The sequence below is a fragment of the Chlamydotis macqueenii genome, chromosome 3 (genome assembly GCF_036417535.1).
Source record: "Chlamydotis macqueenii isolate bChlMac1 chromosome 3, bChlMac1.mat, whole genome shotgun sequence".
In the NCBI taxonomy this organism is placed as follows: Eukaryota; Metazoa; Chordata; class Aves; order Otidiformes; family Otididae; genus Chlamydotis; species Chlamydotis macqueenii.
In genome coordinates this window covers 100,162,809-100,234,897 of record NC_141558.1, presented here as the reverse complement: position 1 = coordinate 100,234,897, position 72,089 = coordinate 100,162,809, and the positions used below count along the sequence as shown (strand labels likewise).

Genomic DNA, 72,089 nt, shown 5'->3' with positions numbered 1-72,089 from the left:
TTAGCCACACAGGGCAGCTGAAGCTGCCCAAAAATGTACCGCTTGCTTGCAGAGCATTCCTGGGTGTATTCTGGAGAGCTGAATTTACCCTACATGGACAACACCACCATTAGTATGGAAGAAAAGCAAACAGGCTCAGATAAAGAGGGAACAGGTCCTAGACATGGAGCTCCAGCTTTTCCTAAAATTCTTGTCAGTGAAAGGGACAGTCTCCATCCAATATGGCTAAAAAATCATGCTTTGTAGGTTGCTATAGTAGCCGAGCTCCCAACAGGCACCATGAACAACTAAGAGCTAAGGGCTGACAATGTACTTAGGGCCAGTCTTTGAAGATTAAGATTAGGCAGCGGCTGCCTTGCAGGGAAGACAAACAGTGGAGAGTGCCTCTGGAAGTGTGCCACTTCCGCTGGCACATCTTCTGCTCTGCTCCCAGACAGCTTCTGGCATGTGACCAGAGAGCCACCTCCAAGGTCTGCTGCTCCAGGAGCTGGCAGAAGCACAGGCAGGTGGCACAGCACTTCACCCAGGTCTGCTCAAGCGCCTCAAGCACATCAAGGGCTCGCTCCCTTAACACACTGGTGGACGCAGGTGGAAAGCACCCTGACAGAGGTACGGAGATCTCTCTCCCCTCATGTATAAGATTCTTCCCCTGAATGTGTATTATTTTACCTGTTATATGTTAATATGATGGTTGCATGGCCTTCATCACTGAAAAACTACACAAAGTCGATTGAGAAAAAAATTCAGAGTTAATCTGAAATTCATAACCAGACCCATCAAGATGAATTTAAAAAACCCAGGACACCTGATATAAACCCATAGGAGTTTTATTGCCCCAGCATCTGCCTGCTTGTTCTAACATCTCTTGCATTCACTGTGCAGATCTCTGGCCTGCCTGTCCACGAGTTAAGCCTCTGCAGCCCTGAAAGCGGCTCTGCTCCTGGCCTCAGTATCTCCTGGTCAGTCTGGCACAAACTTTATACTCTGCCATATTCTCCGGCAGCACTGAAAATATTAGACAGGACCAAGAAAAGATGATCCACAACTCTGTTTTACCTTGTGAGATAAGTTATTCTAATGAAAAATTTCTAGACCGCCTCTAGAAATTTCTCCCTTGTAATGTCTGCCTTGACTGTAAAGGAGATGTGACTGTGCTGCTGTAGTTGTTGGCTCTGTAACTGGGAAACAGTGGAGTCTCGTTTGGCCATGGGATAGTGTCATACAGAACCCTGAAAAAAAGGGACATTTACAGGGTGAAAACATTTCTAGGAGAACATCTATGTGTGTCAGGCCTTTTCTTCTTACCTCCCATCATAATTCACCCATCAGTTCAACAGGATGACCAAAAACCATGTATATAAGGGCTGGTGATTTAAAAAAGCATATGTTTACAGGGGACTGTCAGGGCACTGAGGATGTACTCAAGGGTATAATGAGTAACTTTATTTTCTTCTATACTGCTGAAGGAAAGGTTGCAACTGCACTTACAAACAGCAAAGAGCTATATGGGAAGTGACGTGTCGCTGAATAAATCAACTCTAGTTGTACAGCTGCCACCAGTCCAGCCAAATATCAATATTACATGGTAACTCTCAGAGAAATGTTGTTAGGATTGAAGTGGGCAGAAATGACAAAATACAATAGAATAGGCAACAGTAGTTTTCTCTGGCATAGCAAGAAGTGAATTTTGTGCCTGATTTCTGGTTGATAAAAGCATGTAGTGTGTCTGGTAACAAAGCAGGGAGCTGCCACACGTTACTAGTTGTATGATTAAGTGCCTGAGCTTCCAAAGTTGTGTTCAGTAGGAAAGCTGGCATTAAAAAAGCTGAAACGAAGGATACACTACAGCAACCATAGGACAAGCACAGAATATGAGACCTCCTCAGTCCCGAGCTCCTATATGTGGTTTTATGAAGTGGGGGACAAAATGATAACGGATGAGAAGGCGACAGCAGGGCAAGAAGCATGACATTGAAAGGAGCAGGCAGAGCCACAACATGCTTCAGCAGGCACTCAAAGGGAATGAAGAGTCCGAGGCATGCAATAGGGATGGTACAATGCAATCACATAAAAAGCAGTCCTCGGTCAGATTAGATGTACCTATCTCCAGCGTGGCCAGCAGGAGCCATGAGCACAGGTAAGAAGATAACAAGCATCTGCAGTTTGCCCTTCACTGTCCCCCAATCTCCAGCTATTGTCATCTCAGGGACTTCCAGGGTTTGATTCACAGCACCCTCCTGAGCTGTTCATCCCACAAACTCTTGGGAAGCAGGGAACCTGGTCCACTATACAGGCGTATTCTTCTTTAGTTCTATAGTAATTATTTGCCTGTCTTAAGTTATCATCATAGGTACCATTTAAATTTAGATTTAACTGATAACTTCATATTCTTCTCTGGTTTTGTGTATGTACCATAATGTCTACAGCTAACAATAGTTAATATAGATATGCATATATACTTATGGATATAAATATATATTATGAAGTAACTAATTTTAAAATGCCATTAAGTTCCTTGAACCGCCTATTACTAAGTTAAAAAAAAAGTAAGAAGAAAAAAAAACCAAATAACATTCAAGACTCAAACTAAACATAGCCAAAGATGTCAGAATTTGAAATCTTATCCTGAACACGCATTTCTCTGAGAGTACCGAGCTGAGGAGACTCAGAGAATGCCAACTAAAATTATTGCTATTTGCATAATGCAATATTGAATACATTTACATTACAGACAATTACTATTGTTACAGAATGCAAGATATTATTCAATAATATCCAGTAGCACAGTCCTGTGTAAAGGAGGATTTTAATTTCCTTGGGAGGGTGAATCTATTGATTTTTCAGGTTTGCTTGTCATTACTAAGAAATCAAAGTTTTATAAGACTCTCAGTGTATCCTTTTTCTTACATTGATTTGCTCTTTTCTGTAAGCAAGGAAGATGTGCAACATTTTTAAAACCCTTTCTCTCCATATTCTCATTACTGAATAAAAAATTAACTTTGTGGATTAAATTTACAGAAATGAGGCAAAGAAACATAACACATCTCATTGTAGAAGATGGGTACTTCAGTTCAAAGCGTCTCCTTCCTGAGTGGATTCAACAAGTTTACAAAGTCACGGAGCATTTATGTTCAAAGACTCTTCTTTTAGGAATATCATGTCTCTGAGGGTACTTGATGGCATTTGGAAGAAATGCAATTTCAATGAGCAGAATTTCAGCAAAGTGGTCTGGCAGAAAGAGATCACAATGGGTTTGCCCATGAAATGGCCAGAAAATGTCACCAAGAGACAAAACCAGAATATTATCTATGGGTTCATTTGTGCTGATGTATCAGAAAAATCTCCCTGTAACAGTGTAAAATATCTATAAATTAAATGCAGTGCCCCTTTCCAGAATCTGTGCTTAGGCAAATGAAAGGAATTAGAATATATATTTTAAAATTTATATTATTTCTGGAAAAGAAGATCCCATTTTTCTACACACAGAATATAATAGGATGCTGATACGAACAGCAGTAAGTTAAAATTTTATGGCATCTCCAGTCACTGATTAAATTCTCATCTGAAAGGTGTTGGGTCAGCAGTAAATGGGGCCATTTTCAACCCTGAGAGAGCCAATGTCAACCTGACATTAAGAAAGAAGAGCAGGCAAAGAAACAGTCGCAGAGATCAGCTGAGAAAGGCTTTCTCGAACTAAAGAAAGAATGGCTCATTTATAATGCACGAAGCCCCTTGGCCTTCATTAAAGGATAAGTATGCTGTCTTGGATACTGTCTTACCTCACCCCAACATCTGAAGTTCTTGGTTTTGGAAAATGTCCAGATGAAGGTCATAACTATGTGAAAGAGTAAAAAGGGACTGTGACAATGCCTTTGAGGTGGTAACTTGTTCAGTCTACGAGATGTGTAAAGGGAATCCAGTTGGGATATACAAGCACCTGTGAGAGAAGTAAACACTAAAATGTCCTGAAAGTGACATAAAGTGCCGCCACCGCAAAGCCCATGGTGCGTGTGTGTGTGCAGTCAGCAATGAAGGTGACCGAGGGTGGAGGAATCTGCTCTGACAGGAAAACAATACCAGGAAAAGAGATGCACAACAGGGATGTGTGTTAAAAAGCACTTGTTGGCTGTTACATGTGTCCTTGCAGATGCATTTCAAGGTGAAAATCTCTGAGTAACGTCTGGCTAGCCAGTCGTTTTTGCTGCTTGACTGGTCATTGCAAGGTAGAGGGTACGGAAAAGACAAAAAGAAAATGTGGAAGCTCACTGTTTTGAGCCAAATCTGTGAATCCTTATTCAAGAAAAATCCAAGGAGGTCAAAACTGAATGTTCCCATCTCCTTTCTATCATAGTCAGCCATGAAATATAATTCAACTTACAAGCACATCAAAGGAGTTTTTATACTGCTTTGGTAACTTCATCGCTGTGTACAATATGAAATCAGCTGAGCTATGCTGAGGGGTGATGGAGAGGGAGGTAAGTTGAATTAGAGAAAAAGACACTAGACGTAACTGCCAGGCAGTTACAGACAAATCCTGTAGTTAAGGAAGAAAATGTTCAATTGGTTATTGAGAAGAATTTTTCAACTTCCAATTGACTGTGTATGGACATTGCATTGAATGCATGGGATTTTCCGGGAATTTTTATACATAAATGCATAAATGACAGAAGGGAATCAGGCAGGATAGGAGTTAAATTCTTATATTGACAAGCTGAAACTAATGTGACTAGAAATATAATCATCTATGAATGTAGAAGATCTTGTAAAAGAAGTTGTTAAGCTTCTAAAAAACCCAAGCATTAAAATAAATTGCTAAACTGCAGTCCTGGAGAGTAGAGAATTTAAAATTGAAATTTGTGGGATATTTGGAGCAGTAATAGACTAATGAGCCTTCAGTGGGAGGCATGCTATTTTAAGTAGCTGTTATAAAACCACCTAGATGAAAATCAGATGATTACACAGACAGTGCTCATTTATGCCAAAGGAAAACCTTGTTTCCAACTATAAGGATTCATTAAAGTGTCAACAAATTGGTAGGTAAAGAAGCACTGGCAGATATAATTATTCAGATTTTTCTTAAAGTCCCTCAAAGAGGCTATTAAAGAAAACCAGGCACCTAGAAGGTGAAAGGTAATGTTCTGCTGTGCAGTGGAAAATGGACTGGGAGACAGCACATACAAAGGATAAAGAGCCAGCTTTCATCTAGGAATGAGGTTAATAGTGAAGTGTTTGCAATGTATCTGCTGGAACTGAAGCTGCTTATTAATAATCCGATGGCAGGGCAAAGTAACAAAATCTGCAGGTGATGCTAAGTGATTTAGATCTGTTAAGACATGCAGACATGACAAAACTAAGCCATGGGGCAATGTATCATGAGTTTGATTCTTGTTCTGATTTTCTTTTTCTTTGTTTGCTATAAGCAAAGTCATAAGTATTAAAAGAAATAATGAAATTCCTTGCAGCACCGGACTGTATTCTAAATGAAATGATAACACTTTCAGAGCAAGATTTGCAAGTTATTACAGATGGTCTGGAAGAAACCCGTGCTTAATACCAATGAAAGCAAAAGTGTTTTGATGGTATTAAGAAAGCGGCAGCAAGAGTGAGCCGAATGCTACAAGGCTCTCGTATCTCAGACCTCATCATCCCCTCACTTTTAATGATGTTTACAGTTGTCGTTGGCCAGTTCTCATCAAAATGTAGCGAGGGAAAAAAATCGGTTCCTCCTAAAGAGCAACAGATATGATCTCCAACAAGGAAATCTTTCCAGATACTAAGGAAGATCAATGAAGGCGTTAATAAGAAGGAACAGAAGCTGAGGCTTGTGAGAAATAAAGGAATGCTCATCAGTTTTTAGTACAGCTTTAATACAAGAAAGAGAAGAATCTGTTAAACAGTAACAGTTCTGAAATAGAAAAACAGCTATTCATGCACAGTATGTAATGAACTTGCAGAAATTGCTGCGGAAAATATTGTTAACGCAAACAGTTCAAGAAGACTGTCAAACTGAATAACAAGTGTATCATCAATACTCAGAATAAATGGATGAAAATTTGGAAGAATGGCATTTTTACAACAGTGCTGACTCTGAGACATGAGCTAGCCACCATGCTAACTCCTGTCTGGTGTTAGGAAAATTATTTCCACTATAAAACTTTTTCATATCCTTGTACAATACGTAGTTATGGCTGCAGTGGGGGACACATTTTGTCATGCATCTTTATTGCACTTTTTTTTCTCCTCCATTAAAAGAATCAGAGGCCTGTGGTACCCTCCAGCCTTGGAGATCTATATTTTTATTTAATTATTTCAGAAACAATATAAGGCAGCAATTGACCCTCATCGATGTTCAAAAGTTGTGCAGTAAATATGTCGTCTGAATAGCAGTCAAGCTGTCATCTGCTTCCTTTGTAGAGGTAATTTTGGAAAGACTGAATGATACTTAATATGGGAACATTATTTCTACTGTGGTACTATTAGCAGTAACCTAGAATTAAATGAGAAGGAAAAGAAGTATAGAGATGCTTCAAAGAGAAGTAGAAGAGTGTATCTGTTCTGAAGATACAAAATTAATATAAAGGTCAATAGGATGAAGATGAGACCTTTGGAAATTAAGGAACCTTGTATTTATGGATTATCACAAATTCCCATTAACAATCCAGTAAGCTGTTCTTTCTGCCTTCCTTCCCCTTCTTTACACTTCTTCCACTGCTGCCTGGTGTCTTCTCTGCACATTCAGATTCCAACCATGTTTTTGTGGATCTTGCATAGAAAATAAGTGCCATTGTTGTCATCCTCAAATCTATTTATCTGTCTGAACTTATCATTGATTTACAGAAACTGAATCTGAACTCCTATTTTGTTAAAATAAGAGACCTATCTTAAAGATATACCTTATCAGAATGTATGGAGAAAATTAAAATTAAAATGTCATTCATTATTTCTGTACAGACTATACTGCATTTTACACTCCAAACCAGGTGCCTTTGGAGAGATGTCAAGAGGAATAAGAACATACAGTACTGGTCCAGGTATTTCTTGTGTTGGGCTTCTGTTTGGAGATCCTTTCTCCACCCTTCTCAGTGGAGAGGCTGGTGCATCCCTGCAGGAGAGGCTGCTCTGGATGGTGTCACTCCACTTGCCAGGCTCTGCCCTGGCTCTGCAGCCAGTCGAGCCTCCTGGACAAAACTCATGCCTGGCATGAGGTGGGGACAGCCCCAGGACCCTGCAGGACTTTGCTCCCTCTCTCTGCAGTATCAGTACCATTTTAAGGCATTTATAAACTGAAGTGGGCATTTATAAACTGATCGAGGGGTATTTATAAACTGAGGTGAATATTGCCCTTCTCTGAACATACAGTAATGAAGGCAAGGGGGAGAAGACATAGAAGTTTACATCAAGATAAACACCTCCGACCAAATAACCTGTCAAATAAGGGAATGTTGTTCTGAGTGCCTAGGTCACACATGGCTAAGCCCCGCCCCCTTCCAAGGACAGGTCAGGGCACACCTCACCTCTCCCTCTTCTTTCCCTTCTCACTAGCACACCGTCCCCATGCTGAGGAACCCTACTGTGCCTGGGGTACAAGGGGACGGCAGTGAGCTCCGATCTTCCCTTGTGCTGCTGAGTGGCCAGCAGCAGCACAGGATCCCGTGGAGCATCCCAGCGAGATCCTTGCCCTCCATCTAGTTCAAGTGATTGCAATTCAGGAGATCCCCGAATAGGCACAATGCACTCATTGTTTTCCATTAATTAGAGCTGTTTCACTGCTTTCTGAAACCTAAATGGAGAGCAGACTAAGGGAAATGTGTTTGGGATTCCTAAGGAAAACGTGGTTTTGAGCGGGTGTGCTGGGTGCGCACTTGAGCCACACCCTTATTCTCTCCCCGTCTCTGAGTTTTCCGCTGGAGACCTCACCTAATGCTTCATTTCGCACAAAGATTGCTCTGAAGCTGTTAACGGGCACAGCCTGCCTGGAGGAGTACCAGGCCTTGGGGATGCTGTGTCAGAGGCCATGGCCCCTGCGGCCAGGGCAGCGGAAGGGAAAACCTGCTAGATATTTCCGTTCACAAGCCCTCACTCTCCCAAGATGCCTCCAGGATCCCGTGCTCCACAGAAAAGTGAGCTCTGATCTCGGGAAGCAAGGCAAGGATACAGCTCTGAGCACTCTCCTGACTCGGTTTTGATTTGTCTGCTGAGCAACCATCAGACTCCGTTCAGCTGAAGCCAGCTGTATGGGTATTTATAAGCAGGCTTTTAAAAACAAAAAGCTTTTCTATAAATGGCTATACTGAACATTGAAATGCCTACAAGGACCTTTGAAGGTACCAAATGGCGCAGGATGATAGCATCATCCAGCAATACCTGCCTGCAGATTCTTTGTGTTTTTCAAACCTGCTCATTACACCTATTTAGATGTGAGGCAGCCAGACAGGTTCAGATGTCACCGACAGACCATCAGTAGGGAATGTGGGTGGGAGGAGGAGCAAGATCCATCTCCTGGACTTCAGCAGGGTTTTAACATTTTAATGACCATTAGAGGAGGTAGTGTCACATTCTGAACTGTGGTAAATTAGGACAGTTCTGCATATTTCCAAAGAGTTAGGACAATTTATACCATCTGCCTGGTTTTATACTGGCTGAAGATGTAAGGTGGGGCTGTAATTCAATAAAAACAACACAAATTTTGCTGTTGAGGTCAATGGGATCCCACCTTTAAGACTTTAAAGCATCCTGGTAGCACAGAATTTATTTCAATGTGCAATTTTCTTCTTCCTATGGAGTTTTTGTTTCTTTGATGTTATATCTGAAGTGCTAGAAGAAACCTGCAGGGAGCAGAAAAATTGAAATTTGGAGTTTGGTGTATTTTCATCTTCTCATGATGACAGAAAAGTCACTGTGGGGAAAATCAGTAGAATTCTGCAACCCAGATGAAAACTAAATCACTTTTCTGAGTTAAAGGGTTTGGCTTTTCTGGCAAAACTTCCAGGGAACAGACTGCTGACTGGAGAATCAGAGTTCTTTCCTAAAATACCAGAGATTACGATTGCCTTTTGTGTTAGAAGCTCGCTAGCACTGAGGCTCTGGAGAGAATTAAACTGAACCTAGCTGATCAATACACAGAGGTTATGCAATCATGTTGTCTTCTGGGTGGGGGAAATACTTCGATCCATCATTGTTCAGCTTCATTCTTCAGTGAATTAACATCTCAAATGACTGTTCAGGTCACAGAGGTTCAAGTCGCTAAGGCAGAAGCAGCTTTGCCTCTTGAGGACTATCAGGCAGCAGTAAATAAAGGGGTTTGTTTAATGTTTAAAAGAGCGTACTAATGGACAATTAGCCGGGGCCTTTGGGAGTAGTTTTCAAATCCACAAAAAAGCGAAACTTCAAACACTCGGCCAACTCTGCCATCCTAGGGCTGGGATTTGGGTTAACACCACAGTACACATTTTAGAAAGGCAGAGGGGATGGTGACGGTAACCCGTGATTTCTAACAGCTTCTGATGGGAAGCAGTGGAAAAAAAAGGTTGCAGGTGTCTTGAAACGAGAACAGATAATCTTAAGCAAAGTAAAGTTTGCAGGGTGAGAAAACTAGACCAAAGTATTTGCTCCAAGCTTCAGACTTTGACTAATTTGTATCCTTAGTCATCACGGCTGTGATGTTACTGCTTGTAATACAGACGACGTGGGAAGAAACACCAGGTCATCTGGTGCAATGAAATTGATGCCATACTTTGGGTGCTGTTAAACTCTTTGGAGAGAGTAGACCATATTTTAAAGAACATGGCTCGCATTTATTCAATTTCTTACAGTGGCTTGAGAAAAAGCCACACAATTATTCCATATGTTGGCTACAGCATCCTGGCTGTGAATAATTAAATTGAAAAGGAGTAAATGTAATTTTAGAGCAACAGCTGAATTTTGAGGCATTTCAGTGAAATTCTGGCCCTGATAGGACTGCTTTTCACTGTGTCCAAATCCAGGTGATAGCCTCACTGCTGAAGTGAAAAGAGAAGGGAAAAAAAAATAGATGGCACGTACTCAAAAAAAGCAACTATATTGTAAGTTATTTAATTTTGAGTTTTAAGTTTCTTGCATAGGTCAGGTTATTGGAGTTTGTAGCTCTATTGTAGAAATTCACCCTGCTTCTGAAATGAGCTTCTCCAACTTCGTAGGATGCTTCATTTAAAAGCAATCTTTCTACAGTGCCATTGCCCCCTCAGTCACAGGCAGTGAGTGGAACAGTTGTTCCTCACTTTTGAGAAGTAATATTTTGTGTTGGTTTCCTAGTCAATTGATTGATGCTTCGTAAGTCTATAAGCAGCAGCTGAAGTCCTCCAACGTGAGAGACTGCTGAAGAACCCTGGAGAGAGATGACTAAGTATAAACATATCAGGAATTTAAAAAAAAAAAAAAAAACAAACAAATTAAGTAACTAGTAATCAACTAAATTGTAGATTTTGTGTCATAAATGTCAAATAATTTCTCAATTTTCTGATCTGCAAGTGGGTTACTTGTTTCTGTGATGAAATTGAGTGGAAAAAAAAAAAAAAAAGAGGATAAATATATTTTCTTAGAGAGGAGGCGGGAGACTGAAACAATCCAAGCAGTCAAGATTACCTTTGTGAACCTTCCAGTGAAACATATGAGAAAAATAATTTCAATAAAGGACTAAATTAGTCCTAAAACTGATTAGAGACAACGTCCTTCCAAATTAGGTTTGGCAGATGTCTGAGACATTCATTAGACCAGCAGTCTGTCAAAAGAAATCTTAAAAGAATTCTTAAACATCTTCTGCTGATACCATCATGTCAATAAATTATTCGGCTTTGCAAAGCAAGGCATCCAGTGTTGTCTGTCAGTATAGTAGCTCCTAATTAGCAATTTTACTTTCTCCTTTGTTGCCATTTCCAAGATCATACACAACTTTTGAGACTAAGTAAGTACCCTGTTACAGTGTAGAATGCAGTAACAAGTTAACATTTTCCAGACATTAGGTCAGTTCTTGCTTTCTGTACACAACTAGACCTAACTGAATTCCTCACCTGAATTAGACCAGATGTCAATAAAATAGTCTTCCCAGCCAGCTACAGAAATGCAACTGGTAGAACATTTCCTGAGAAGTCTGAATTTATTAAGTCAAGTAAATAAGCCAGTTTCCAGAAAAAACTAGCTCACACTCTGCATTGACAAGGCCTGGAGTTGTGTCTACATAAAATGGGCTGCAAGTATGTTCCCATTATGTCCATGTCAAACCTGACCAAATGCCAAATAAAATCAAGGTGAAGTCATAGAATCATAGAATGGTTTGGGTTGGAAGGGACCTTTAAAGGTCATCAAGTCCAACCCCCCTGCAAGGAGCAGGGACATCTCCAACTCCATCAAGGTTGCTCAGCACCCTGTCCAACCTGACCTTGAATGTTTCCAGGGATGGGGCATCCACCACCTCTCTGGGCAACCTGTTCCAGTGTTCCACCACCCTCATCATAAAAAAAAATTCTTCCTTATGTCTAATTTAAATCTACCTTCTTTTAGTTTACAACCATTATTCCTTGGTCTATTGCTACAGGCCCTGCTATAATCTTTGTCCTTATTTTTCCTGTCAGTCCTGGTTAGATACTGGAAGGCTGCTAGAAGGTCTCCCTGGAGCCTTCTCTTCTCCAGGTTGAACAGCCCCAACTCTCTGTCTGTCCTCGTAGGAGAGGTAAAAACATAATTGTCGAATAGGAAAAGTTATAGTACATGTTGATGACATTATTTGAATGTGTCTTATCAGATATTTTTCTTCTGTATTTACCAATAAAAGATAATGATTATTACTGCACTTTCTGCAGTACAGATGCTACAGTAGAAACACGATGTGTTTAGTCCTCTCCAGAATCAAGGACACATGCTCTGTGAAAGTGCAAGTTTTTCCTATCTGTAAACATCTTTGATATCTAAGGATAAAAAAAAGAGAATCATAAACTAAATATTCTCATTGTTGAAAGGATTAAATTCTCAATTAAAAGATTATTCAGTACAATAAAACATCTGAAACTGCTTCATCTAAAACCCTCTGTAGGCATCTGTAATTTTACTGGATCTGTGTCTGATGCTGGAATTAATTTCTAGTTTGTCAAAATACCTGTGAAATCAGATTCCTTATTGAATCTGTAGCCATGTTTTCAAAGGAACAAAGTTTTAAAAATGTTTATTCTGCAAGTATTTGAGTAGATATACTAGTTGTGAATTCCTCTGGATGTTGTATCTGACCTTACAGCGACATTATAGCTGCTGTTACACCAGTACTTAAGGGGCTGTATCACATGTGACGGTAACACAGCAGCCATGGCCAGTTGTGCAGCCATTCCTGACACTCTGCAAATCAGGCAAAGGGTGGAACTCAGCTCTGAAATTTTATAGGTACGACAGATTGATTTACGTCTGATAGATACGTAGCTTGGGACAGCGGTAGTGATTGCAGCCTCAGTGATCCTGTCCCCCACCTCCCTTCCTCATCCTTCTCCAGGTCTGTGTCCCTCCCAGTCACTAAATGCCAGGAGTGGTGCCGTGCCCCAAGTGAAGCCTCCAGTCTGGTCCAGATGAAAACCTGAGAGGAGTCTGTTGGCAGCAGGAAGGCAGGATGAGGATACTACAGGTTAGGTAATGCTGTGGCCCATGAGGGCACAGCAAGCACCAGAAATGTTTGTCACCAGTAATCTCTGATGTTCTCCGCTTCATTATCCTTTGGTGGGGAGAGTGATGGACGTGTGCTGCTGTCATGAACTTCTCAGCTGCCACAGCACTTACAGGATGCAATGCATCCTTTCTTGTCTAACACTTTATTTTTTATAATCCACTCTAACTATCATTTAATCAGAACAAAACAGTGAATAGTAACATAGGCAGGAGCAGAGCAGATGTTTGGAAAAAGGTTTTTCTTCTAATGAGCTGTGGCTGTGCCTCAGACACTCAACACATAATTTTTCATTCTCTCTTTTTTTTTGATTTGGTGGTAGCCAGGTGCAAATGGATGCCTCACATCTATAGAACTTCTAACCCTCTCTCTTGGCCTATAAGAGCCTTTTCTAGGCTGAAAATTAATTTTTATTCCAAGTGTGACTTGAAGCTTCTGAGGGAGACCATATCACCCCTCTGCTCACTGCTGTGCCCTGGAGACAGAAGAAGCACCTGGTTAAAAGAGCAGTCAGCCTAACTCAAAGCCCATGGGTGAATAACAACAGAGAAGCAAAACCTACAAGACATTTCTGGGGAATCTAGTAAGCAAGAGATCAGCAAACCAACCACTGTATTATTGTTACAGCTTATGTAGACTTTTAACAGCAAAGTTAATTCAGTGTCTGATGCTTAAAACAGCAAAAGACAGTTTAAAATTAGTTCCTTTTCAAAGAACTAGTGTTTAAAGTATTAATAATAGTTAAAATTAAGTAGTAAGGATGTTCAGTGCCCTCGCAGCCTTAGAAAATTCTCATCTCCCACCTGGAATGTTATGGGAAATAAAAGCTGTTTGGACTCTAAGGAATGCTATGATTAAAACTGAGGTGACAAACTGGAGTTACAAACTAGAAGTGATAGTCCCAGCACACACAACACCTTCAGCCAAGGGCTTAGCTGGCCTACAGGCATGCAACTCAGTTAATGGCTTTATCACTCTTTTACACCTGATAATTTGCCTTTTTATGTAGCTATGTACTTTACACATTCAAAGAGTACTTGAGCATTAAGGAAGTTTGCCAGTTTGGAGAGTTTCCAATTCCACCATTAACTTGCTTCATTAACACTTCCTCCCTTTATTCCTGATCTGATCCCAGTGTCTACTTTCTATCTTGTAAGTACTTTCTCAAAATGCATCCCTAACTTCAGTTATTTTTGCCTCACAGTACAACCTGTGAGCCAGCATTATCCCTATCACATACATGCAGGATGAGGGACAAACACATCAAAATAATCTGCCCAGAGTCATCCTGCTGCCTCAGACCCAGCAGCAAGCTTGAAGCCCCAGGCACAGGGGTGAGCCAGAGAGGGTTAGCGTTTTGCGTTTTAAGAGCCTCCAACCGTAGGCTCTGAGGAAGAAGAAGGATCCAGGCTAAACCACTTCACAGTGGAGAAAACAGACCAGTTCTTTGCTCTCCCTGATTTCTGAAGTGACGCATGGACAATCAGCTAGATCCTCTGTGGCCGCCTCTGTTGTAGGATGTGTAGGAGAAGGCTGTGCAGATCAGTGCCTGCTGCCCATCCTTTAACTGCTGCAATACCAAATGGTATGAAATGGGCTGAGGGTGACGGTAATACCTGCAAGCTCCTCAGTTGTTCTGCCACAGTTTACCCTCTGTCTCCAGGATTATAATCTGTCCCAGATCAAGGCTGCATTATACCAGTAACAGTCTTGCAAGTCCACAGCTTGCCTGAGTCCTCATCCCTCCAACACTTGGAAGAGAGAAGAAAAACTGTTTTTAGGGCTGCAAGTCTAGAATGTCTTGTAAGAAAAACTCTCTACTCCCTCAAGTCTTGAGATCAAGTCTTTTTTTTTTTCCTGAATCATTTACAAATTAATCACAGCGGAGAGTACTACACAACTTAGAAAGCCTCTGTATGTGTAATTCACAGAAGACAGGTTAATATTTCAGTACTCTGCATCAAGAACAACTGTGGAGTAGTGTATAAAACAGGCAACACCTCACTTTTTTCCAAAGATATATCTGCTGATGAGCACAACAGAAGCAAACTCATTCTCTGATGTTTGGAGCTGCGTCAAAGAGAGGTCATAGAATCACAAATGGTTTGGGTTGGAAGAGACCTTAAAGATCATCTTGTTCCAGTACCCCTGCCCTGGGCAGGGACACCTCCCACTAGACCAGGTTGCTCAGAGTCCCATCCAATCTGGCCTTGAACACTCCCAGGGATGGAGCATCCACAACTTCTCTGGGCAACCTGTTCCAGTGCCTCACCACCCTCATAGTGAAGAAAGCTGATGAGTAGAATCACAATTTCAGATGATAAAACTTGCTTAAGTTGCTGGTTTTACAGAAGGTTTTGTCCTTCTTTTTCCCTGTCGCAGAAGCACAACTACCCAGTGACAACTGGGAGTGAAGCAGTGGTCTGAAGCAGTAGAGTCATACAACCTGGGTGAGGTACCTAGGGCAGTGATCAGTCATCTGCTTCCTGGCTGCAAGCTTGTCTCTCTACCAGGTCAGCACCAGGCTGGGTAAACCTGTCCCAAAGGTTGGGTTTTGCTTATTGTCAGCATTACTACGCAGGACTTGTACAGTTAATGAGGAGGCTTGCAGGGAAGCATGTTACTCGTTATGAGCCTTTCCCTTTAGTTGAATACATTTGTTTAATCCTGAGGGATACAGTCAGTCACTGAAAAATCTAATATATGAGATTTGACTTTAAGAATACAGCACCACGTTCAGTAAATTCCAGCCAGGTGTATTTGCCTACTTTTCATTCACTGTTCCCCGTGAGATTTCTCTTTCATATTTTCCGCAAGCAAAAACTTGAGGGATAGTTTACTATATTGCTCTAATGTACCTTTCAGGGTAAGCTTGAACTAATTTGATCATCACAAACCAGGAAACATTTCTCAGAACTTAGACAGACTTCAGTGCAAGAAGAATGTTATGGAAAAAAAACCAAAAAGCCCACAATGCAGACTTTAAACCTGCAGCTGGCCTGACGGAAGAAGGCTATTGAGACATATCTTGAACACTTTTCCATGTGCACTGGGCATCAGTCAATGGTGTTTAATTGTTCCTTCTGCTACCACAATGTTTATTCTCTGGATAATTATCACAGACTTTTTGTGTTTTAGATCTGTTTACCTTCACAATCTACTGACAAGATGACAGAAAAGAGTATACTTACTCGTTTTTGTTCAGAGGTGTATTGATTTCTAAACAATTTATTTGATAGCTGACAGTTTCTGCCCAGAGCTTGGTGTAGATGATGTGTAAAGATCAACTGCTGACTGCTGGACTGCTATTTATTTTTAAAGTCTACCACATAAAACCATCCATGACTCACAATTAGGGATTTCCAAAAAGCAAGACTTTTCATTCTGAAAAACAACGTGGGTCAGATGTTTATGTGAGGAAACTGATTAAAACATAGTTAGAATAAGAAAACAAAAGGGCAAACCATGCCAGTTTGACACTTGGTCTCAAGCAAGACTGAATTGTTATTAGTTAGTTATTACCTGTGCAAATACATAGTTTTCTCCTTGTATTTATATGCTAGATTTTATTCTTACATGAAGGACCACTTAAGCTCCAAACTGAGACTGGAGCCTCAGGCTACGTGCCCCTGAATATATATGGCAATAAGAATATGGTCTAGCTCTTGTACTGGAATAGCTCAATACTTGGACCCTCATTTCATGCTTCATCAAAGAAGAGGCAAAGTTTACAATACAGACAAGAATCAAACCCGCATCTCTCAATCTTGGTCCATATTGATCATCCTGACAGACTTTTCCCTTTCTAGCTTCTTGACATGCAGAAGTTGAGGCCAGGGATCTCTTCCATCCCTAGACAAGCATCTTCCTCAGGGAGTTCCTTGGTTGTGGCTCAGATAAGCCAATCCCACCAGAGACTTGCTGTGATTAAAAGGGGAGGGTTTTTTTTCCTCTATTCCTTGCTCCTCGGCTCTTCATATCACACAGTGTAGTAAATTCAGAGCTAGAGGCATGCTGTTGTAACCTTGCTTGTGCTATGGCTGTGCACCAAAACCACACAAAGAACAATCAAAAGTGTGTGTGGAGGGACTCTGCTTCCCAGGTGCACGTAGATGGATCTGTTCTGCACTCCCAGTCTTCTGTGACTGGGAGTGAACAATTTAAATAGTAACACTTACAGAAGAAATAGGCAAACAGCTTTTTGTCACTGGTGTTCCATTTTCAGAAATAAAGGTACTATGGTAAAGTGCTGACATGAAACACTGCTTATGTTGCTCATTCCTGGAGTACCTTCCAGGGCAGTAACCGTAATGAGGGAGAATTAAGCCTACACGTGGTTTGCAGTGACCCAGTTTCATCTTATGCCTCTAATGAGAATTCTTCACAAGACGATTTTTGAATGAAGTGCTAAAATCAGTACTTACACATCACACTTTTTAATCCTGAGAGCTTTGGTGTGCTTAGAAGACAAGTCAGTCATTTATCTTTACACTACCTGAGTACCTGGTGCATTGAGAGTTCACATGAAGTGCATTAACATTCAGCATTAACCCTTCCAAAGATGAGAATCACGCCAGTTTTGCACAGTGTCATTGCTGACAGAGAATGGTGTCCTCTTCGTGTGCATTAGCAGCTCTTACCCAGTGAAAACAAAACACCTGTAGCACTGCTCAAACAACCCAGCGGCCAGGTGATTTTGCCTAGCTGTCTTGGGCCTTCTCCTTGCTCCCTCTTTTGTTCTAAGAAACACTGAAAATAGAGCCCTCCTGCTCTTTTCAGTTCACATAGAGCCCGGGGACGGCTCTAACAATTTGACACCGTGAACAGTTGAGTTACATCACCCAGGAGTGTCCCCTGGCACTGTTTAATCTACTGGTATAGGCATAGCCCAAGTCTCTCATTGAGGGCAGACCTTGAAAAGTAGCCTCGCTGTAACTGGTAAGCTCTGAGCAGGATGGAGTGCTGCGGTACCTGTGGGTTGAGGGGATGCCCTCTGCCATTCCTGGGCTGATCTCCTGGGCATTGAAAGCATTCACTGGTTGTTTCCACTGTAGAAAAGTGCTGGCTAAAGCTTTCAACACACACACAAGATGCCATGTCTTCTGGCATCTCTTCTTTCATTTTCACCCTTTGTGAATAGGAGCTTTTCTTGAAGCTGATAGCTCTGTCCAGAAAGACTCATAGGGTTGGTAGAAGATAAATGTGCCCGAGAATCCTTTTTTTTTCTGGTTCCTGATAATGGCAAAATTCGCACTGATGCGAATGAACTTCTAATGCTGTAGATTTACTGTACATTCTTAATCCCAATTGCCCCAAGGCAAGGATGTCCTCATGCATGTTCTCAATTTCCTAACAAAAAACCCTTTTTCTGATTTAAAAGGAAAAGTCTGTAAGGAATGACTTGAACCGACTCACTGAAGAGAACATTTTTCGTGGCTTTCATGCAGATCCAAGTTCTGAAAGCACTACGCTAGTTTTTTATTAATACTCAGCTCTCACTTTTATCAATCTAATCTCCAGTACCAAAGCTCATCTGCAAACTATTAGCATCTCACCTTTGGAGCTCAGATCGGCACATCTGTTGCTTATAAGTGGGGTTTGATACCAGTGAGAGATGACTCCATCATCCACCAGATTTATCATTTTAAGGGGGACAAAACATGGGCAGCTGAATATGCTGTTAGAAAGTGTGCATGTGCCTTAAGTAAATAGACCTCTCTTTGAATTTTCTATTGGTCTTGAGACAAATGAAATAAAAATAATGGCCTTTAATTGCTACCAGTAAATCTCCATGCACTGCTGTTGTCAAGGTGGGCAGATATTATAAATTCAATGCTTCTGAAAGGGGTATACTGGAAACAAAATAATTTTTCTTTCATCTTTTTGGTCATTGATTTCAATTCCTTCTACTTTTAGAAGCATTGCAAGCACTTGTGTAGACACACTTGACAGAGGTTGATTAGCTGAAGTCTTTTGTTTATGAACGTGCTTGCTATTTTGTGGCCAAATGTCAGCTTGCTCCACCCAGGCTTCAACTTGGAACATTAGCTGAGCCTGGTTAGAGATGCCCAGTCTCACAGTGAGACTTTCCAGTCCTAGCTCACTGTGCTACCAGCGTTTTAACACTTCTGCTCAGCCCCCAGCCCTGGCAGCTCTCACTCACCCCTGGCTGCAGGAAAAACTGTAGACGATAAAAAATTTGGCTGTAAAATTTACCTAGCTTCAACAACTGGGCAACACCAGATACAGGATGACAGTGAAAATCACTGAAGAGCTTGCTTGCAAATTATTGACTGAACTTGTTCTGCATGAAAAGGTACTCAAGTAATGTTTTATGGATTTCCACATAGAAGAAATAGAGGCTGTTTTCAGACAATTTGTTAGAAGAAGCAGCTACAATTGTTAAAGCAACTATTGCAAATACAGCATTAGCAGTACAATAAAACATCCTTAGTCCTTTCAGAAGCGGTGAAGTCAAGAGAAATTAAGACAAAAACAGGAAAAGAGCTAATTTGGGCATATGGTGAAGATGTATGGCTTTTGTTTAGTCAAAATCTCTCTCTGCTGTAGGAAAGTAGTACTCTGAGGTACAGGAATATGCAGTATATAGTTTGTACATGCACCCATGAACCGCCAAACCCTCAACTTCTTCCCTGCTTCAGTGATTAGAAGATAGATAAAATGGATATTCATATTCAGACTTCAGTGGTGTCTATTCCAGGGACTGACTGACTAGAGACCAAAGAATGTCTGTGGCAACATATTTCTCTTATCTGCTTGCCCTGATGTGCATGAGTGTGCACTCGAGAGCTCTCTATTGTGTCTAGTATGCTAAGCATCCTAAGAAAAATATAATTTGCCCTTGAAAACCTTGTCTTGTTTATAAACAAAGGTACAGAGGAAAAAATAAATTGTGAGAATTGCAACAAGTATAACTATTGAGGATGCTGTAGCGTAAGTACCCAACGCAGAGCTGTCACGGCCTTGTGCAAGCTGAGTTAGCACAATGTCTTCTTTCATTCATGAAAAGAAGTAAACTTAGGTACCTCAGGTATTGCTGTTCAGTAACAGATTAGTTTGCAATATAAAATAAATGCAGATCCAAGGATGTTTTGTTCTGAATGCTCCCATCATGCTTTCACTTTACTTCTCTTTTCACTACAATATATTCCTTTTACTTGCCATTACAGATGAATGAAAGCTCAGTTGTCAGCACAGGAGTTACCTCTGGTGAAGGAAACATGCTCAGAATAGAAGTATTGTGCCACCAGCTGTGTTAAATTGCTGCCTTTAAGCCATTGCGGGACAATTCAAGCCTGCTTGTAAAATAGATAGCAGGAAGGCATGTGTGTTGCCAAGGAAACCCGCGTCTGCAAGTTTATTGTATAAATAACACCAGAGTGGGGAAGATGTCGCTAACAGAAGAGTGGTGAAAAATGAAGTGCCTGGCATATCTCTGCAACTGGGGGATTGTTGGCAGCAGAAGCAGTGAAACAGCATCACCAGTTCAAGGAGCTGACCTTTCTTCAGCTGGGGAAAGCGAGGAAAGTAGGTCCATCTTTCAGAAGTGACTGGGGAAGCAAATAGAGGCTGGAGGGTAGAAATATGACCATGACAGGAAACCCATGCACCATGGGGTGGAGAAGGCCCAGATCTACACAACAGAAGTGGCAGATGAGGTCTGTGATGAGGGTTATAGTGCCACACAGGGAAGGAAATGCACAGTAATGCATCAAGCTTTGGGACAGACTCAAAACCAAGAGCAACACACTTATGTTCTCCAAAGATTATCTACATGTATCTTCTCTAAGGTTTGTGGACAAGATGCTACCAGAATTCAAAGCAAAGCAGTGGGCAATGAATTCTACTCACTACAGCAAGTCACACATATGCCATGACAACATGACTGTGTGCCAAAAGTTTGTTTCTTCCTCTAGACCTTACGGATGGTGTCTGTAATCCATCAGTAGCTTCAACAGTCATTAGTGAAGTGGTCACATGAGCTTTCATCCATTTTACATGCTTTACTGCGTTGTGGCTGGAACTCGAGCACTGCAGTGCTATGAAAAGTACAGTTGGGGTGGTGGGGTCTAGCAGAGAAAGCAAAGGGCTTACAGCTCAGGAGAAGGGCTGATTTCCTTCCTGCCAGTGACAGGAGTAGGTCGTTTCACCTCCTCACACGTTACAAGCCTCATTCAGTAAAATGGGATAACATTGCTTTATCTGTAAAGCAGTTTGAGCTATGGGTCAGAAGAGTGCTCTATAAGAGTTAACAGTACTATTAACTTCAAGCATCTGTGTAAAGAGCAGATCAGTGCATACGCATGAGTACTCCAAAGCAGATGAGCAGCAAAAGTACCCACTGGGCTGTGACACCTGGCATGATCCAAGATGTGCCTTCACAGTGACCAGAAAGAGCTTGCTGACCTGGACTCCTTCTTTCTGATTGCAGATGGTTACAGCAAAGCCAGACTGGATGGGATGCAGCAAGCACTTGGCACTTGGGATCATTGCTGTTTGCCTCAGGCAACTGGCTTTGGCCACTGAGGGAGCATGGCATCACTACTAACTGAACTGTCTGCTCAGGTCTGCCAGCTACTGCTTGCTCTTAGTGAAAATCTACTGCCCTTCTATTTTGATGACCTGCCAGATTCCATGACATCTGGCTATCATGGATGATGGACATCCAACAGTCCTGGACTGATGAACACAGCCTGTGTGACGTGGTGTTGCTCTGACAAGCCTGCTTGGTTGTTCTCTTGTGGAGTGTCATGTCACCACTGAGCAGAAAGGCTCAGGAAAGGGAAGAAACGAGTCTGGTCTGCATCTCAGTCCTTAACGAGAATGTAGCCATGAACTGTGATCACAATTCAAGCCCCAAGATATTTGTCCTCATTGCAATTCATATTATTTAATATTCATATTTATATATATATATATTTAAACTCAACAAATGCTTCCCATTTTCTTCTCTGTTACTTTTTTATACCATAAGAGTTCACAGTTGCAATCACTCATCTAACATCCTTGTGTGAGGGTTGTCAGCCCCTTTGGAAGCATTGCATAGCTAGACCTTAGCTCGGGAAAATCTCCTCAATTGTGGAAGGGCTACTGCGATCCACCCTAAAAAATTTGCAGGACTGGACCCATGGTGCCACCTGCGCAAACAAACACAAATATTGCAAAACTAAGGCCAGGCATTTGGAAACATCTGTCAAATGGCTCAAACCAAGATAGGAAACATCTGTGTTAACAGAAGTGGTCCAAAATACATTCTCCCATTCAGGAACTTCATCAGGTCTCCTGAAAGTCCATGGCAAATGAATCAGCCTTTGAGGTATTTTCCTTTTGGAAGCTGCCATGCACTATCCAGTGTCATCAAGTTTAGTGCTTATACAACAGCATTTCCTTGAACTGGAAGTCACAGTTGCTGGATTTATGATACAATTTCATGAACTAGGTAAGCTTCAGAACATATTTTAAAGAGATTTAGGGAGAAAAATAATCTCTCATTCTTGATTCATTAAATGAGTGAATTACTAACAGTATCTTTCTGCAATAAGTTGTTTTAATTTTTCAATTAAGCTGAAAATCATTAATCCAATTTTACCCAAAGGAATGAACACCTCAAGTCAGCATCTGTTTTAAAAGAAAGATTTCAGAATCAGTTATTTTTGCCAAAAGAGATGGCTTTTTTTCCACTTTCAGACGTGCCATTCACTCATAGGTATAAGATGGAGAAACTAGAATGAAACAGTCACTGTAATTAAAAGTATATATCATTGCCAGAGGAGGACTTGGAGGACTCCTTCCCTTTCCAGACTCTGTCCCTGTTTTGACAGAATACTTATGGCTAGGTGACACTCTATACTATTCCATCCACATCTCCGGAATTTTAATAAATAGATAGTTTGTTCCATTTCATTCTAGTCCTCAATACTGTCAGACTCTGTAAAGTATTAAGTTGAACTTCACTTATAAATCCTATGTTCTTTAATGTTAGACTGACCTGTTCCTTTAACTCAGATCCATTTTCCTGTCTCTATACAGGTAATAAATATCAGTTTTACAGGAAGACTGCTTTTATCTAGTAATTTATAGACAGATAGAACTTTAAGCTTTGGTTAGTTCAGGATTCCTCTGATGAAAATATAGTAGAATAATTCTCAGTGAAGAAGGTAGTAGGTCTGATATACTTGCTGGGCACTGAAAAATCAAGGATTTCTTTTTCATTTTTAGTATGATGAAAAGAAATAATTTTTTTTTGTTGCAATTTATGTAGATTCCTGCTTCATGAGAATTGTAATATTTCAGACAAATAATCACCCTTCATTTCCCTATAAAACACACTCCGCTTTTTAATATGAATTTTGGTAAAGTTTCAGGTATTCCATTCCGAGCAATACGAAAGCTTGACATTTCACGTTTTCTCCCCTAAATGAATGATTCATAGTTACTTCCTCTAACACCAGCAAACCTGTTAAAAGCTGAGCTTTCAGACTCTATTATGAATTGTGTCCCTGCTCTGGTGATTGCTCTGAGTGGTAAAGTGCAGCCTGATTTATGATACAGGATTGGTAGTCAGGAAAGCAGGATGCTCAGTGAGACGCTGGTCATGCTCTACCCTGTTTTGTTGTTGATCTGAGTGGGACTAGGACTTTGCCTCTATTTCAACCCTAAGTTTCAGCTGAATTCATGGAAAGGGTTCTGATGGATTAACATGGCTAAGGTGGAATTTAGGTACCTGGACTCAAGGGACTTGTAGCCAAAACTGCCGCTCCATCCTAGAGTACTTTGGCTGCAGAAATGGAAACGGCACTGTGTGCTTAAATCCCCGCTACTGAGGTATTTTTCACTCCTGCTGTGCAAATCATCCAATTTACATGGCGTATCTGTATTGCTGGAGTTGTGAAGAAGAATAGGAAGACTTTGTCCCTTCTCCCAGTGTGTTTAGCATTGATTGTGGTACACACAAACAATGACCCGGGTGAAGAGTGCAGTAGAATACCTATACATGAAGAAGACAACTTATTTCATGTTGGCTTTGTTTTGTGTTTGGTTGTTTTCAGAGGCTACGTGTTCTAACAGGGGATAAATATAAAATAAAATGCTGCTAGTGGGATTCATGGAGTGACATCAGTTATTCATGATATGTTTTCATTTTCTCCTGACATTCTGTATGCTGAAAAACACCATCCTGAAGTTAAAAAAAAAAATTCAAATACTCTTTGTGGAAAGGAAGAGGGAAGGCAAAATTATTAGATACGCAAACAAAGCCCTAATAAATTCTTAAGGACTCTCTTTACCAAAGAGCATTACAAAACATGAAGAGATCAGTCCTGTGGTGTGCTGACTGCCAGAGCTCTCCTCCACCAAAGAGGCATAGTCAAATTCTTATTTTCTTTGTGCAGTCAATCTTTGTATCATTTCTGGAAAGCATTCTCAAGTGCATCTCTAAAAATTATTTCAGGCAGCTGCCCCAGCTTTCCTTTGCCTCTTACGGCTTGTGCTGGCACATTAGCCTGCTTGCCTTCAGAATTGAAAGGCCAAAAGTCCACAGAATAAACTGCAGATGAGGCAGACTAATTGGTCTCAAGATCGAAACATATGGCTTCTTTCAGGATCTTGACTTTTTAAATACTTGTTTAAAGTAAACATTTGCAATTCCTCATGAAAGGCACTTTCCTCCCTGAATCCTCTTGACCCTCAGTGACCTTTCTTACCAACAGCACATTGCTTTACCCCTGGGGATGATTAAATCTTGAGAAGCTTTTTTTTCTTTTCTTCTTTTATCCTTCACATTTGTCTCCGAGGACTAACTTAAGAACTGGCTCGAAGAAAGCTAACCTGGGTCAGAAGGACAGAAACACACCAGACACCCACCTGAGCATCCCACATGGGTGTCTGAGACTGAGATCGGAGGGGAAGGAAGCTGCGGTTGATGCATGTCATCGCAGCAGTTTGTATTCAAAAAAATGGACCACAAAAAAAATGATCACCGAACACTGACTCAGCAAAGCTAAGTTTTCAAGCTCATCTTTGAACTGGAAGGCAGCTGGAATGCCTTGTGTCCCAGGGATGGAGGGGGAGCACAGGGAGAGAAAGGTGGCCTGAGGCAAAATCATGGCTGAGACAAGACATTTTAGAAATATGGCCTGTGGCTGTTGTCTCCTCTGACAGAAAAAGGATGAAAAATGTGATTGACTCCAGGCTGTAATCGCTGGTGAAGGCAAGGAAACCTTCCTAGTTTGCCTCCAGGGTGTTGGTACAGGAAAGCTGATTGAAGTCTCTCTGAAGTCACTTTATTAATAATTTCTGTTCTGGGCTTGAAAGCACTCCCAAGCCCTCGTATAATTGTCAGGCAGTGCCAGAACTTGTGCGAGGGCCAGACATCACACAGCCACTTGTGCCCCAGCACAGAGGGTCCAATGCTTGCTAACAGGACCAGGAGGAGTTGTTGTCCCACTCCGGGAAACAATTATTCCAGCCTTTCTTTTCACTCTTGTTTGCTGAAAAGCTAGGAAGAAGATTAGTTCTTGTAAAGCACTTCATTTTCAAAAGCTCTGCTGCCTAATGCCTCTGTCTGTCCAGTTAGTTGTCAGCCTGCTCCTCCCATCTTCAACCTACAAACAGACATGTGCCTGCAGGGCTGCAGCATGTGGTGGGCAGCATCCACTGTCCCAAGAGGCACAGAGGCGGCAGGAGCATCCCTGTGTCCCTGGTCCCTGTATGCGGACGGGCAAGAGTTGTGGAAACAATGAGACACAGCGGTGCCCTGCAGAAAGCCACACGGAGAAGCAGGCTGGCAAATGGACTGGACACCACGCCATTGCAGTTTGCAATGCCCTGTGCAACACTGTGGTGCTTCATGCCTGACACCATAGGAAATAACTAGCCCTGTACCTCCCTCCATATAGGAGGAACAATCTGTTTCTAGCTTGTGTAACTCAAGATTCAGGGAAGGTACTTGGCTTGTTCTGTTGCATCTCTGCTAAGTGCTTTAAACACTGTGCTATGAAGACACAGTTTTCTGAGCTCATTAATTTTTATTTATTCTTGAAGAGTGGACTTACTTCAAAGGAAGAGCTCACCTCTGACTCCCACAGCCTAAATGTTACATCTCTCACCAGATCTGTCTGCTAGCCCCTTTCTGAGCCAGGTGAAATAGGGCGTTAAAGCTGGGCCTCCTAGAATGCAGGAGAGTGCCCTAAGCTAGGGAGGGAAAACAGTGAAAACAGCTGCTTTGTCATTAGGAGCCCTCCAAGAAGATGAAGTAGAGCATGTCCTTCAAGGAACAGACAGGGGAAAGCAGAGTCTGAGCATCCCTCCAGGCCTTAGGCATTCTCTGGTCTCTGCACAGCTTGGTGGTGTCAGAATGTAACTTGTCCGTGTCCATGGACAAAGTCTCAGGTGTTTTTAGGTGCATTTAGGTGTCAATTGGTCATCCAGCATCTGAGCAGATGTCTAAATCTGGATCCAACAGAGATGGTGATTTAAGGCATCAAAGCAACTTTTTTTTTTGTGGACCTATTCTTTCATAGTAGTGAGCAGGTGTGTTTTTCTTATAGACGCATATACTCATTTCTATTCTCTCTCATTTTGAAGTAATCCTGTTTGTGAGTCCTGGTTTAGCAAAGAAATTTTTACATTAAAAATTGTATTTGTAGAAGCGGGGATAGTCTTACACAACATTGCTGATACAGGGAGAGTTTAAATGCATGTGTCACTTTAAATTGATTTAGTTTTCAGAAAAATACTATTTAGATGCTTATTTGTTTAATCAAGGACTAATTTGGAGATAGTTCAGTGAGTAATGTCTTATCGTAGGATTTAGAGCTAGAGATGGAACCCATATTTATCAGACTACTTCAGGATGTTCTCCAGTACCTCATTTCTCCTCAACCTATAAAATTAGGGATTCTCTCCCAGCTGTGTCCGAGGTACAACTGAACCAGAGGCCTAGATACGATGTAACCAATCTGATATCATACAGGCTTTTAGCTGACCTTAAATGCAAGAATCAGTGCAAAGTAGGCTGGCTGAAGAAGACGATTGAAGAGCATGACCAAACATGAGGGCTTGCTGTGGCTTAACTGAGTGTCTTTATCAGCTTATTTGTCAGTTTCTTTGATAAGCAATGTCTCAAATTTGGTGCATATGGCCACACAAACTGGCAAATGTTATGTCAAATGCGTTCAACCTCATGTGCCAGCAGGCTGCACAGCCATTTCACAGGGAGCATTTCTTCACAGAGCTGAATGTACACAGGCCTATGCTTATCAGCTATCTTTGCTGATGAAGTTAACCCCTCAAATACCTTTTTTTTCCCTTAAAGGATCCAGTCTGATTACGTTACCTCAAACATAGAACAACAAGCACATGTAGAACAATGTTTGTTGGAGGTTACGTCTGTTGCTATAAACCTGAAAATAGAAAGGTTAGTATTTAAAACTTTCTAAGGTATGCAAAAGTTTACAGCTGGCATACTGTACTGCTGAAAATTAATCACTGGAAAGTAGGAGATAAATGTCAGCACTATCTGCGTAAATGATAGAATGAGACACATATGGAGAACTGCAAGTCCCAAGAGGGAGGCCCAGGATTTTAATATTAAAGAGTTGTGCACTGAGCAAGAAAAAAAAATGTTCATCTATAAATTTTATCTTGCATTAACATAGCTCCTGGAACTAGGTGGGGAAATCTTTCTCCTGCTCGCTGATAATGAGCCCCCACGGTTCTCATTTTCAGTGCAGGTGAGATGGAGATATGCATAAACTTGTCTCTGACTATATGTAGACTGGGGATCTGTCTTAATCCTTTATCTGCATGTTGGTTTGGCTGGAGTGTGCTGTAACTCACTCACTGAGTAGGGTTTCCTACTCAGACATTTGGGAGACTTGTGCATGCCCAAGCCTGGGCAAGGAGCCCAGAACATCCTCCCATAGCCTTGCAGGGTCTTCAGGGAGGAAGCTACGGAAGAGCTACAAGCAGGAAGAACATCCTGGAGCTCTACAGGGCAGTACGTGAGAGAGTTACTATCCTGAAGGTTTTTACAGAAAAGACTGCAGTTTCAATCCGAATGGAGGTTGCATTACTCATTCAAATATTGAGGCTGCCACTCTGTTGGATAAAGAAGTTTCAAAAGTAAATTACAAACTACTTTGGAAGTAAGATATTAAAGATGTGCAAAGAGACTTCTTCATCTAAGTCATGTCTTTAGGTGCAGATAAGAAATTCCTTCTTCCCCACTCCCACCTCAAACCTCATCATGAATCCTTAGCAAAAACAACTCTCCCAGTCTCCCAAGAGGTGAGGCAACTCCCTGCACTCCACCCTCCTTTCTCCTCCAGCACAGACTAAAAGCTGAGGATTGAAATACCACAGAAAGGGCTGCTCTTTATACCGTCATTGCAACAATCACACGGGGTTTGCAGATGTCATGACTACAAGTACCCTCAGGAGCAAGAACGCTGATGTCCACTTGTTTGCAGAGTGACTAGACCTGATAATTTGACCACAAGTTTGGCGTTGCTTTCACAGCAGTTCCTTTCATCACATGGCTGTGTGGACATTTCACTTCTACATGCAAGGTGGTGAGTGCCAACAAGCATCAGTATCCACTGTTAACACCTACAGGAGGATGTTTGACCAGAAGTCAAACTGATGGCACTTCATAAGCCCCCTGGAATCCTGTCACACGAATCCTGCATGTTTCAAAGCCCCCCGGGCAGCTGAACCGGCTTTGGAAAGCTCAGCTTCACCCCACTTGCTAGCAGTGTCATTAACATATTTACACACATATTCTTAAATCATATGGTTGAGGTCATGTTGAACAAGGAGGAGCGCACCCACCTCTGCGGCTGTCCCTCTGCCACCAGGCTGTCCCGTGGTCAGACGCCTGACCTTTAAGCGAATTCTTTTTAATCGCAGAGGACCATGCTGGGAGGGGGCTGTCCTGAGTCGTGTCAGACACATACACATAATTTCCCTGATATAATTTGGCACCACAATATAAACAAAAGACACATTTCATGGAAAAGGCATGAGGCACACCCTGACCCAGTTGCCCTGCACACTCGCCACCCGGGATAAGAAAAGGCTGCATAGCTAGACTGCTTTCATTAGCTGAAGTAAACACCACTTTAGTGAAAGTAGGAGGGAGACATACCCGCTATCGAAATACCTGAGTCCTTTTTGAAATGGAGGTCTTTCAAATGTTTGCTGCCTTTTTTCCTAAGACCCTGCTACCCTGGGCAGTAGCAGTGCCACCCAGCACCCCTCCATTTTCTCATGAAGGAGATTTTGAATGGATTGGTTCAGATTCTCTCTGGGGGAATGTACCTCATGGAGAAGACAAAAAGCAAAGTTACATTTATAACCTGAGACTATTTTATTTCAGTGTTAAAAAAACTTCTCCTTGTTCAGTTTTAAAATTGATCCTGTACAGTTTTCCCTTTGTCTCAGCTTTTTCATCTCTCTTAAAAGAGCTGGAAAGTGAAACATATTTTGGCTATTCTGATAATCAGAGAATCAACATATGAAGAAGCCTGGTATTTCTCCAAAGAGCGTATCACCCATAGCTCAAGGGCTGATTCCTCAGCTGAGGGAGACATGTCTGGGAGCTGCCACCTCACCTTTCATTGCCCTTTGAAATTCCAGCCCCTGCTGTTGTCTGCACCACTGACTGCAGCCCATGAACCTATATACAGCATGGGATAAATGGGATTAGCAGGAATACTCACCACCTCCCACTTTTTTTTTTTTTAAACTAAGGTGGGAAGAGCATGCACAGGATCCTGAGCCCATGCCATGCGAAGCTGATGCAAAGCCAATGATCTTGCTGCCTTCTCCAGCAGCAGCACTAACTAGGGCCTCACCAGAAATTATGAGCTTTTACTCTGATTTTCTCACTGGTAGTCTGTGAAAGGAGCGCATCTGTAGAAGTTTTCCCAGCAGCCCGTGGTGGCTGTTGCCGTAGCTGAGCTGATGGCTCTGAAGGGTGCAGCGTGGCTGAGCTGGCCACAGCTGGCACTGGCTCAAGTCTTTGACCAGGCAAGGGTGGGTTTCGCCACAGCGAGGACAGGGATGGGACACGGAAGAGCAGGATGTTTCCCAGCCTTGGAGCTGTGCTCCGCTCCGCTCCCAGCAAGCAGAGAGGCTGCTATGGATTTCTGAGCTGAGCAACAGCACAACTTTGCTCTTGGATGCTTTTTCCAGCTGACAGGGTCGGTTGTCGTTTTAAGTCACGGGTCTTCTCCCACTATATTCACATGTTTTCCACTCATTTACATTTAGGAAGCATCTGTTTCTGGATAAGTGAATATACAAAGCTCTGCTTTGATATTCTGGCCATCTGCAGGCCAATATCATCCCTAGTTATGCACAAATGGCATAGCTGCCTTCTGCCATGTCCTGAGCTGACCCTGGCTTCCCTCTGCTCATTTATGCTACATTCTCAGTCAATATCAGCAGGAATGAGTTCAAAGGAACATGAAAGGTACATTTACAAGGCATCTTTTCTGGGAGGTAGAAGCCTCCATAACCTGAAACTGCAGAGATGCTGACAGGATGCTGCTGGATGCAAGTGATCACCTCAAATTGTTCACATGGATGCTGCTGGATGCAAGCAGGGCACCCCAAATTGTTCACATCCCTGTGGAATGACAGGTTATTAGATGCAGGCCCGGAGCTGTGTTAATGCCACTGTGCAGCATTGATCTGGATTGTAGCGTGGATGCAATGAATCTTCTGTCAGCCAAACACTGTGAAGATGCCTCAGGGCATTTCCTTTCTAAAACAGGAGGGATAATACCTCCTCGATAATTAGGATGTTGTATAGCAAAGTTTGCAAGGCGCTCAGCTGTGGTTGTAATTGGAAGCCACATAGATATCAGCATGAATATTTCAGGTAGGTAGATTACAAGGCGATGATTGACTTTGTGAGCTTTTACCTTAGTTTGACTGTTCTCTAAATGAGAAGAATTAAAGAGCTTTGCTGCTGAAAGTTTGCAAAACCATTAATCTCACAAGTAAAGATCTGTCTTGCTACAGCTAAAGGAAAGCAATAGAAACTGTGTAATGACTGATTTCACCAGTACAAGCACAAGATATTACTGTGTGCAACTGGCAGCAAAATTCAGCATTGTGAAGGGATCAAGGGGAGAAGGTGTGAATATAAAGCAGATAAAACCTAGACCACTAAGGCTGTGTAATGCAAATTCATGCACATGAAATATGTGATGCGGTGAATAGCCAGCTGAGAATTTCAGCCATCATTTGATAAGCCTTGAGTGGTTCTAAATAAAGTGAAATGGGAGAACAGAGCCAACATTTTGTGGCCATATTTCAGATCAGCTTCTCTCTCTATATATATACATTTTAAAAAAATCATTACTGTTACTATCTAGAAAGAGAAGAATGGAGGGTGATTTTATGCTCTCCACAGAGATGAGAAGGATTTTGGCTGAGGACGTTAACTACCCACAGTTGTTTTAAACTTGCTTTTGACCTATCTGTTCATCACTGCACCCTCAGCACTGTAACATGGCCTGCTTTGGTTCTTTTTACAGGTTTACATAGCACAAGAAGGCCACACACTGCAAAGTGACCTCAGCAAATAGCTTTGCAGATTCATGTTCCACTTTTCTGCCTGCAGTCAGACACTGGTAACCACAATTTAACCTTTCAGGGCAGTTTCACAGTTTGCAAAACTCAGATGGCTGCAAAAGTGATTTATCTGAGCAATAAACACATTTTTGACATTCATAGGCGGTTGCAGCTGTTGAGTCAGGCAGCTGTTTTCAAAACTATGGTCAGCCCCTGGTCCATGCTGTCTCCCCAAAATGCATCCATCCCTTCCCTGGGAGAGGCTGGTCACCATGAGTCCAAGCCTAACTGGGAAGCCTGATATGCACAGATGCCATTGCCTGAGCCAGTGCCCCGGTCCTGTTAGGCTCGCTGGTGTAAATTCAGACACTGGTGACAGGGGATGATGCAATAGCAAATCACGGCTGCATCACACGGCTCCAGCAACACGAGGCATCATTGCGGTCGTGTCAGGAAACGTGAGCCTGTCCTATAAAACTGCCTGTTATAGCGCAGCATGGGGTGTATGAGGGAAACAGCTTAAGGCCCTCCTTTCCTTGCCACTGACTTGCTTTGAAAGGTAGGAAGAGGAAGAAAAGGCAATGCATTACATAACAACTGAAATACTGACCTTGCATAGGTTTACATACAATCTTAACTAGGTATACTAGTCTGCCTTGACCTCCAAATGTGATCTTAGAAACACTTTAGCAGCTATGTAAGAGTTTATCATCGATGCAGGAAAGTCTCCTTCCTTGTGTGTTTTAAAAGATAACCACGCTATTGATCAAGGCTTTTTTTTTATAAGACTTTCACAGTTGGGCTTTTTCAAAGAAAGCTGAGGGACCGACCAAATCTCAGAAACAATCGCCCTAAGCCTTTAAACAAAAGAGCAATATTGACACAAGGACACGTATGTATAAACCAGGTAAGTAACGATAAGGGGGTAGCCAGGGGGGAACAGCTTTGCGTGGAAGTAGCAGGGGGAAACATTGCACTGTGCTAGGGGATGATGTGATGGTGGTGGCTGCAACAGCCAGGGACTGGACTTCAAATCCAGGGAAGACTGCCCTGCTCCTGTGAGATTGCTCTGTAAGTAACTTGGAATTCCACACACAATTTTTTACCAGCATGAGGCCTTAGCCTGCCCAGTCTTCACGCCTCTGAGTCTTCTGTGTACAGAGAGGGAAAGAAATAGGAAAGAACTTTATTTCTTTAAAAGCTTTTGTTTATCATAAGAAAGATAAATAACCCAATGTATATATTCAGTCTCAAACTGGTCTGGTAGGTTGGTTTGAGGTATAGAGAACTAATATTACATTTGTTTAAATGAAGGGTAGAAGAACGCAATTGCAATTTCTGCTCATTAGACATCTGTAGCAGAGGGGAAAAAAAGGAAAGTAAGTACATATAAAACATGTAAATTCCCAAGAAGAAGAATGAAAGAAGTGTCACCACAGGACATAGCTGTTGTGCTCCCTCCCAACAAGCTCTCTGGGTGCAGATCACAGACTTTTCAAGGTCTGAGGCCATTACTGAAGGTAGCCTGAATATATCAGGAACACTTCTCATTTTTATAAACTGTTAATAACTGGCTACACTCTCACAGGGTATGCCAGGCACATTAAATTTTGCTATAAATTGCAGGAGTTTTCTTGTGCCCTGAGCACCTAAATAGTCCCAAGGAGGAAGATGAGAGTCATCCATGGTCAGTGAGGGCAGAAATTTTTGCATCCGTGTGGGTCAGCTTAGAAAGCATTATTAAAAACAAGCATGTAATATGGTGTTTTAATTGTAAGTGTTCCTGAGGGTAAAAGCCTTTCAAAACCCACAGACAACTCCATTAATGAGATAGGATGCAAAGGAAACACAGTACTGCTGTAAAATGCACTGCACGCTCCCTCCGAGTGACCAACTCCTCTGAAGAGCAGCTGAGCCTAGCCCCATTGAGGTACAGCCAAAACAATCATCTGCCCAAAGACAACAACCACCTTAGGCAAGAAAACTATGCTCAAGCCAGAGAAAAGAGTTTATATGGATGCCAGCAGAGCTGCAAGTCTGCAGTCAGGATCAAGGAAGGGTACAAATGCCAAGAAAGAGCAGAGAAGTGAGTTGACCTTGCGCATTACAACAGTACTTTGTCTGGCCTGTACTTGGATTTGACAACTTCTCTCCTCATCATAAATGATGATGGCACTTTTTTTTCCCCCCCCACTGGAAAACACCAGCTTATCAAAACAGAATTTCTGTTGTAACACACTCATTTTAGCTAAATTTCTTCAGGACACCAGTTACAGAAAAGCATTTCCAGATCAAACAGGGAAGGGGGGAGAAACACTTCAGAAAAGTGGAATGCCCAGGAGTGATAGTGTTCACCTTGGCCAAGAGCAGAGTGGTTCAGTGGATTAAATTACCCCAAACCAGCAACTATTGGTCTTTACCCTGGGCTTGAGTACCCTCTGGTGCAGCATGTGGCTGGCCAGGAGGAGAGGCAACACACAAACACCAGAGCACTGTTAACATCTTTGATCAAGCACACCTCATTACTTAATTTACTTCAGGAAGGACAAAGACAAATTAAATTGAAGAAGGGGCAGCCCATGCCATGGATAGGTTCCAGGCTTCAGGGAAGGGCAGAGACACAGCAATAGTGTGCCTGCTCTACGCCTTTCTCAGATTCTTCAACAACTCCTTCACAGTCAGTATTTCCCTAGCAAATGAGAGCAGCCTCGTGTAGCCTTCTCCAAAATATTTGGCTCCAGAGGTAACCTTAGACAACTGAGCTGCAGGAGGAGGATTGCAGCCAGGGAACGCAAAATAAGTGAGGTTATTTGTTTACAGAAGAAAAGCATCACACTGGTCCGGGAGAGGAATTTCAGAAAGAGTCATCTTGGGCACGAGTCTCTTGTGACCCTCAGGACAGCCTAGCACAGATGTCTTGCTACACTAGATCAAGAAAAAAAGAAAGAAGAAAAAAGGAGAGGAGTGTGAATTTAATATTATATTAGTCAACTATAATAGTTTATTCCAAATTCAGAAGCCCTATCTAGCGTAACAATCACAAATATCTCTTGATAGGCCCAGTCAAAACCCATATTCTGCCTTTTTGGTCCTTACCTATTTCCTTTCAACTGCCTAATGGCTTTCTCTCAAAAGGTGTGACAACATCTTTCCTTCCTACTTCAAAACCCGCTTTTGGTTTATCAGTTAATAATTTACTAGGAGCCTCAGGTAGTTCGCCTTTGTAAAAAATGCATGGGCAATCCCACCTGTAAATCAGCTCCAGCATTGTTACACCTGCACCTCATCATTAAATTACGTTATAGCTGGTAAAGATCCTGACTGCTGCACCCTTGCTTCATCAGCACTTATTAAAATATCTGCCTTCATTTGGAGGGATCCAAAAGGACTCGAAACACTGAAGTTACTTTTGCACCAGGACAGGGAAAGCAGGCCAAAAATTGTTTGAAGCCTCTCTGCTTTTGCAGCTCATGCTTGGAGGATCCACCCTGTTTACAGGGAAAGTAGACCCTGGTGTATTTACCATCAAAGGGCCATTTACCACCATGGCCCTTGCCAGGCCATGCGGATGAGAGGTGAGGCTGTACTCTTGTATCATATACCTATGAAAAGGGAGGGCTGAAGCTGAGGCATCCTGCTTGGTGAGATCTTGAAGGTCTTCAACACTGGGAGTAAAAGAAGCCAATTTCCAGAGCAAGTTTCCAGCCATGCTTACTTAGTAGTTCTGGTGTCCCCTAAGGTGCTTAAATCCTACTGGGAACACACAAAAAATGGTTTCCTGTGTAAACAGTGATGGGGCAACGTGAATCTGTTGGACAGCTGAAAAGAAATAGGTAAGGATAGGCCAGGGCAGGTAAGGAAATGGGTGAAGATGGTCGTAGGTTGTAGGTAAGGCCTATTCTTTTGTGACAGTTGCTGCCATTTGAGCATTAATTTTTTTGAAGGCCAAGTCCTCTGTTCCGCAAAATTGACGTACTGATACTGATTTAGTTGTTTGTTTGCATATCTTTTCCTGAGGCAGATCAAGCGCTTTCATTTCAAGCTGAAATTTCATTTAATGATAGAATTACTGGCTTGGGTAAGTTTTACAGAAACACAATCACAAAGGCTGTTCTTCATGCAGTACTTTTTGTAGGAAGCTTAACTCTTACTATCACATACTATCCATCACTGAAAGGCCAGTTACAGGAAATTATGTAAGAAAAATCTTATTTACTTGACTTATACATTTAAAGAGTAGAGGCAAAACATAAAAAAAATGAAGCCAAATTCACATGCAACTTTGCTGAGACAAAGATTTTGGTATGAAATATACAATTTGAATGCTCTAGACATTCTGTTTTTCTTCATGATTACATGAAACACTTCCTCCCCTGTGTCCATTACCTGGGGAGAGCAAGCTTTGAGTAAATAAACAAAATTTAGTTTATGTCTATAAACTTGCCTTACATATACAAATACTTTGAAAGCTATGAATAATCTTATACAAATTTTGCATGTATATATATGTACATATAACTGTTCCAAACTAAAAAATGAGTGATGGCTCTGGCCCAGGATGGACAGTATATCTAGATGAGAGTTTCCGTGTTTAGTAAAAGCTTTTCTCTGTCAAGTTGATTTAAAAACTGCAGCTGCTGTTTGAAGCTGCTGTATTTCTTGGAACTCATTATAATCCCAATAGGGTGTTTTATATTTGAACAACAGCAGTGCATTCTAATTTTTTTTTTGTGCTCACGTGATTTTCTGACTATTACACAGAACATAACAGATTTTTGATAGAATTTGGAACCTGTAAAAAAGGACAGATGTCTCAAAGAACTTTGCAGGTTGCATGCGTCACACTTTTAAATTTCCTTAATAAAGTATATTTCTGTGCAATACTCCCATGAAAGCCAGATTTTTTAATGGTCTGAGTTGGTAGAGCTCCAGATTAGTTACACCTGTCTCCTAGATGATGTGTAAGCCCTGAACTAGATTTGTAAAGGTTCTTTTATGTAAATTCACTTTTTTTTTTTTTTTGTGGCTATTCCTTTTGCAGGTCATTATGAAAGAAAAAAAAATGTGTGACTGGTTTTTTATTTTGACAAGTTCTAGGATAAAACATTTTCTTTCCTTCCCTCCTACCATGTATCTTTTTTTACCAGGTGTAATATACTAATTGATATCTTCATGAAATTTTCCTGTTATTTCTCCTCAGTCCTGTTTTTTATGCCTTTTCCCTTTATTTACACCCCCCCATACACACATTTTACTTACACTTTTTTTCACAGCACAAGTGTAATGCAGCGAGAGGAAAAGGAAAAGAAAATGAAGCCCATTACTTTCTGTAAAAAAGCCCCACTCAGGCCCAGACATCTGACAAATATTTAAGCTTTCACAAAATAAGAGGCTCTTTAAAGATAGAATTACAGTTTGCATCATCTACATTTTGTCATACACAAGATTCAGTAGATCCTGTTGCCACAGCTGATAGACAAGAGAAGCCATAATGCCGCACATGAGCTAGTAACATAGAACTGTTCTGACAGATGTAGCCTTAAATTGCATTTTTAATGTACTCAAATAAGCTATCCATAATTTGGATTAGCATTGCTATCCCCTGACTGATTCATGATTAGTATGTGTGGGCTTTAATATCGCTTAGGAGAAGGATGAAGTGACCCTAATTGTATCCAGCTTGTCCATTTAAGCGTTTGATTTTTTTTTCTAAAAGAGTTGTTTGTATAAATAACACATCTCAATAACGGGGAGCTGATCTCGTTCTGGTTAAGTTTCTTTTAAATGTGGTGTAAATTACAGTTTCAGTTATTCATGTCTCTTGTAGAACTGTACTTCAAAACATTTCACATTAAAACTAATAGAGATGAGGAGGCAATGAGTGAAAAAGTAGGAAATTTGGTCCTGAAACCTTATTTATATGCATTAGAATAATTACTCCAGCATGTAGAAGTGTTTCTTTCTCTTTGAGCTAAATATTTTCTTTTCCAGATCACTGTTAAAGCAAACAGAATATGTATGTTTTTGATCTTATTGTTGATTAAGAAAACCCTCCTAAAACCCTGAACCAGACCTCAGAAGCATCATTGTGCAGCGACAAAAGCTTTTTATTGCTAATTGTAAAAGCAGGGCAGTCTCCAGCAGAGAGTTGCTGGGTCGCTGACTGATGCCTTGACAGATAACAGACAATCAGTGCAACACTCCAAGATTCCCGGTGGAAAAACAAAAGACGCTTAATTTACGAACAACAACCAGGCATCCACTTAGAAATACCATTATGCACTGGAAAAGACTCTGTGCCACACAGACATACAATGAGCTTGCTGCAAAATAGGGAAAGAGCTGGGTTTGTCTGTCAGTGGGCAAATAACGAAGGAATGGCCATGACACTCATTAAAAGACCTGAACCTTTTTTTCCCAGCTTGGGTGGGGCTGTCTGGTGTTTGCACAGTAGGTCTCGGTGGCGCTGCAGAGGTGAACTGTGTCTGCTTGGACTTATTTTAAGGTATTTTCGATCCTCTGCTTGTCAAAATGGGACTGTCGGTGATTTCAGTCATCTGCCACACTGGAATGGGAGAGCGGCAGCACATAAAGCTACTGGGGGAATTCAGAGATGAGACATGAGCTATTGGGACGTTGGGGACACAGAACAAAAGTCCAGCGATTAATGGGGTTTCTCAAGCTTCCTTCCCAGTAGCTTATTACAGACAGGCTGCAGCTGAGATTTTTTTTTCCTTTGAATTTAAATCTCCCACCAAATGCGCTGCAGAAGTGTTGAGTATGAAATACAGAATTGTGTCATCAGCAAAGGGCAAGTTTTCCTGGAGCAGCCAGGCAGATCTAAGTTTGTTATGTTTGCTTACCCCGTAACAGCCTCTTTTCACCCCTCATCAAATCCTTGTTGTTGCTGTTGCTATTATTACATGGATGCTCACTGGGATGGCATGAACACGCTACCCACGGGCAAGACCCTGCAGAGGCAGATGCAGGCAGAGAGGCAGAGGGGGCCTCTGCCCCACAGCACCCACCATGTGTGGCAGAAGGGCTCAGGCAGATGCCGGGGAAATGTGTGAGAAAAGCTGAGGATGTCAAAAGATTTGGCAAACAGCTGAGGGAGGCTGGGATCTACAAGTCTTTCAGAGCAGGAGCAGGCTAGCTCATAGTGCATGGGGAACCCTGGGTAGGGCAGGGCTATCACAGCAGCCGTGAAAATGCAGAGTCTCTGTGTACAGCAGTTTAGCTGCTGCCATTTGTTTTATTAGGTCTTTTGCTTTCAATGCCACTCCAGCCTCTCCAGACCCTGTTGTCTCAGTGAGTGCTGACGTTCGGTGTGGAGAAGTTTGCTAGTTGTGGCTGTATTTGTGGTTACAGAGCATGGGAAGAGGAAGAGATGGATGAAGCCCATTTGTATATACAAAATATAAAACTTATTTACAGTTACGTGAATTACAGAAGGACTTGCTCCCCTGCCTGCTGACTATGTGACTAAAGTGACACGTGGTCTGCCAGTACTGCATGGAGTGCTATGATGGAGGCTGGCATATCCAACAGCTTGTAATGAGACCAAAGGTAGGGTGGTCCAGACATGGGAAAGGGGCTGTGTTGGGAAAATAAATCTAGCAGACCCTTGGCATGAAATCACTGCAGCTGGGAAAGCTCTGGAGGGGAAGAACAGGGGCTTGACCAACAGATATCTGAAAAGCTATATCGGGAATAATGCGATGATAAATTACTGACTGGGTTGAGGTTTGGTTATTCCAGGCATTCTGTGTCTGGTGCGATGGCAAAACTGACCAACAAACTGCTCCTCCCCAGTCATCTCTCACAAGCACGTGCAGTTTCTTTACTGAGATTTAGATGGTCTGCTGGATACTCAGGAGAAACATCAGTTTTTGGACACCGAGCCACAGGCAGTGACCTTTTGACCATGTTTGGTGGTTTTAACACTGTGCTGGAATGTACACTGAACAAAGACGGCAGTTTCTATGAAAACAGGTGCATTTGAAATGGTCAACCAAATACAGACTGCTGAACAAAATGGAAATGCTGCCGAGATTCCTGCCAGACCCCCTGGGAGGGGAGCTTTCAGTTTAGACCAGAGGAAGCTATCTCTTGCATAAGATACAGTTAAGTCCTGTGGCACCCTATAGCTGAATGACCTGCCATCAAAAGCAACCCTTCTCCTCTGGCATGCAGGAAAACTGGCCCTTCCCATTCATATGTACACTAAGAGCTCATGGAGCTTTCCCGGAACTTGCTCTGGAGTTTGTTGTTATTTTGGGGTTTTTTCAACTCTCAAACAATATCTGAATTACATTCCAGAGCTGAAACAAACACAGCAGTGCAACTGTCCAAGCTATTCAGCAATTTCCTTTACGAGTTACGAAAGCGCACCTCTTACTAAAGGAAAAAGAATGTGCGTTACCTTTATTCAGCCCACCCAATGGAGCATCCTGCTGGGAAAATCCCTGTCTCTGGGGCCATAAGCTTTACCCCTTTAAACAACTTCTCTTCAAAGTTTGCCTTTTGTTTTTACTGTAAACTACCTAGGAAAGGCACAAGGCTTCAAAACCAGAATATCTGTCCATGCCTGAGTAGAAACAGTATATTTACTTACATGTTTAGTTACCAGCAAAGGAAATGAGCAGTACTTCATGTTTATAGTCCCTTTTTCATGTGGATGTTTGTGTTAGGAGTTCTGGCTTCATTACATGAAATTGTGTGCTTAGGCAAATCTACAAAAGTTTGATGGCTTGGTTCCGCCAAGAGTAACATTGGTTACTGCAAACATTATGTGAAGCAGGTCAGAAATATGAAGGAATTAGAATAGTCGTAGTTGTGGAGAGCTGCCTGTGGAACAGGCACTTTTTCTGTTGATAGAGTATATCTGGGACGAGCAGGCATCCAGGCTACCAAAACACACTTTCTGTTTCCACTGAACAGTTTTATACAAGTGGAGAACGAAGCTTTGGTCATGCCTTGGATTTTAGTTTGACGAAGCTGGAAATTTATTTTTTATCAGGGTTTTTTTATTTGTTTTTTTTTTGTTTTTTGTTTTTTGTTTTTTTTTTTTTTTACCCTGCATTACAGATTGTTTGGTCATTTAACTGTCATTCAGAGAGAAAGTCTCTTTTACCTTTTTTTTTTTTTTTTTTTTCCCTATGGAAAGAATGGAAGTTTTCCTTCCTTTGTCTTTGGAACAGTATAAAGTCATATGAAAACCAGCCATTTTAAAAATCAACTGAGCTTTGCAAAGCCTGTGAAAACCAGTTATGTGTATATTCCTTTTGATTTGATATAAGTGGTTATGTAAGGTGCACAGGAATGGTAATCTGGCTTCTTTGATTCTTAAACAGAACAGTAAACCAATTCTTAAACAGATTCTTGAACAGAGCAGTAACTAAAGCCCAAAAGAAAGAGGGATACAGCGTTACATGCTAGTGTCTGAAAAGGTAAATGCTGCAACTTTCCAGATATTATTAGATCTTACGGCATTTTTGCAAGTCTGTTCAAGCTTTGTCCTCTGGAGTAAAAAAATTATTCATCATCTCTGCAGAAGAAGAAGAAAGAAAAGCATAAGTCTAAGGGATTTTTAATGTAACAATTTTTGATTGATAGATTCCTATTTTATGTCTTTATTCCTAGATTAATCTGAGGTTTGGATATAATTTACAACAACACATACTCTGTGCTGTGTATGTGCTGTGGCTTGCCCATACTTGTACCATCTGTAATCTTATGTGCTGTGCGTACTCTGAAACTTATTATCAAGCATTGCCGGTACCATCTAAAATAACTTCTTTATAAAAAACCAAAATATATTAATCGCCTTTCATTTCTTTGAACAATTCCTTAGATATTTCAATGTCAGCCATACACAGTCAAAAGCAGCTACCCACACCCTCAGACATCAAAAGTCTCTAATCTGATGCTGCTTATTCGAAAGTCGGGTATTGCTGACTGAGTCATTTGGGCTCCTTACAGTCAGTGTTTCCCGAAACAATTCAGCCCACCTATCTGGGAGACCGTGCTTGGAATGAGGTAATTTCCCTGCTGACGGCGATGCTACTGGCACTCCAGTGGCAATACAAGGTGCCTAGGACACTGGTTTAGCCCAGATTCCTAAATTTTAGATGCCTTAAGACAGACGTAATGAATTCCATCCTCAATGCATTGATGTTCCCTTTAAAGGCATTGGAAGGGACTTCTTCCCCTAGCTCACTGGGAAATTTTAAAATTGCTTTGTGATCTAAGGATTGCTTTCCTCTTAAAACAGAAATAGAGTATAAGAAATAGAATAAAAGATAATAGACTCTAAAGCTCAAAAAGATTACAGGAGGATTTAGTATGATCTCCTGCACATTACAAGCCACAGACTACAGATGAGATGATAGAGAAAGATTTTTGGTTTGGGTTTTTTTTTTTTTTCTCAGGATAACAACATCGAAAAAGGTGCTTTTAAGGAAATAATGGAATAACATCCATTGAAGACAAATTCCTGGCAAGATACAATTTCACTTTATAATCTTTCTAATGTTTAACTGGAAAAAGCATTATATTCTTCTAGAGATTTTGTTTCATCTGGCTTGAGCTCACAAATGCTTAGTGACATGCTAGAGGTGAGTTTAAAATCCGGAGATAGTTTTGGCTCCGAGTGTTTTGGGGAAGATTTAATTCTCTATTTGCTTCCTTAAACGTAGTTTTATAACTCCTCAGATTAATGTTCAAAGCAAACCGTGATCATTATCCAGAGATTTTTATTAAAGGAAGAACAGAATGTCTGCTTTCAGGAAGCCAAGTAAACCACAGACAGGAGGCTCAGTCTCTCAAACAGAGACCTTTAGCTTTACGGGAACAAGATGCTTTTCTTACGGGTGTTTGAGTAAATGAAAGCAATTAAAACTGATGTACCATTGTGCAGCCATGTGGGCCTAAGAGAAAATGAAGGTGTTATATATTACAAGAGATACTTTATTTGTTGTATTTGCGCTGTGGATTTCTCTTAGCAATATGTGTCTAGTGAAGATAGTAATTATCCTAGCTACCTTCCTTTAAAGTCTTGTATAGGTCTTTGTACTTACAGTATACACAGTATATACTTACATACATAGTATAGTCTTTATAGTCTGGATGCAGACCTGCCCGCCTTATACCTGGAAAGCTGATGTGACTGGAATCCATAGGGAAATACAAACAGTGGCCCTTTGTTGCCAACCACATTATCACCCTGAGTTTTGTTACAAAGCGCAGTTTTCTTAAGGGCAATTTGCGCTCAAATGGGTCTTGGAATCTGCAAGAAATAGCACTCTCCATTAGAGAATCGGGCAGTATAACTTTATATTTAGAACAAGGCCGTTCAGGAAGCAAAGCCTGCTGTGATAAAGGAAACTGCGGGTCTTGTCTCTGCTTCCCAGCATGTGTTGGGACAAACGCAGACCAAAAGTCGTGGAGCCCAGCTTCCACAGGGCACGCTCGTACCTCAGCAGGATGGGATGGCCAGCTCGGAAAAGTCAGGGAAAGCATCATGTAAAGGGGAAGGTGGGAGAAATTAGCTCTGTAATTATATTATCTAATTATAGGCAGTGGTATAGAGAAGACTTTTTATGAAAATAGCCGTATTTTGTTTCTATTCATTCTCATGGCTGTCTGTGGAGCCTTCGGCACACACCAACCACACAGCGCTTGATCTTCCTCCAAATTGTAAAGGTGAAAATAATGTGCACTTGTGCCAGGGAGTTGAACTGATGTGGTGAGTGAGGACACTGAGGGGTTGGGGTGGTGTGGTGAGTGGGGTCATTCACCCCTGCATAATGTGGGCCCAACATGCATGGTGTCAGGTTAGTGTGGAAGTGTCTGGTTGCACCTGAAAAAAAGATGGTGGATGGTATATTTGTGGCCCTTTTTTGTTTTGATTTCTAACCCAGGCTGCATCCTTCTTTGCAATAACTTCTCTTGCTCTCTAGGGCAATTAACCCCAAATATCCCCAAATTACATACCCCAGAGAGATACGAACGAACACGAACCATGAGAGTGCATTTCTGCAGGCTGGTTGTGAACGATGGCCAAACATTTTGTTGTTAAAAGTTCTCTGCATGCTCTGAGGTTAATCTTTGTAATTTGAGGAGTTTTCTGAGAAAGAGAGGAATTTCTCTGGAACTGCTCTCCTGCCAGTGGGAGGAAGGCTCCTGGCTGCAGACGCGGGACACAGCAGCCAGGGAAATGATGGAGGCTGGGTGGAGTGCAGAGGGTGCAGGATAAGCCCGGTGGGAAGGTAAGTAACCCCCAGGCAGCTGGAACCACAGGCTGGGCTTGGGAGGGGGCCTTCAGCTGTGGATGATGAAAACACATTTGGGATACTTGGCTTGTAACCCTGGCACGTTTCTGTGGCACATACACCTCCCTGACAACCACACTGATGTTACTTAATGTGGGAGGCTGCTGCGATTATATACTAACCACAGTGCTAGGAAATTATTAACCTTCCTATAATGGTAGAGCTTTAAAGTGCCCTTTTTTATCACTCTCCCTGCCTATCTTGAAGCCTGTTTCAGTCCTCTGTACTTATTTAACACCATCTGTGGAAAGCTTCTCCTCTTGATTTGCAGTAACTTATCATCAGACTGTGAAATTGTTTTTTCTCATCTCAACTCCCCTGGAATTCTTCCTATTTCTGGATTTACAGATTCCTTGTTCTGAAATCCTCTTCATCTCAGGCACCTAGGGGACAATATGTGGTTTTTCAGCCTTTTTTGATTTGTGAGCTCCTAAAAATTTGAAATTAAAGTTCATACTGTGGTACAGTGTAGTTAAGCCTGCTGGCATTAGGCTTACTATTCAAAGTTACCTTTCTCTGACCCCCTAGAAGCAACCTGCACACTATAAATAGTGGTTATAAAGCTGCGGTGGTAGGCAGACAAGTATGATATCAATTCCAATGCCCCAGTGACAACAAAGGAGACCCAGGATACAAACACAGAATATAAATGTAGTGTGAAGAACTAGAAAAGCCTTGCTACAATCATACTCATTTTATTAGAGCTACTTTGTACATATGCAATATATGCGTACTTTTCTGGGGAGAGGGAGAAAAAGGGGCAGAATTTTCTAATAGATAGTTATGAGTACACTTCAGATGATTCAGAATTCAGGTGCGAATTGAGTAAGCACATATGAAGCTTCCCTGAACATCTTGGTTTAACAAAATACATCATGGAATTATTTTCAAGAAATTAAACTCGCTCCAAAGTCCGATTTGATAGAACCACCCCCAAGCTCATTAGCTCAGTAGGTGTGACTAAAACAAAAAGGGGAAATGTTCACAGCGTTAATTTTAATTAGCAGCATCTTATTCTCAGTACCTCTCCAGTACTGAGACCTATTTTCTTTGGAAAATATAGTCGGTGACAAGATGTAGTGTAGCCCAAAATTGTTTCCGCTTTGCTTCCAAAGTGATGTCTGTGGATGTAATCATATCCACCCACACAGTGAACTGCCTCTTCCCAAATATCTGTGTATACATCTAATGCTATGAAGACATATGGCAAATTTCCATTCCAAGAAACAACTTCAGGTGAAATTCTCAGCAATCAGTAGCTGATAAGCACCCTGTTCTTCCACAAATGCCACAGTGAAATAGCAATATTGTGATGTCATAGCAAGATGTGATGGTGTTATGCATAGAAGGATGGCGAACAACACAGTTAATGTGCACGCTTAGTATATAATCAGGAAAATCTCCCCTTTGCAAATAATTTCTGTTCATGTAGCCCTTGGTCATAAATTGCATCTGAGATAAGAAACTGTTTAATTCCGATGATCTCAGCATGGGAGACTTTGGGTATGCCCTACCCATTAACTTCTTCCACTTTCTTGCAGTTGAACAGGTTAAAAATGGTTTCTGCATTGTATGTTTAAGATACAACCAATTTTCACCCGGAATGTGACCGTCTGCTCTTGCCCTTTTGCATGTCCAAGTGCATCAAGCTAAGGTCAAGTCAGATGACTCTCCTAATGAAAAGCATGAAAATGAACTTCTTTTTTGATTTTATTCTTTAGAGAATGTTGAGTAGAAAATGGGAAAAAGGCATAAAAAGCCATACTACTGGCATTTTCTGCCAAATTCTGTATACCTAGACAGTGGTCAAACTCAAAGACTGCTTTCATAATTGAACTTCTAGGCTTTCATTAGTGAATGAGCTAATAATATTAGAATTTATTTTATTTGTATTTTAGCACTGAGTGGTTCAGACAAAGTCTTGAACTTTTATATGTTAAATAGTAAAGCTTTTGTCAATGCTACAACTCGTTGTGTGGGTGCAAGTTTTATTTCTATATTCCCGCTGAAGGATAATTCCTGTTGTCTCAAGAGTCAATGTGTCCATACCATTCCATCTTGGAAACTGTACAAGAGTTTGGCAGAGTCTTAAATGTAATTACGCATTGAGTGACTTAGAATCTTTAGCTTTTTAGACTCACTCTTGGGACACTAGGAATGGAGAGAAAATATTGTATGTAAATGCAGGAGCTGAAGTTTGCAGTGGCGCATATTTCTGAGTATCTTGTTAACCTGACATTTCAATCTTGGATGCTGAATATAAGCTGCCCAGAATGATTTGACAGAGCTTTTGAGCACATCCAACTGCTCAAGTCTCCTTCTGAAACTGAGATTCTTCATCTGCGGCTTGTAAGTTTGTAGTTTGGGTTCAACATCGCCTGGGCAACTGTGTCTGGTTAATTTGATCTGTGGGCTTTCTCCTCTCTTGGTTTGTAGCTTTACAGGATCACCAGACTTCTAATACTCTTTCAATTTGTGTTTTGAAAACCAGAATAAATACGAAATGCCATCACTGTGCAAAGCCCTAACCATCTCCCCTGCTTCACCACTAACACAGATGTGGCACAGCAGTGGGATTCTCCCCAGGCAAACCAGCCCATAAACAGTTACTTCCACATCCTGCAGCTCAATCAAGAATGAAAGCAAGGTCTGAAATCCTCCTTATCTTCCATCTGTCACACCAATCATCCCACTTGCTGACATTTTGAGAACAGCATGAGGGGGATAAATGAATCTGTGGGGTAGCTCCTATGACTTCCCAGGAATTGAGTGATGGGTGAATTTGCTGCACTGCATCCCTAGTTATGAATGCTGAGCCAGGAAAAGAGAAGAAAAACACTAGAATCAATATATCAAAAAAATCGATATTAGCTAACAATAGGCTTCATTATAATGATAACATATGGAATTAATAGACTTGATGGTGGCTGGATTTCTGCTCATTTAAGCTGTTATTCTGCTGATGTTCTGCATTGCAGTATAATTAGACATACCGCAATGGTTTTAAACCTGAGGGGTTTAAAAATAGCCCTTAGATGAGCATTTTCCTGCTGATTGCTCTTCACCTGTAACTGTCTGTACAGAGTAGCAGCTAATGGTGGAATCCCAGATCTCCTTCACATCCATATAAGATACGAGGGACTCTGCCTCAATGCTGTATTGGTGTCACTGTACGTTTGTATTCCTCACAGGCGAGTTTCAGACATAGGACTCCTTGTTTTCCAGATTAACAGATGTTCTTTCCTTTATACGGGCATTCAGGCTGCTCATCTCAGGGCAGCTTCATGGAGAGCGGGTTCAGCGAGGGGGACTGAGTTCATGGTTAGGAAGCAATAGGCTCTAGAGCTCTCTACAGGAGCCAACGGGTTTGCCACCGTGCGGAGGGCAGAGGGGCTGATGTAGTTAAAAGCTGAACTGCTCTCTTCTGCTGAACATAGCTGGGGTGATCCCTTCAGCCTCAGGATGGCTGAGGAGGGCTCAAAAGCAGCTTGAAAATAAAGATGCTTCTATTGCTTCAGGGTAGCAACTGGGCAGTCCTTCCCCAGCATGCTGTTGTCCCGTTCCCTGTCAGAGACAGCGGTCACAGATGTCTTCTTTTGCTGCACACTTCCTTTGAGGAATCTTTGCCTAACTGGGGATTTTGCACTTGGTAGCCTGGAAGGACTGGACTGGGGAGCTCCCTGACCTTGTAGCTCAGAAGTGATTGGCCTGGTAAAGCCTGTGACTATTTCAAGTGCAGCATCCAAATCTCAGCACTGGGGCTGGGTTAGAGTCCCAGCAGCAATAAAGAAGCTAGCAAAGGCTGCTGGGGCTGGAACTGCCAGAGCCCACTGGTGCTACGCTCAGCCTGCCTCGTCTGGTGGGCAGTTGCTCGCTTCCCGAAGAGCCGCTGCTGCCTTTCAGCTGCTCCTAGAAGACCTCTTGCCTTCAGCTCTCACCCCTTCAGAGCTTCAGACGAGGATGGGTAAGCAAACAAAAAACTGATTCCAGTAAAGCTTAAAACGTCCACTGGACTCAAGTTCACCAGCATGAGAATGATCCATAGCTACTTTTGAGACTTACCACATGATAACTGCCTTTCTTTTGACCAGTGCCCTGCCCCACCAGAAATAATTTCAAACGCAGGTTTGGTCTGAAGGACGGTGTCTTCAACAAAACATCAGTTCTCTGATTCTATCCCAGAGTTCAGGTACTAGATACGGACTTGAAAATCTAAGATTGTGTCAAGGCCAAGGCAGCTAGTAATCATCCAGTTCCAAAATTATTAGAGCAATAAAAGGAATAACGAAGTTTTTAAAAATTACAATTCTGATCTGTTCTGTAAATTGCTTTTTGAGTTTCCTTAATTCCCTTTCTACTCTTTTTTTTTTTTTTTTTTCCCTTTTTTTTTTTCTGTTCCTTTGTGGCTCAGGAGCAATTTGCTCCTACACAGAGGTGTAAATGCCTGCCTTTGACAGAAGGAAACTGCTGATCTGGTGCAGAGATTTCAGCAGTGGATGATTTTGCTTCACTCAGCTTGGAGGGATGCTGACAGATGTTAGCTCCTGCACAGAGCTGTTCTGAAACAGCCCTCAGATCTATACATTTGCTAATCAAGTCACAGTGAAAGTGCTAAACTTCTCACTCCTAAAGTATATCAGGTTTGGTGCTAGACTTCTAATTGAATCACCGACTGACATTTTTTCCATTCTCTTAAGCCTTTATAGTACAAGATGCTGCAAGGCAAAAAGATTTTGTGGATTCCTTCCTGAAGGGGAAACTAGTTAAGATTTCTATTTTGACCACAAGTAAAGCTGAGCATCCCTTATTCTCACTACGATGCTTCATATGGAGCTGAAAGCTGTTTTTAGGATATTTAGTATGTAAATATAAAATAACAGTGCATCGGAGTACTTATTTATATTAATAGATTTTAAATACGTTTCAGATCTGTTTGCTTAGGAGGCAGGTATTCCTGGGTGCTGTCAGCAGAGCTAGCCCATGGTCTCTGATGGACAGAGCACCGACCCGCCTCACACTCGTACCCTGTTGTTATCAAAATTCTCAGTGTAAATGCCAACAAAATGTACTAATTTCTAACAGTGTACTGAACTACAATCATACGTTTGGTGCCAGTATAGCTGGACTATCAGCCACCTGAGTCTCCTGCCCTGCTTTGCACTGTCCTATTCTTCCCTCCAGAGCTCTGGTCCCAATGCAGTTTCTGTTTCCACAGAGGAAGGCAGTGTTCCCAAAGGGCAGGGCTAGGGAGAAGGTTCCACGTCCTGGAGTAAGGAGGGATGGGTGGCACCACCCATTCTGCCTTCCCCAGAAAGTCACATCAATGCATCACTGCATATGGTGACACCTCAACACTTAACAGCAGGTTCTCTGCATTGCTGGGATTCTCCAGCACCACAGGTTTCCCCTGGATGAAGTGTGGGCACATAATCATATTTCTGTCAAATTAGCCAAGGCATAGGAAGATGATGTTTGTGCCAGCTTTATGCTTTTATGTTGGCTTTATGCTGGCTCTGGGAGGAGAAACGTTACCTGACCTGGCAGAAAGTGTGAGCTGTAGAGGGAGTGATACCTAACCTGGCATAAAACCTGTCAGTAGAAAATTAAGTCATCATTTTTCTTTATTTGAATTGGCAGTGAGTTCATTCTGGATCAGCACTTTCATCATGTGTCTGGCAACATTTCTGAAGGAGTATTAACAGCCCTAAAGCAGGATTTACTGAGTTGTGGGACCACAAACTTACTGTTTGAGCTTACTCTGATAAAAAGGCAGGGAGCTACTGGGTGGCGGTTTTTAGCAGGTTTCAGAACACTCCTACCCAAAGCAATTTTCTAGTTAGGAACAATTTCCTCCCCCACAAAAAAAAACACCCTCAAAATTCCTGTCTAACCAATAAACCCCACCCCAATACAGAAAACCCATGGATTAAAGGTTCATGTGTAACTTCTGACACACTCTCTCAAATGAAACCTTTTGTGTAAACGGCAAAAAGAATCCTTTTGTGGTGCAGAAAGTCAACAAGGCATAAATCACTATTTTGTTTGTTCTGTTGCTAGACATGCTGAACAAAAAACCCACCACCAGACCTGTGAAATTCTCCCATTAATCCTACTGGAGTGATTACATCCAATACTCTTGGGACTATGAAAAAAATGTTTAAACATATTCCACTGAGCAGGATGTAGTATTTTCCTCATTACAGTAAGGACAGTGTTATGCGCTAGGTTAAATACTTTAATTAAATGACTTTATGTAACATTTCCTTTTCTCTACCTCATTTTCCAAAAATGATTGAAAATAAGAGTGGTTTAAAAACATAACGTACCTTCCAAAGAATAGAAGGCATTGGCTAAAAGTTTAGTCTTTCAGTGTCTCTGTTTGCTAATGAATCCTTGGAGTAAACAAGCACTCTTTTACCCAGTTTCTGCAAAGCACTTGCCTTTTGTTTCAGACCCAGTACACTCGCCTGAATGAGGTAATGCTTACATCTCCTAGGCCAGGAATGTATTCAGATTGGGCACTGAAACAGGGTAGAAGGATAATACCTGCTCTTTGGTAAACACAGGGTGAACTTCAGCTCAGCTTCCAGATTGCTGTGCTCAGAGGAAAGAATTAAGACTGCTTGTCTGAACACAAAAAAAATCACTTCATCAGTTTAGCAACTGATTCAAAGCTTCACATGGGTGCCCTCGCATGCATTCAAAACACATTATGTGCATGTAAATATGTTTTAAATTAAGAGTGTCTTGTGACAAAATTGCATTAATTTAAATGAATCAGTTAAACACTACTCTGTTCTCAATACAAACACTATTTTTAAATTCACTCATTTAGAAGCAGGTGCCAAAGCAGGCTTCGTGAGGTAGTGGGTGAAAGGACCTTGGTTCTGACTGAGCTATAGCAACTCTAAAAAATAAAAAAGAACCCCTCTGCACAGTGCTCATGAAAACACAGATCTGTTTCACCAAAGAAAGCTCCTCTGCATTCCTGATGTGACATCAGAGTTGAGAATAATTTTCTTTAGACACCAAAGTCAGACAAGCACAATTTTCAGAAGTACATTAAATAGTATTTATTGAGTTAGCAATTTCAGGGGCAAAGCTGTAATCTCAGTCCCAGCTATTCACATACTGTGGCGCTGCGCCCTCACGTTCCTTCACCCATTCAACAAATGAACAATAACATGGAACATCATAAAGAGGGGGTTCGAAAAAAAAAAAACAAAAACAAAACCAAACCCTATACTCTCAGTTTTGAAAACAGGAAACAAACTGAACAAAGTCTTGTTCTCATTCACAAATACATTTGCCTTCTTGATTAAACATAGTATGTTTTTACAGAAGAACAGACTCATCCTCCTGATGTTTGGGAAAAGGTATGGGACGGTTGATCTGAAAGAAAGTAAAACTATGGAGAGCACTGAGAGCTTTTCCAAATGAGCAGTGACAGCTGGATGGTTAATGAAGACTTCAGACTGCAAAGAATTTCTCACAAGATGGAGGGATCCTACCAAATATCCAGTCAGGAAGAGTGCCTCTTCTTGGGAAGCCTTTGTGGCTGGGACTGATTCTGTGGGAGTATATGGTCATACACCACCAAGAGCTTGCCTGTAAAATCTTATAGCAGAGGTTGTTTTCATTTTCACCATGGCGACCCTTCTGCATAGTAAAAAAACACATCACACAATATACACAGATCCATATTTACAGAATAAATGGCAAAAGAGGAAATTAGATACAGTGACATTTATGTCCAGGCATTAACAAACAAGATCTCTTCTGTTGATTCAGGGGTTATTCACAGTTCGTTTAAGCAGGTCCTTTTCTCTGCACATGGCTTCTCTTGTTTTGTAAATGAGAGCCACCAGGAGGTCTCACTGTAAGAAACAGATGCTTGCTCTGCCTTAAACCATTGTCATGACCTTCAGAGAGGTAGGTTGGAATCTTCTAATCTTCTTCTTTAATGCCTTTGAAGCTTTGATACGACAGATTTTGGGCACTGGAGGAAGAGGCTTGGAAGAGGCCTGGACATTCCCCGATTGTCTGACGGAATCTTCAGGCCAAATCAGCTCATTTTCATCCCCCTCATCGTAGTCAAGGGTAAGACTGCTACTGTTACTGCTGCCATCCGAATCACTTTCACTGGACTCACTGTCCCCAAAACGGTTAGTTGTGAAATCGCTGACCTCCCCTTCGCTGGTCTCTGCGATGGTCGAGTGAAAGAGGGAAGGGCACTCTGCAGAGTACTCGGAGTGATCTGACTCGCTTTTGGCATCAGCTCTGCGGCGCTGACTCTTGGAGCGAGCCCTCATACTGACGGTGCGCAGGACACCAGCTCTACTTGCTGGCTGCCTTGGGGCTCCTAGGCCAAAGCTGCTAGAGAGGCTGGTCAGGTGGGCCTTGGCAGAGATCTCCACTGTGGACTGCCACTTGCGTTGCTTCTTCTTGTTGGCTGTGTCTGCACAAGCTGATTCGATGGAATACAGTGCATTGGCAGAGCCTCTGTAGAGCTCTGGCCTGGATGGCACAGTGGGGAGCCTGACTGGCACAGGGAAAAGGCTAGACTCCGAGCACGACCTGCCAGTCACGTCACCAGAATACGAAGGTCTCCGCACAAGGCTCTTCACTCCGTGTGGTCTTTGGGGCTGATTCCACTCAGCAGGCAGCCTGGCAGCCCCATGGGACCCTCTCATCTTCTCCAGGCACAAGGCTTGCTTCCCAGGCCGCAGTACCTTTTCACTGTTCCTCCTCTTTATCTTCACTGCCTTTGTTTTGGAGCTGGCAAACTTGACCCGGACTTGGTGGGATTCTGCAGGGACGAACTGAGCATGAACAAACTCACTTCGTGCCACTCGCTCCTGACCGCCAGCGTTAGCCAATTTGGCATTGCCACATTTTTTGAGCGGCAGCTTTCTGAGTGGGATGGCTTTAGCATTCCAGGTGCCCGGGCTGGAGTCCTCCTGGCACAGCTGCGAATAGGATGAACTGTGCTCCACGCTGCTCTCTGTTGCTTCTGCCAGAGGAGAGCCCCTTGCTGCTGACTTGGCAGGGTAACAACTATTCACAGCTGATGGCTCTGTGTCAGGCCGAGTGGACGGCTGTTCTTCATTCACACAGCGCATGGTCTCCTGCTGCTTGGCACATTCCCCCTCCGGCACCTCTCTCTCCAGCTTCCCGTCAGCTTTGTTACTTTCCAGGGAACTTGCTTGTTTTTCCAGCTGGCTACTGCTGCTGTTAATTTTCACTCCACCAGCACTGGGGGTTATAATGAGTCTCTGGTGCATTGTGGCTGGCTGGCTCTTTGTTGAAACCCACTCACTGGCATCAGCCCGATTGTTCCCTTTGCATCTCGTCAGCTGCAGTAATTTATTGATGTAGCCCCCTGGCTTGGCCTCAGCAGTTGCCCTAGTCCTAATCAAGCTGGGACCTGTCACACTAGGCATGGGTTTGCAGGGAGGAGCCTGGAGGTCTGCTTCTGGGGATGTCCCCACCAGGGAGAAAAGGGGACTTTGTAAAGCAACTGCATGAAGGGGGCTTGGGTAAGGATACACATCAATGCCATTCTTGGAGACCAAGTCGTTCTGGAATTTGGGGTCCACACTGAGCAAGTGCATGTCTCCGGCATGGCACAGAGGCAACATGGATTTGGGATCTGTCTCTTTCTGAAATCTAGTGTCTGCTGGAATGAGTCTTTCCAAGTCACCTACACAGTGGATGAAAATAAATAATCTAATTAAATCATACACAATTACACTCAAACTGGCTTATGCTAAAAGTGCTATTTCAGAGGAATGTGCTAGCTTTTATTAAATCAGTAGCATGAATGAACAAAATAGTTTCAGTCCTCCAAGATCACTGAATTACTTCAAGGCTTTTATTCACCTAACCGTAACAGAGATTAGAATGCCTTTTAATGCCAATAAAGCTCTTGCCTTTGCAGGAAATTTAAACTGTGCTGCTTGGATGAAAGTAAATCTGTGCATATATAAAAGCGTTCCAGAATGTCACAGACTAACAGGAACCCAACCAACTAAACAAAAATAAGGGATTATTTTTATTTCTTAGCAGGCATAAAAAGTAAATCCAACAATCAGAAAGCCTGAAGCTGAATGTCATGTAAAATCATCCAATACAACAGATAAGAGTTTTGAATGCTTTCCCTCCAGGATAAGATAAAGACTTCCTCTGAATATATGACTATAACTCAGAAATTGCTGAAATTTCCAGCATGCAGAGTTAATGGCATTTTTTTTTAAAGTGGTTAAATTTGAATTCCAGCTTTTCCGTCAATGCTTTTGTAACACGTGTCTTGGAAAGATCTATAGTACTCAACCAGCTGCTTTAAGAGGACTTAAGCAGACACTAGGTTATAGCGTTTCTTAACCTCTTAAATGCTGGAAGCTGTAGTTATTTATTGTTTTGCATTTTGCTTTAGCAAGGCATTGGTAAATAGAAGCACTCAATGCACACAGGAGAGCCATTAAAACTCACATATCCCATAGACCAGAGTGACATGATTCTACTTTTCCTTGACCCCAAATCCAGTGAAACCTCCTAACTGGATCTCTCATTTCATTTGATAACAACATTACCAGCCTCATGCCTTTGTCAAGTAAGTAACTTCTTATTAATTCCAGAAATAAGTTTTCAGAGGTTTTAATAAAAGTCAGAAAATCAGGAATGCCGTAATTGTATGTGTGGGTTTTTTAACAGTCCACCTTAAGGATATATAAGTATGGACTGAAGAACCTTTACTTTGACAGAGAAAAAAATCCAAGGGTAACTACTGAGGCAGATGGGAGGCTCAGTTCCTAAAGATGGCACTTACGGCCACCGATTCAGATCTTTTAAATTTTGGAGTACTGTCAAGGTTCCTGTAAGTTACACTTGATGGCTGCACCTTCACCTCAGGAGCATCTCCTGTGCGCTGAGAGGAGCAAGAATGTTTCACTCAGACAAGTCATCTCATAGAGCACTATGGTGCTGTGCTTACTCTGGTACCAAGAGTACTGGAACCATCTGCAGTTAGCTTGGATTTCTCTGTAGAACAGTGCAGACTTCAGTGCCAACAAATCCTCAGCTAAGTGATTTCCTGGCTGCTTCACGCTACCAGGAAACTCAGCCATCAAATCCAACCACATATTTCACTTACGGTGACTATTTCTGTCCTGTGACAGTAAGCTTTTGAAAGACTCATAACTTGACATTGTCTGCAGTGTCCTACCTAAGGCACTTACTAACCTTCTACAGCAAAGGTTAGGATGATGATTTCTCAAACAACCTATTTTCATAATGAAAACTCTTTAGGAAATTGTTGGCAGTGTGTAGTGGTGCTCCCCTATGCAAACAAACCAGGAAGATGTCAAAAGAATGCTGTGCTTGTGGTGTCTCAGCAAGCTTTCTGCTTGCCACTGAAAGAAAAGGCAATAGGTTTGTACCAGCACAGGTAACAAACTAAAAGAAGGAAAAGACACGTTCCTTCTCCTCTCCAAATGATGCTCTTCTGAAGTAACATCTCGCCTCACTTCCTGCAATGTGGTCAACTTTGTGAGAATTGTTTCTTCAAGACTACACCCACTACTACTCCACTATTTATGTTCCTCACACTGAAGGAAGTAAAAGGGTGTAGCCAAGGAAGAAGGGAAGTGGTACTAGAAAAAGGAAGGAGGGCTGAAGGAGGTCTGTAGCCTCACTCCTGCACCCCTATTTAACATCAGCTGTCCCTTTTACTGCTAGTCTATCTCCAAATCCAAAAAACCGTAAAGCCCCTGGCATCTTAGCAAAATGTTGCAAGGGAGGAAAGTTTCTGATAGAACACAAAGTCTGTAATCTGAACATGGAAGCCACAGATCATTAAACTCAGCTCCATCCCAACCTCTGAGAAGCCTGGAGAAGGCTTTGCTTTTATCCTATAATTTACCATCATCGCTTCAGATGTGTCTGTACAGATAGGTACAGAACAGGTGGGTCTTTGCTTCTCTCCCAAGCAAGCCAGAGATGAGCTAGCTCAGGTCAAGAAGCTGTGGGAATGACTCCAGAGTGACACGGTACTTGAAATGATGTTCTGTATGACTTCCCTGTTTCTATAATGGGACTGTCACACATCTGGCTGGGTCACCACATGAACTGCACTAACACAAGGTTGCTCTGAGGTCAAGGAAGGACCCAAAATAAGAAGTGATATGATGCCACTTCAGAGATGGGTAAACAAGAGATTTGGAATATTAATGGACTTGTCTACTTTCTCTAAAGGTACGATGCAAATTCATGGTTGATCCACTATTAGGCTCATGACTGGTCCCTAGATAGTCAATAAACCTTTAGTGTTTGTTTTCCCCAACCACACATAATAAATTATGAAAAAGAGTATTGTCTGAGTCCACACTAATTTGAATAAACAGGGCAAAGTACTATACTAATTTTAAAACAGATTGAGAAAACCAGCACTAAGTCTGGGAGTGCCTCTTTCTCCTTAGATTTCTGTAAAATCTTTCTCAGTAAAATGCATCACCTCTAATTTCGAATTCACCTTACATTTTTCATGCATCCCTGCACCTTCATTCAAAGTATTTCAAATACTGCAATTTTTCTGATTTCACAAGCAGGTAAATTAAAAATATCTTAACATTCATTACAATTTTATCTCATGCACTTAAACATTTTTCCATTTCTAAATATATATGTCCTCGTATTCATTATTGTTTAAAAGTTTAAATTGTTTAAATCTGTGTATGTAGACAAGTGAAAGCTGGAGAGTAAACAGTTTGGCTCTGTGTGCTATATATTGATTTCACATTGGTATATTAGGTTCTAAAAGTAATAGTCAGGATCCTGCCTTTCTCTTGAACAAGTATCCAGTTCTGCAGCTGATTACCTGTGGAAACTGGCCTCGGTCGAGACCTGGTAGGAGTCCCAGAAATGTCTATGCTAGCCGTAATCCGACATCCATCGCTGACATAGGTTCCCTGCTGTTGGAAGCTGGTGGTGTGCACAGTAGTTTCATCTGCAGACTTGGGTCGGTAGTCAAACACACTGAGCCTTGCTTTAGGGTGTTGTGAGCTGGGCAAGAGACTGGTATGGGAGGAGGAGATGGACTCACTGTACACAGAGGTACAAGAATTGGAGAGTGAGCAAGAACCACCGTCGCTCAGGTCATAGAAGCCTGTAGAGTTAAAATAAATAGGAAAATATTTCTTATTTACAGTAACTAAACATGCTCTGTAGAAGAAAAATGCAGAGAATAAAATAAGTCTTCACTTGCTATGTGCCACAGGCCTAAATTTATGATCATTTATTTGGGTATCTTCAGCAGAGGATTACTCTGATTCAACCACTTTTTATTGGGCTTCTGCATACGTACTTGGGCCCTGAGCCAGCCTGGCACGCACATGCATGCTTCGTTCTGAGGGTGGGATGAGGTGAAGTGCAGCACCATCACACCCAGTTCTTCACTGGAGAACGTCTTTGGGGACTATTATGCAACTGGTGTAAAATAGGGCCATCTCACGCTGTTGTAGCTTGTGCTAGGTGCATACAAGCACAGCTTGGATGGGAAAGTACAGTAAAACTAGCATGCGATCAGAGCTGCCAAGTCTATGATAGCTGGAACGTCTAAGGGCAGAGAACGGAGGCTGTCTTGCCTCTCCATGTCTTGCGATCATTGTCAATTAATCATGGAAGTATTAAAAAAAAGGCTCTGTATAAATTCAAGATAGGAATTTTTACTATTCCTCTTTATATAAAGCCAACAGAAAAGGAAACTGTTTCCTTTTGAATTGTGTGTATGTGCCTAGGTGCACAACTCCTGAACTTAAACGCTCAACAGAAACTTGCACTGTTTATACTCACTCCAAATACCAGGCTGCAAATTCAATGCTGTAAATAAAAATAAAATTATTTCCTTGTCTCACTGAAGACTGAAGGCTTTTCAAGATTCTGCTTAAAAAGAAGTATTTCCATTGTCCTAGACTCAATAATAAACTGGTTTTAACAGACATCCTAGCTATAAAAGTCTGCAGTACAGCGTGCTCTGTGAATAAGACCAGAAACCTGAAACTCAATGTCTTTCTGTCCATGAGAGCTTTAGTCAGCAAACTGCTGGAGTGGTTTTTCTTAGTGTCTTTTAATAGAGCTGCTTAATTTTTATACAAATGATCAAACATTCATTTGGCCAGAGCACTGCCATCACAGTGGTAGTGATCTTCAAAGCCTTAGTGAGGTTCAGGACCCTTCCTGGATTCAAGCAGAGCATTGACATGGATGTTGGTTTCCTTCACTTCTAGTAAGTACTCTAGCCACTTTGCCAATGGTCATTCTGCATTGGACAAGGTAATTCATTAATAAATCTGTCTCCTCCTCTTTCCATTGTGGTTAAAAAGTCCATTAAAAAAAAATCCAGAAAAAAATAGTGTTTGAGTGAATAAGTATTTTCCAGCTAAATCAACTCTGCAGGAAAATTGTGAGTGTGCTCTCTGCCAGATGACTACACAGCCATGTGTAGTGCCCTCAGCCATGGGGCACTATTTCTGACCAAACAATACAGAGAGTTTTTAGCAGATGACACCCTTCGGTTCTTCCAGCACCGCACCCCCAGGAATAAATGACCAAGTGCACATTACCTGAGCTGGGACGGCTGTCACTATCCAAATATTCACTGGAGGTCTTACTGACGTCCAATTTCAGCTCACTTATTCGCTGGTCTAGCTGATCCAGGTGGCTTTTCAAGCCGACATCCTGTCTCCTCAAACGAGACTAATTCACACGTCAAGGGAAGAAAGAGGAAATGAAGAATAATCACAGTTAGAATCTCAGCAGCAATGCATGAATTGAAGCCATCTGTGCTGGATGGATTCTGCCCACATGAAGTGTTTTGCTTAGCTAGGGACTGTTGCAACTGGCTTTCTGCAATGAGACTGACATAATGGACAAGTACGAAACATTCTGTTTCTCGGTATATATTGCCTTCTGCCCAGCTGAACACATTCTCAAAACTCTTTGTATTGAACATACTTCCCTTAACCTTCGGGGTTTTTGTTACATGTATGGCAGGAACTGTATCTCTAAAGACAATGGCAATTGTTTAACTAATTAACATATTAATATATGTACAGTGTTTTGCTATACACTGCCTCTGAGTAGAAGATGAGAGAAATGTTATGGCTTGTCTGCATGAATTCTAAGATGCCTCCTGATGGAAGGACGCCGCTGTATGTAAAGGCATCTTACTGCCACACAAAGTAAAGGCAGCATACTCGCTTCTGCAAAACCCTTGGCTTTGATGACATCTCTTTATAGTTGAAAGGGTACACTGCACAAATTGTGACATCTATTTAGCTGAAAGTTTTCCTTGTATGTCTCATGGCTAGGTATTTACACACATTTTATGCAAGGAGAAGGCAGCATTTGAATTCTGCTGTGAAAATTACCGTTTAAAATAAATGGTGTCCTAAGCTTGTGAATAAACCTTCAGGAGGCAGCAACGTGGTCCTCTGCCTACTGCAATCACTGGCCAGGCTGATTTGAGGCAACAGCTCCTGCAGTTGCTCCCCGAGTATTTATGTCATCAGCATAGTGAGGCAGATGGCCAGGTCTTCAGTACCAGCCAAAGAACCACGGTTGGCTTCTGTCACAAACTTCTCACAGGGCACTTGGCAAATTATCTAGGCCTAGTTGCTATTTAGGCAGCTTCTAATTATATCTCACCTCACCATCCATCCAACAGAACTGTACAGAAAGGTGGTCTCTTTAAGTTAGTTGTAAAATTGTGCTCACAGCCCTTGAGGGGACATTTTTCCATTCAGTAATGGCAAGAAAAACATGACTAAGATTCCTCTTTATGTGTATGTTTCAGATTTTAAAAGATAAGTGACAGTTCTAGCAGCATTTCCAACCCCAAATATGAAAAAATATAACCAGAGTCCCTTGTACTAATTAAAGTATCTGCAAAATTACATGACATGCAGAAAATCAAAATCGGTATGTACACATTTTTGACTCCACTTTCCTTGTGTTACAATTATTTAGCTTTTAATATTTGCATTTTTAGGTTTCTCCATAGTTATAAATCCTAAAAGCAATGAAAACTAAGACCACTAAATGATTAGAAACGGACATTTAAGAAATACAGAAAAAAGACAGATATCTTGAGTCTCACAAGGCAACTTTTACGCCTGGTGATGCTGCTGAGAAGAATAAAAAGGAATTTCTAGCATGTTTTTATAGAGAACTGGAGGAACATAAAAGACATAAGAAATAAAGCCCTTTTTTTGTTAGTGTCACACTTCTAGAAAGGTTTAAGCTCAAGAGGTTCATTACTGCTTCCTAAGAAAACCCATGGTGATTTTCCCTCTTCCTGTTTAACATAAACGAAAAGGAAGGGAAGGATTGGATAATAAAGGAGATTTTCTATCCCGTTTGAATGATGAATGTATTACCTCCTCAGTACTTCTTTATTTCCTTTGTGGTGAAAAAGCAAAAACATGCCATGCCTCCTTCAGTCCCATCTACTCAGGAAATCACAAAGTTTTGTTTTCACGGCTGGAATTAATTGCTTAATGATTAATGTTTTGCCAGCCAATCCCTCAGTCTGTGGTTTCTGATTAATGACAGAGAGGCCACAAGGCTCTCAGGTATTCACAGATTATTTATTATACCTCCAGGTTCTGTCTGCGCTTTCACAGCATTTTAACCAACATATATGATTTACATCATCATTTTTAACCCTTTTATGGTGTCTCACACTATTGGGTTTTCATCTTTCTGGCAGACTTCGTAGCTTTGATTTTTCAGTTAACTCCTTCTGCCCTCCAAGAAGAGAAACAGTCCTCAAACCATTTGGATAACGATCACTTTTCCGGTTGTTATTGCTCTAATAACCATGCCAAGCAGCACCCAGAACAATAAACTTTAAACACACTCTTTCTCAATTCACAACATGAATTTTACATGAGATAAAACCTTGCAGGTGAAACCATCTGTTTGCTTTGGGCAATGCAGCTGTGAAGACTTCTGTACACTGCACAATGCAGGACCAGACTTTCCAAATCAACTTGTTCAATCAATAGCCTACAGTTTTTGGGAGACAAATCTGGGATATTGTCATATCATTCATTTTTCAGAAGGAAGAACACTCTCTGAAAAGCAAAGTCCTTTAAGTCAACAGAAATTGGCACCCTAAATCAAGGCATCAAAACCCACTGGTCATACTTGATGACTCTTCTCAACTACAAATCTCTTCACTTGAGTTAAAGGCGAGAGGTGACATTTATTGGTTGTAGATTACCACCCGATAATTTTATCAATCCAACTGTATTTTGGAATGGACAAAAGATAGCATTAATCTAATCTAGTTTTGCACATCCAAAATCCATTCACCCTTGGGTCTTTTTGTAACTGATGGTGCAAAGCAGCCAGTTTCAGAGGAAAATGAATCTCACCTGTCCCAGATCCTTATTCTACAGTGAGCTGAATTCCTTCTGGAAGGACTTCTTTTTCTCAGTTGGCAAAAACTTCGAGTTAGTTTAATATTTAAAAAAATATAAAATCCTTATTTTAAAATATGTTTTCTTCTATTTAAAACTATCTAAAGGGGAAAAAATCTGTGCAAAATGCAGGGTATGAAGTGGGTTTTCTTTTTTCTGCAGTATAATGTGTCCCTTCTCGCATTTTTATAACATCATAAGCCACCTGAAAGCTTGCAAAACAAAATCATCAGACTCAAATTAAACCAACCAATTTTTATAAATACGTTCTCTGAGGAAACAGCCGAGAAACTACTGGATGCTGCAGCCTTAGATATCCATCTGCTTTGACAGTGAAAGTATCACAGTGACTGTCTGTCTTTGTATTAGTCTGAATTTGTATCTCTTCTTTTTCCTCTAGGTCACCATGATACAGTTTGGCCAAGAGACTAGTTTAGCACCTTTGCGATCACTGACAGTAGATGGCATTACTTAACTCTGCTTCTCCTCCACTACAGAGAGTTGATCCCGCGTGGATCGCAGTAACTTGCAGCTGCTAGAAGATTAGGATGCTGCAGTAGCATCCACATGCAGTCCCTACAGTATTTGATGGCTTTGCTCCACCCATCCCTACTAATGGCACTTGACTCCTTAAGGGTACTGCTTCTGCTCTTCTGTTTGTCATCTTACCATCACAGGACAAGCCTACCTTGGCTCTTATCTGCCTCGTTTCCATTGCTGAGATGCCTTGAGCCAGCTGTAGCTGACATAGCTTCCCCAGTTTAGGTTGCAAGGACCAAACTTTTTATGAATTAAACAACCATGCTAAAGCCCAGGGCTACAGCCCTACTTGAAACTTGGATCAAGATAGACTGCAAGGCAGAGCTACATTCACATTGTTAATGAGTTTCTCAATCTGAAAGCTTATAGAGGAACGATCACATACTCTATCGTCCATGGGCCAATAAAAACAATGATGAAGACATAACACTCCTTGAGCAATGCTGTGCTTTGCATTTTCTGTTGTTTTTCGTTTTAACTTAATTTCCTGCAATCATGAACAGAATTTTCGAGGGTTTTGAGTGTGATACACTACTCACGAGTCACTGAGAAACAGTTTTCAGACGGTGGTCGCTGAGTTCCTAGATCTGTGGGCTACTTCTAATAGGACTGTGAAAAGCCTGCTTTCAACTGGGTTTACTTTGCTATTAAGCAGCTTTCAGGTATGCACCTCTCCTGAAATACATGCCTGCAACTTGCAGGGGAAAAAAAACCCATAAAGGTACCAGGTACAGCAGTCTGAAAAGCAGCCATGGGTCAATTGGAAGAGCTTTGTATCAGTACTTCAAGCATTTGCACAACTGCATTTTTGCTGAAGAACCTGCCTCTGGATTTATGTAGTTCCGAGTCATCCCTCTCAAACTTTATCAACACTTCCCTCCCAGGCACCCCCAGAAGACAAGTTTCCCATAATTGCACTGGCACCTACTGGTGAAATCCGTCCCTCTCCTGCAGTGTGCTGAGTTACTATCACCCTCCTGACTCCTGTATTTCTAAGGGCAGCAATTAAAGGCCATTTTTTTTTCTTCAGTTTTAATGGCTAGGCTTCTTTCACATCACTGGAAAGCCTTGCAAGGTGCCAGTAAGGTCCTGAGAAGCTAAGCTTCTATTTTCATATTTTATTTGAGAAATACATAAACAAATGAATCATTAAAGCACAACAGCTGACATTAAAAAAGAACAGTCACTATGGTCAGAGGTCATGGGGTATTTCTGTTAACCCAGTGGCCCCTGACAGGCAATAAATGCCTTCAATTCTTTCATTTAGTTAAAAAAAAAAAAAAAAGAAAAAGAAAATAAAGTAGAGCCATTAGTTAAAATTATAAATGACAGGTAATCAAGTGGTTGGCAGCCCGCTTATCCTGCTTTTTTTTTTTTTTTACTTTAATCAAGATATGCCTGCTGTTGTGTTTCCACGTGCAGTGGCTAGGTTCCCTTGAAGGTTAAAGCCAATTTTATTCTGAGATGCTGTCTGATAAAGCTGCCTATGCAGAGCGAATAACCGCGCTGTTTTCACACCTGATTGATAACGGACGGCCAGGCCTTGCAGCGGTACAGGGAGGGAAAGGGCTCTGAATTAAGTCTGAGTTTACTGAAGTGTGTAATTGCCCATACTAGGGATTAAAGCCCTTTACCCTTTGATTGTTGTCTCACCTACAAAACTCGTTTCAGTCGAATTTTTTTTTTTTTCTTCTTCTCACGGCTGGCGTGAGACCTCAAGCACAAGGCCTGGCATTCAGTTAGCCTTCTCTTTTGATCATGCAACCCGTGGCAAGAACAAAGTGCTCTCTGCCCACGAACCCCTTTCCCGGGGGATTGACTCCCACCGGCAGACCACCGTGCCAGGCACACGAGGGTGTACACGCACACGGGTGTACATCGAAGCCCTGAGCGCTCAGCCCTGGCGTGTCTTTTGATCTCCCACTCCAACGGCCGCTGCAACGGCGAGCCCAGCGCTCCCAAGCCTCGGCACAGGTATTACTGGAGTTAATCATCTCCTACTCCGCGGCTCCCATGAATAAGCAACGCCGGATAACAACTTCTCCTCCGAGCTGCTCGGGGCACAGGGCCCGCTCTCAACGCGTTTCGGGCCCATGCAGACACCCGCAGGTGAGCCCCGCCTGAGGAAAACGCGCGACCGTTATAACGGCTGCAGCTGGGGCGCCCCAGCGACCGCATCCCCCGGGCCCCGCCTGCTCCCCGCCGCCCGCCCGCCCTCGCACCACAGGACCCCCACCCCCCGGTCCCCGGGGATAGCGGGGTGCCCTGTCCCGTCCCTTACCAGCTGCTCCTTCAGTGCGGTGAGGGTGGCCTCCAGCCGTTGCTCCTTGCCGCGGGCGGACAGGGGCTGCTCTTCTCCGCCAGCCGACGGCCGCTGCGGCATGGCCAGGGCGGCCCGCACCAGCTCCCGCTGCTTCTCCCGCAGCACCTGGAGCTCCTGCAGGCCAGCCAGGGCCGCCTGCAGCCTTTCGCCCACCCGGCCGCGATCCCAGCCGCCCGCCCGCGGGGCGCCTAGCAGCATCGTTAACGCTGAGCCGCGACCCCGGCCATGGCAGTGGGGCGGCGGGGAGGCGGCGGGGCTGCTCCCGCCCCGAGCCGTGCCTACGGCCAAGGCCGCCCGCCCCGCTCCGCGCCCGGCACCGGAGCGAGTGAAGCGCGACCGCAGCAGCTCCTGCGGTTTTGGAGGAGAGGTGGGGACGGGGGAGGGTAGAGGGGGAGGGAAGGGAAGAGGGCTGCGGGCAGCGCAGGGGCCACCTCTCGGGGTGGATACGGGCGGAGAGGAGCCAGTGCCCCGCCGCTCCCCCCCACCCCCCCCGGGGGCGGCTCCTGCCCGCCCCTGCCCCGGGGGCAGCGCTCGCCTCGTCCCCCGCCCCGGCGGTGAGGGAGGACGGGGAGCGCGTCTTCCGTCCCTCCCTTCCCCGGGAGAGGCGGCGGGCTGAGTAGGCAGCACCCAGCACCGGGGCGGGGAGCGCCCGTCCCGGCCGGGAGCAAGCTGCGGGGATGCTGCGGAGACAGGACCCGAGCCCGCCGTCGTGCTGCAGCTGCCCGCAAGTGACAATGATGGGAGGATGCGGGGCAGCGAGCGCTCGCAGGTGTAACGTGTCCCTCACAAAAATATGGGGCTTCTAACTCTATCCCTTCCCCGCTTTGCCGGGTGTTTCCTTGTCAGGCACGGGCACAGCATTGGCACTCCTCGTCTTGCTCTCTGGAAACCAACCCAACCGGGATCTCATCACAGAAGTACGCTTTCTCATACTGAATTGTTGATCGTCACTTTGGAAGCAAGGCAGAGACCTGTTTTGTGAGGTCAAGGCATGGCTCAGCCCCCCAGAAGGTAATTTGCTTTAAATGGAACTTAAAAACACAGTTGGTCATGGTCGTGCTGTTGCCACCAATAAATGCTGGTGTTTAAAGCTCCCAAGATGGACAGCAGCAGCTTCTTAGGAGGTTAGCAGGCAGCAAAGCCAGCATGTGTAATCTGTAGTGATGCAGATGGGGAGAAGAAGCCCTGATATCAAGAATCTGGTGAACACGGTGGAGACCATGCTACAGGAGACTAATTTTCTGCTGCCTACACTGAAATAGGAAGCATTTGGATCCCACAGATCCTGAGATCACTGTGTGCCACACTCAAGAGACTGGAACAGTTTCAAGAAGCGTGTATGATTCTCCATGAAGCAGTGAGCACATACACAACCCATCTGTCCACGGTTATCTTCTGTTCACCCTGTGGCATATCTTTAAAAGCTAGCATACTTTAATTTGGATGATGCTTGACTTTGTGCTGGGATGCATGAGTTGGGTGAGCAGGAACCAGTTGCTCTGTCATCTGTTCTTCAAGTTGCCTTCTTTCAACACCATGTGTGGGTGGCCGTTTCCGCTGCTGAGGCTGCAGCCAGCCTAGCTTTCCCTGTAGCGGTCCCTAGCTGTAGGAATGTCAGAAGCGCTACAGTAATGTCAAATCCAGCTCTTTGTTGGGGGGCCAAATTATTCATGTGTTTGTTCACCAAGCCCTGTTCAACACATTATTTGATAGTCGCAGTAGGACCAAGCCTTGCTTTCAGCATGTCACTTGCAACAGTTTTGGTGTGGCTTGAAGATTTGAGAGCAAGATTTGCCCTGCAGAGTAGAACTATGTCAGAAGGGTCAAGAGAGGTCCTCTTCTGACAAGTTGTGCACAAATATTCACAAATGTCTCCAGCTGCAGATGGAACTGCAGGAACAGGAATGAGTGACGGTCACAGCACTACAGTGCTTAGTTAAAGCGTGTATGACATCATCTAAGACATGTTTTGTTTTTTTTTCTCTCTCTTTAATGATTATACCTCTGATCTTCCTTCCCATTCATCGTGCTGAACTTCCCTGTGCAGAGCAGTGCCTCGGTGCCAGGATGACTGAACTCTTCATCTACCAGGTCAAAAGAAAACTAAGTTCAAAACTGAGATGCTCTTGAAGGTGTTGACAAAAGACAGCATGAAACACTGTCACCTCTCAGGTGGAAGGTGGCAATCAACTGTTAGCATGCGGCGTGTGGCAAGAATCTTGCAAAATGCCATTGCGGGTATGAGGAGCTGGAGTGTTTTGGTAAATCACTTGGCTTGGCACTTGTTAAAACAGACATACAGCACAGTTCTTATTTTATTCAAACCGTGTTCTAACATGACCAAATAGGAGTCACCGACACAAATACCAGTTAGTATATACTTGCTAGGAGAACTAGATAATATAATGTCATATATCTATCTTTTTTTTTTTCTCCTTCCTTTACAAGGAACTGTTATCCCTTGCTCTTTGTTCTTCCTCTTCTTTCATCTTTTTATCTTTTTGTACATTAAATCTCAAATATTACAGCAGTATCTTTATTCTAATCAGCTTCCTGATTATCCCCACTGTTGTACTGATTACTTACTTCCCCAGAACCCTTGTGATGTCACTTAATCTTTTCAGATGACTCAACAAATAGCTTGTGTTTTCCGATTTCTAGGGGAGAGAGTAAAAGGTGCGAATCGCCCCCAAATTTAAAACTATGAGGTTATGTGGGGGAGTGGTAGCAGTAAAGGTGAAAGCTTAATGCCAGGGACTTATAAAACTTCTGCTATTCTTAATAACTGTTAGAGCATGATGTTTGATATTGATGCTGTGTAAAGTTTTACTACACTTCAAGAATGACTTTTTAAAAAGGGAAAAGTCCATAGGTAACACCTCATTTTGCTGCCTCTCTTTAGTACACTGAATCCAAATGCTGAAATGTAGCTTGCACTTTTCAGGAAACGGGAGGTTTGTCTTTTCGCTTATGTTACTTTAATTCCATTAATTTCAAATATCTTATTCTTGATTTATGCAGGAGTCGTAATAAGATTTCTGTTTTCCACCAATGGATGCTGTGGCAAATTAAATTTTGTGAAAAAGGTGTAGTAAAGAAACGATATGGTTGCAAAATTAGACACCAAAACAGTAGGAAATAAAACAATTTGTCTACATAACCTTATTTTAGGTCCTGGTCTGTATGATGTGATCTCACAGTGTTATTCTAAGGTCTACTCCTCAGGAAATGTATAGAATGAAAGGTGGGTGATCAGTGGGCAACTGCTCAACATCCTTTATCCTCATGCTCTAGCCTGTGCCTTGTTTACTGCAGATCATTAAAGCTGTGCACTGCTGATAGAATTTCCTTTTGCTTTTAAAAAATATGTTTAGTATTCTAGCTTTTAAGTGCCTTACGTTATGAACGAATAATGTCTTTACAGCATCCTAAAAGTTATAAAGATGGTTTTGTTTTCTAGGAGGGAGCCTGAGGCCCTGAGTTTCATTTCAGTGATGCTCACTCATTTGAGGTGCCCATTGGAGATGCCTTTGGCCTAATTTTTCAGTCTACTTAGTATTATACAGTTAATATATATTTATTTTATTGTGCCAAGCAGCGTTCCCTTTGACTTCAGTTGCAGTTCTGAGCACTCAGCACTCTGGTAAATCGAATACTGGGCATTTTAATTTGAATCCCTAGGAAAATGAGGAACACAATTAGTGCTCCTCATATGGAGCCAGCTTGGGTGTGCCTGCACCTGTGGTAGAGAAATGCCCTCATAGCCTCATAAAGTACCAGAGAGGAGGCAGGTGTTATTTACTCTGTTTGGCAGATGGAGATGTACAAAGAGGTTAACCCTTTGACGCAGGATTGAACAGGAAATCTGTGGTAGGACTTGAAAGTGAAGCCAAACCATTCATGTGACCACAGAAATGACTTTACTCCCTGTTTTGTGGATGCATATTAGCCAGTTTGTGTGGGACTAATGTTAAGGGTAGGACAATTTGTATTGACCTCCAGATGTGTTTAAAAGAACAGCAGTTGAGTGTTTGCTTTGGATGAAGTCCAGAGTACACAAAATGCTTTGATATACCAGACAACTTCAAGAGCTAAATTGCAGTTTGCTTCCCACGTTTGCTTATGCTTTGTTGTGAAAAATAATCCAGACTTTTTTGGTAACATTACCCTGTGGAGGTGCATGGAGTCTCCCCACATAGGCTTCAGCCTGTGTCTATTTTAGTTGTGTCTTTAGCCTGTACTGACATTGCCATGTGTAGCACTAGTTGAGGACGAATCTCTTTGTTTAGGACTATCTCTTGACATGACAGAAACTCAGTACATGCACTAGCATCCTTACTTTGGCAGCCAGCCTCTCTGTCCTCTGTGTTGTCCTGTTGTTCCCGGGAGCTCCACAAGCCTCTTGCCATCGATCCCTCTGAAGGTCTCCTACAGAGGTACCGCCTAAGGGAATCTTCTGAGTTGCTGATGTCAGGCAGATGTTTGGGAGCTTAGTTGGAGTATGCAGAGCAGTCACATGTGGATTAAGCCAAGCCTAACATGAGCCATTATCCTGCTCAAGATAAGCCAAAGTGCAGTTCTCATGCCTGTCACTCTTGTTCGTTGTATGCCCAGGAAGATGTGTACTAAGCATATCTTTTTATGTAAAGAGACTGAGGCACTTCTTGGCAGCACAGGGTTCTCCTGCAACGCAGGGTAGAGCCTTTGCCGTTTTTTGGAAATGTTAAGTTCAACCATTAAGAATATTCTGAAAGTGGATTAAACCCTTATGTTGCCCGCACTGGGTAGAGTTGGTTCTGCACTAGCACTGTTTGACAGATAATGCATAGTATTGTATGTCCGTCTGTGAGGTGACTGTAAGTAAATTGCCATCATCCAGGCATTTCGTCTAATTAGCAGAGCAGCTGCCTTTGAAAACATTCTTCTTAAGGACTCATGTCTCGAGGATTACTTTATTTAATTAGAAAGAAATAAATCACTGGTGAGAAGGTCTCTTCCTAGTTCAGAGATTTGATTTGAATTGAAAAAAAAATGACTTTTTGAACTGTAGCTTACATGGTAAAGGATAGGGAGAAGGAAGTGAGAGTGCAGCTGACAGATCCAGCTTCTGCTGCAAAACCAGATCTGAGTTGATGGAGGTCTTTAGAAGGAGGAATCTTATAAAAAAAACCAAGTAAAATCCTGCCTTGAGCTACTAGGGATTAGGAGATGTCCATCTGTTTTTGTGATTATTTCTGTTTATTTTTCGCAGCCTTGCAGATTGATTCTCTTGTGACACTCCCAGCACAACGGTGGGGGTTGGATGGAAGGGAGGAAACTTTGCTCAGGGCTGTTAACAAGCTTAACATGAAAGTGCTCGTTCTTGTCTCTTTTCAGTTTATGCCCTCCAACTGAAATCTTTGTAAACAAAAGCCCTTATTTTGGACCATGTGAAAATATGTGCATATCCATAAATCTGTGGATAGATAGGCAAACTAGGGGCTGGAGGAAATGGGACACATGAGCAACTGTTGCACAGATGGGCACTCAGGAAATCACAGAACATGCAGGAAACTGAGAAAGTGGTGGGGACCAGAAATCCAGATAGGCAGAAAGAGTGGCAAACAGTAGCCAGGATGAGCCTGGGGACAGAAGCCTGAGAGTTAAGCCAGAAAATAGAGTTAAGGGCATCGGTATTCAGAAAGAATGGGAGATGTGGGAACCTAATAGAGAATGGAAAAAAGGTGATACAGTTTGGTGTGGCTATAATGGCTTCTTGCCAAGGATCTTGAAAGCATTGCCATCCTAAATTAACAGGGAAGAAGTTGAAGGACAAAGAAATCATTTGAACTGCAAGAGGTCTGAGTTTACAAGAGATCGTAACCAGAGGTGTCTGGTGGACACATGTGGTGAGTACGGTTGGCGTGGGGCCAGCGCTCAGACAGTCGCTACACCTTCATGTGTTCACGGACACAAAGTTGTGTAAGACTCTTTGGAAATAAAGGTAAATTTTAATTTGGCTTCTCTAAGAATAAGATGCCAAGTGTGGATGCTGGGTGCTTCTGCCATGAGATGGACAGATCTAAAGGGAGGAGCTGGACCAGAAGGCTGTCCCACAGAGACAGGGGTACAGCAGGTTTTGAAAAGGAGCTATCAGTAACTTGCTGCTGAGAGGGGCAGCAGCCCTTGCCCTTCACTTCTAAACCTCATCTTTGTTCTGATGGAAGGAGCCAGGTTGGCTGCTTGGGCTGGGACACAGGCAAAGAGGAAACGAAGTATGGTCATTCTGCTGCCCCTGCGGGTTAGGCCTGTTTGTCCACACCAGCACTACCTTCTTTTACAAGTAGTGGTCTTGCTTATTGTCATTGTGATGAAAATTCAGAACTGACTACTAGTCAATTCTGATATTAGTCCCTAATTCTCTCTCACAGCCTCCCTCCTTTCCATATTTCCTCCCACCAATTATAGCTTGTATTTTTTTTCCCAGCAGAATTTAACTTTCTTCCTGTCTTCCTGATTTGTGTTGGCTCTGCAGCAATATTTTTTCTGCCCTCATTATTATTCATAATGCTTAGCAAGTTCACATCACCTAGAGATTTCATTACAATATTGTTTAACAGCCTCTTCATGATTGTTAATGTCGAACGTGCATTTCAGCAATATTGCTGAAGTTCCAGACACTTCTCCCAGTTTGGTCCTTCCTGTTCATTATTGCTTTTCCTTTACTTCATTACCATTCAACAGCTTTTCTATATAGGTGATCATTTTTGCATATCCAAACTGCCACCTTTTCTGTTTGTATGCCAGATTACTCCAAGTGACTTGTAATCCCTCATTCCAGGGTCTGCTCTCATTCTTACATGTGCAGCTTATTTTTACTTATGGCCTTTTCTGCTAATATTGGAAATATTTTTGGAAATATTTTTGGATTGCACAGCAGTCTTCTAAAAATGTTTAGAGTCACAATCTTTGCTGTTTTGTTGATTTAATCACTTATTATTTTTATTTTCCTCTAGTCCAAGAGATCCCAATTTTCTTCTTTCACTTGTCCAACATTCATAAGAAATGAGTCCATCAAAGCCTTTAAAGTTACACCAGTCAGAGAATTGTGGTTCCATTGTTTTGTATTTCACACATTGTAGACTTCACATCAGATTCTTAACTAGCATTTGCTCGTGGATTTGTCTTTTCACCTTTGTGTGTGTGCGTGTAGCTCTCTACAATCTTTCTATTTTCAAAGTTCTAGAATTCTCTGAAAAACAAAGCAAAACCTAGTGTGTGTAAGGTCTGAGCCTATTTCTTTGAAAATAGAAATCTCTGTCCTACTAGAGGATTCCAATTATTAACTCTGAAGTCTTATAAAGGAAGGGCACTACTTTTTTTTTTTCTGGACAGATGTAGCTTAAAGTTTAGTTCCTGCAAAACAACCTGAAATAGTTTTTCCAATGAGAATAAAAAACAATGCCAGGAAAAAGAGGGAGAAAAAAAAAGGGTCCTTTCATGGCAATGTATCCACAAGCATAGTTAAGGATGGGAAAAGTTTTCAGGACATATCGTTAGAAAGCCCCAAGGCACCCATTCATCAAGATATGTAAACACTGACCTAACTCTAAATAGGTGAGTGGTCCCACTGAAGTAAAAAGCATTACTTCTATGCTTAAAATTAGGCACATGCTTTAATATCTTGCTAAACTGAAGCCTAAACACTCAGTAATTTTAATCTTGCCAAATACTTCAACTTCTGTGTCAGGGCGTTCAGAACAACATATCTTTTGTTAAAAGTTGTTAGCCTGAGGATATCCAGGAGGAAACTGGAAAGAAAGAAGAATTCCTCTTGCAGTTTCACAGCATGCTGATTTAGCTGGCGTTTGTATTTATTTGCACTGGAGATCTGTGCAGGTAGTGGGGGTTAGACTGCAATGCAGAGGATGGCATGGCAATGTACTTTTATTGACTAACAGGCATTGAACGCATTCAGATAATGCACCCTTAGCTTGCTGGGTGTGCGCAGACCTGCTTCTTTTGGATTCTTCCACAAGAAGCAGAAGAAACAAGCCAACAACCTGCTGACTTGTGAGGAGTGTGATTTTATTGGGCAGCATGCTTTAAAATGCGTTCTCTTTTCTAGGAAAGGTGAAATGGGGTAG

The 72,089-nt window shown here is 42.2% G+C and overlaps 1 protein-coding gene across 1 annotated transcript; it reads right to left on the bottom strand.

Annotated features, from left to right (window-relative positions):
• Positions 1–50,678: 50,678 nt before the first annotated feature.
• DACT2 (dishevelled binding antagonist of beta catenin 2) lies at positions 50,679–64,251 on the bottom strand. The gene is made up of 4 exons (XM_086744565.1): positions 63,922–64,251; positions 58,239–58,371; positions 56,495–56,782; positions 50,679–53,323 (listed from the first exon to the last, which is right to left on the bottom strand). The coding sequence occupies exons 1-4, from the start codon at positions 64,159–64,161 to the stop codon at positions 51,525–51,527; spliced, it is 2,460 nt and encodes an 819-aa protein (XP_086600691.1). The 5' UTR covers positions 64,162–64,251; the 3' UTR covers positions 50,679–51,524.
• Between the last annotated feature and the right edge of the window lie 7,838 nt (positions 64,252–72,089).

Excerpts from the sequence above, each read along its gene's own strand:
- DACT2 (XM_086744565.1), bottom strand. The coding sequence starts at position 64,161 with ATGCTGCTAGGCGCCCCGCGGGCGGGCGGCTGGGATCGCGGCCGGGTG. Across the intron at positions 56,783-58,238 it reads TGACAGCCGTCCCAGCTCAG|GCTTCTATGACCTGAGCGAC; the intron begins GTAATGTGCACT and ends TTAACTCTACAG. Across the intron at positions 53,324-56,494 it reads ACCGAGGCCAGTTTCCACAG|GTGACTTGGAAAGACTCATT; the intron begins GTAATCAGCTGC and ends TCCACTGTGTAG.